The sequence below is a fragment of the Arachis ipaensis genome, chromosome B9 (assembly GCF_059453495.1).
Source record: "Arachis ipaensis isolate K30076 ecotype BB chromosome B9, ASM5945349v1, whole genome shotgun sequence".
In the NCBI taxonomy this organism is placed as follows: Eukaryota; Viridiplantae; Streptophyta; class Magnoliopsida; order Fabales; family Fabaceae; genus Arachis; species Arachis ipaensis.
The window spans coordinates 14,315,636-14,387,724 of record NC_142444.1 but is presented as its reverse complement, the minus strand read 5'-3'; the positions used below and the strand labels follow the sequence as shown (position 1 = coordinate 14,387,724).

General features: G+C 34.9%; 3 protein-coding genes, 1 non-coding gene and 2 pseudogenes across 5 annotated transcripts; 4 read left to right on the top strand and 2 right to left on the bottom strand.

Moving 5' to 3' along the window:
* Positions 1-13,116: 13,116 nt before the first annotated feature.
* LOC148543821 (small nucleolar RNA R71) lies at positions 13,117-13,223 on the bottom strand. The gene has a single exon (XR_015901221.1). It is a non-coding gene; the product is annotated as a small nucleolar RNA R71 (small nucleolar RNA).
* Positions 13,224-19,238: 6,015 nt separating this feature from the next.
* On the top strand, positions 19,239-20,537 carry LOC107615050 (uncharacterized; annotated as a pseudogene).
* A 15,319-nt stretch (positions 20,538-35,856) lies between these two features.
* On the top strand, positions 35,857-40,531 carry LOC107618261 (peptidyl-prolyl cis-trans isomerase FKBP62). The gene is made up of 13 exons (XM_016320272.3): positions 35,857-36,217; positions 36,410-36,496; positions 36,781-37,041; positions 37,125-37,199; positions 37,282-37,362; positions 37,490-37,684; positions 37,783-37,875; positions 37,951-38,126; positions 38,879-39,001; positions 39,096-39,242; positions 39,320-39,447; positions 40,067-40,172; positions 40,284-40,531. The coding sequence occupies exons 1-13, from the start codon at positions 36,013-36,015 to the stop codon at positions 40,332-40,334; spliced, it is 1,728 nt and encodes a 575-aa protein (XP_016175758.1). The 5' UTR covers positions 35,857-36,012; the 3' UTR covers positions 40,335-40,531.
* Positions 40,532-43,442: 2,911 nt separating this feature from the next.
* Positions 43,443-67,489, top strand: LOC107617072 (histone acetyltransferase HAC4-like). 2 transcript variants are annotated; one of them, XM_016318892.3, is made up of 4 exons: positions 43,443-43,524; positions 43,674-43,745; positions 46,438-46,664; positions 67,131-67,489. In XM_016318892.3, the coding sequence occupies exons 2-4, from the start codon at positions 43,698-43,700 to the stop codon at positions 67,300-67,302; spliced, it is 447 nt and encodes a 148-aa protein (XP_016174378.1). In that variant the 5' UTR covers positions 43,443-43,524; positions 43,674-43,697; the 3' UTR covers positions 67,303-67,489. The 2 variants fall into 2 exon arrangements, with proteins under 2 accessions (XP_016174378.1, XP_020967792.1); XM_021112133.2 differs by lacking the exon at positions 43,443-43,524 and having other exon boundaries at positions 43,536-43,745.
* On the top strand, positions 50,264-51,113 carry LOC148543820 (uncharacterized; annotated as a pseudogene).
* Positions 67,490-69,534: 2,045 nt separating the features above from the next.
* On the bottom strand, positions 69,535-71,306 carry LOC107619437 (glutathione S-transferase F9). The gene is made up of 3 exons (XM_016321730.3): positions 71,006-71,306; positions 70,858-70,906; positions 69,535-70,138 (listed from the first exon to the last, which is right to left on the bottom strand). Exons 1-3 carry the CDS (start codon positions 71,147-71,149, stop codon positions 69,684-69,686), a joined length of 648 nt encoding a protein of 215 aa, XP_016177216.1. The 5' UTR covers positions 71,150-71,306; the 3' UTR covers positions 69,535-69,683.
* Positions 71,307-72,089: the final 783 nt, after the last annotated feature.

Here is a 72,089-nt window from a genome sequence, read left to right as displayed (position 1 = left end):
TTTTGATGGAATAAAATTTCATAAGGACTCTTATTGTCTAAAACTTGTGTAGGCAATCTATTTATGATATAGACAGAGGTTACAAATGCATCTTCCCAAAATTGGAAGGGAAGAGATGCAGAAGCAAGAAGGGACAGTCCTATTTCTGTGATATGTCTGTGTTTCCTTTCCACACTTCCTTGTTGGTGATGTGTGTAGGGACACGACTGTCTATGATGAATGCCCTGAGTGTTAAGAAAATCAACAAATGCTGTGGATAAAAATTCACCTCCTTTATCAGTTTGTAAAGCCTTAATCTGATGTCCTGTCTGTTTTTCCATAAGTCTTTTATAGTTTTGAAAAGCTAGTAAAGATTGAGATTTATTTTCAAGTAAGAAGATAACTGTAAATTTAGAAAAACCATCAACAAAGCATGCATAGTATCTAAATCCATTTCTGGAATTAACCGGGGCAGGTCCCCAAAGATCAGCAAAAACACATTCTAATGGTTGATGATATGTAGTTTGAGTTTCATTAAAGTGAAGTCTATGCATTTTAGCCAATGGACAAATTTCACACATATATTGTAAAGATGATCCAGAATTAGAGATAGGAATAGAACATTGATTCATTACTATATGAACTGTTTTCATTGCACAGTGGCCAAGTCTTTTATGCCACAAGATTGTATTATTACTATTCTGATTACAAGAACTGTTAAAAGCACAAAAATTAGGAGGATTGGTTTCTTGATTGCTAATCCTATCTGAATTACATTGTATTGAAATATAAGGATGATTATTACTAAAAGGTTTATGAGAATAGGTAGAGTTGTAAGACAAAGCAGATTTCTCAGAAGCATGCCTAGGAACTCTGAGATTGTGAAAGGAATAGATCCCATTCCTAGCTATGCCCTGTAGGAGAAATTCCCTGGTAGCCTGATCACGAATAAAGCAGAAATCAGGCCAGAATTCAAAAAAGACACCATTATCAGCTGCAAACCTAGAAACGCTAAGCAGATTTTGGGAAATTTGGGGTACATGGAGTAAATTTTATAATCGAAAAGTTACATTAGCATATGGATCATGCAAAATTGAAGAACCATAGTTTTGAATGGCAATACCTGACCCATTACCTACATACACTTGATCGGAGTCATTGTTGCTCGTAGTGGAAGTTAGCATATTGGATGGATCAGGGGTCAAGTGATGGCTCGCACCAGAATCTGCAAGCCAGGCAGCATCACTTATGGAGGAGGAAGAGCCTGTGAGATATGCAGTTGGTTGATGGAAACTGGAAGGGGGTGGTGGAGGTTGAGCATTAAGGTAGGGAGGCTGAGAAGATGAGTTAGGGTTTCCAGAATTAGGGTTGAAAGACTGATCAAATCTATGATAGCAGTTCCATACCACATGACCCATCCTTCCACATAGTTGACACTGCATTCTTGTGTTATTGTTGTTGTATCCAAATCTGCCTCCTCCTCTATTATTTCTGCCTCCACGTCCTCTTCTAAAAGTATTACCTCTGTTGGGATCGAAATTTGGAGAAGGGTTCTGCACATAATGGGCTATAGGCATACCAGAGGTTGGTTTCTTGAAGCGTTCAAGCATTTCTTCATGGGAAAGCAAAAATGCTTCAGCCTCTACAATCCTAAAAGATCCTCTCTTTGCTGTTACAGAAGAAATATACACTGTATATTCTTCAGAAAGACCCTCAATAATAGCCTGAAGATGATCATCTTCTGGCACTTCATATCCCACAGCAAATAGAGCATCAACAATTCTTCTAATTTTGGACAAGTAATCAGCAGCGGAACCTGTTTTCTTGCACAATCTCAATTGACTCTTGAGACTTTGAACACGAGCAGAAGAGGCTGCCTGAAAGTAATCATCAATCTTTGCCCATATTTCAGAAAATCTTGAGAGGTGAATCACTTTGTTCTTGAAGCAATTAGTCATGGAAGCAACGAGCCACGTTGTGAGGGTTCTATCTCTCTGGCGCCAGGTTTTGTATTCTTCAGATTCTGTTCTTGTTTTCTTGGTAGCATCAGTTGTAAACTGCTCAGGGATCTTGGAGGGATCGAGATGACTTTCAAGACCAAGACTCTCAATAGTGAGAATTGCAAGGTACCTCCATGTAGAATAGTTATCTTCATTTAGTTTTTCAGCAATTGGGGAGAAGGTCTTCTTTGTTGAATCAGAAAGGATGATTTCCATTGTAGAGCTGAAACTAAGCAATAGGCTCTTGATACCATAAAAGATTCAGAGAAAGATAAGAAAAAAAAGAACATAGTAAGCTCAGCTCTCTGAGAAAGAGCAGTGATAGGTTTGGAAAGAAAAGACTTGTAATGAGAGTGTAATCAAGTTTCATTTCATTTTTGGAATTACACACTTGCTAAGCCAAGTTTGCTATATATATATATACATGGCTAGTGACTATTAAAGCTCAATACTTATCAAGAAGGACACTAGTCACTAATTGAGAAAGACAACAATACAAAGAAAGACAACAATGCAGTTTTACACACAGCTCTTGTACACTATTACTCTCTATCCTTAATACTAGTCTTAAAGTTACTTATGTTGCGCCTAACACTAAAATATATGATTTGATAGGCTATTTTTTCTCTCAGCAAATTCACAACCGAAATACAAGAATTATCTTAATTGAAGTATGTATTTTTTCTCTTTAAAATCGACAAACAAAAATCAAAGAACAATTAAAAAAATAAATAAACACATTTTAAATATTTAATATTAATTTAGAAAGTTAAGAAAACTTTAAAATTGATTAACTTAAGAAATATTTAATATTAATTCGAAATCAAAAAACAATTTAAAAATGGTAAATAAACACATTCATATCAACCTTTAAATATAAAGACTTAAAAAAACGTTAATATTAATTTCAATAATTAACTTTACTTTACAAAGTTAAACAAAATGTGGTATATATAGTAAACGGTTAAATGCTAGCAATTACGTAAATGATTATGAAATATATATTGTTAATTACGGCTATATACATGTACATTTCTTTCAATTTTTTCTTATAAATTGAAGCAATATGTTATAAAGAGAAATAATTTGGCACACGAATGAAATGTAAAAGTTATACAAATAATGTTTAATTTTTGTTAGATCAGACGATTAAAATATTTTAGAGAAGAATTAGTTTTACAAATTTAATATTAATTTAAAAAACGACAGAAAATTTATATTTTTATCAAGTTAAATTATCTCAATTGAGTATAGTAGCAAAGAATTTTTGTAATTTTATAGTGTCTATAACTTTATTACTCGCATAAACACACAAGTTCTTAATTATAATTGATCTGAGTAACTTTGTGAATACCAACTGTTATTGGAAAAAGAAATAAAAATTTTAAATAAATAATTGATTGGACTAAAGAAAGTGTTGTGATGTGCATCTTTAATTCATCTTCAGTAACTTTGTGAATACTAACTGCTATTAAAAAAAAAGAAATAAAAATTTTAAATAAGTAATTGATTGGACTAAGTAAAGGAGGTATTATGATATGCATCTTTAATTCGTATTTTATAGATAACTCATAGGTAAGATTTTCTAAAACCTTATTGACTTTGATTTAAATTTTTTATTTAAATTTAGAATTCGATTTAAATTTAGGGATGAAGCAAATAAATTTAAAACATAAAGTACAAGGATTTATTATTATTCATTCACACACGTAAACTTTTAAATTGTTATTTATAACTTACTTTTAAATTTAATTTTTTATTATTTTGTTTTAAAAAGATGTTCTGTTTCTATTTCCAAATTTAAGCTCTTATTACTTTGTTTTCGAGCTTGTTTTTTATTGTTTTGTTATTGTTTTTAAATTATTGATTTCATTATTAAACAATCGTTCTAATTTTAAAATAATTTATAAATAATTTTGTTTAAATTAGTTTAATAATAGTAAGATTTAAATATCTAACTACCTTGTTAATAAATTTGAAAACTAAATCTTTATTGATATTTAATAATCTAACTAAATAATTTATTAATTTTTTTAAATTAGTTCAATAATATTAAAATTTAAATATCTAACTACTTTACTAATAAATTTAAAAACTAAATTCTTATTGTTATCTAACAATTTAACCAAATAATTTATTAATTTATAAATAAATTTTCAAAATTTTTTAACCACGACATCTAAGCAAATAATCTCAAAACTCAATATGTAAAAGTCACGTAGCAAAATTTTTTTTTATTTGTATTTATATTACTATTACTATTATTATAAAAATAAGAGCAATGCTAGGGGGCAGCAACATTTGTGATTGGTAGCCATCAACTAGCCATCAATGATGATTTGATGGTGTGAGATTGGTGTGAGATTTCATCCAATGACTCACCTTTCTCTGGTTACATGCTGGCCAAAATGCAATAAAATTGCTGGTCCCCTAGACTTTTCCTAAAAATAAATATAAAGATAAATCAGTTGAGTTTATCCGAAGCAGACTAACCATTAGACCATCTCCAACGGTGAGTGCCTTGCTAACTTTTTCTGACACAAATGAGTTCCTATCCGTTGGAGTAAAATGGAATTGGTCCTTGCACAAGGACTGATGGAACAAAGTCCCTCTTAATAGGAACTGGGAGTAACGAATAATAACTTGTCATTTGGCAAGTTATTATTTAAATAAATAATTATATTAAATAATTAAATAATAATTAATTTAGTAATAATTATAATAATTAAATTATAATTAATTTATTAATAATTATAATAATTAATTAGATTAAATAATTAATTTTATTTAATTAATAATTTATATTAATTATTTATGTCATAATTAATATTGAATATTATTTATATTATTATATTAAATTAGCCGTTGTAAAACTAGCCGTTGCAAAATTAGCCGTTGGAAACTAGCCGTTATTATGTTACTGTTATTATTAATAAATTAATATTTTGTTACTCTATATATACCAGTTAGATACACTTCTATTCTCACACTTTCTACTACTCTTCTTCATCTTCTTCCAAGTTTACGAAATCAAAGCTCTGGTAATATTATTTTTTGTTCGAAAAAATGGATCCAAACCAACTCAACTCTTTCTTCAATTACTTACAAAAATTTTCTCAAATTCCAAATACCCAACCATCTCAAACCTCAAACTCTCAAGTTCCAAATCAAAACTTCACACTATCGAATACATTTCAAAATCCAAATACACAAAATCTTTCTAATTTCAATTTTTAAGCTCCTTATAATAATCAATTTCCTATATTCCAACCGCAAAATCAAAATTCACAAACACCACATTTTCCATTTTCTTCAATATTTAACCCCTCTATTAGAAATGTTAGTCCAACTTCCTTGCCGTTTCCAACTCAATTTAGTGCATCAAGAAATAACTCATCTGGTGTTGGTGGCTCTTCTAACCCATCCTCTCAGACTCCTATACAATCTAGTCCAAATTCGCAATATTCATATTTTGCCAACCCTCGTGGATTAGATGTTATCGACCTCAATGATGATGATATTGAAGATCGGAGGCAAGATCGTATTCAACACTGGCAGTGAAAAGAGGATGAGATGCTGATCAGTGCATGGTTAAATATTTCAACTGACCCTATAGTTGGTACCGATCAAAAGGGAGAAATATTTTGGAGTCGAATTCATAGCTACTGTGTAGAATTTTGCTCCGACATGACAAGGGGGGTAGTTGCATGTAAGAAACGATGGTATAAGATCAACAAGACTGTTGCACAATTTGCTAGTTGCTACGATCAAGCTAGTCGAAACATAAGGAGTGGTACGAACGCTGATGATATAAAGGAGTTTGCCTATAAACTTTATTCCACAAATTATGGTAAAAAATTCACTTTTGAGAGGCATTGGAACATGCTTCGGTTGGAGCAAAAATAGAGAAGCCAACTACCTACACAGAGTGGCGGTTCAAAGAGAACCAAGGTTAGTGCAACTGGAGCATACCCATCCTCATCAAACCCAGAAACACAGTTGGCTGACGAACCTGGTGTGGACTCTCCCGTTCGCCCACAAGGATCAAAGAAGAGCAAGCGAAAAGGTAAGGGAAAAGTACAAATGTCTGAAGATTTTAGCGAAAAGAAATCATCGATAGTTAAAAAGTTATTTCTCATGGAAGATATTAAGAATGTTAGAGAAAATGAACTAATGGATAGGGAAAAAGAAAGAGAAGAGGAGAGGGAACATAGAGCAAAGATTATGACAATCAAAGAGAATGAGTTACAAATTCAAGCGGCAATGAAAGAACAAGAATTAAAAACTTAGAGTTAAATGCAAAAGAAAGAAAAATGGAAAGGATGACCAAGGAAAGGAAAAAGGAAATGGATATGCAAATACTTAATGCTGACACGAGGGGTGGCAATGGGTAGGGTAGGGTAGGGTTTGGAGCCAACCCTAACCCTACCCGCGGGTTGAGATTTTTATATAAACCCAACCCTACCCTACCTGCGGGTTGAGAATATCTCAACCCTAACCCTACCCGCTCTTAATCCGTGGGTACCCGACCCTACCCACGGGTTACAAAAAAAGAAACAACATTATTATATAACTTGATGATAATTTAAAATAGAAATGACTTTTATGTAAAAAAAGTTTATTAAATTATCAATTAATGATCTTCTTCTTTTAATGACTATGGATTTTTTGCATTTAATGAGAGGTCTTTGGTTCAACATCCACTTAAAACATATTTTTATATAAGTATATAACATATGCATATATAGAGTGCGGGTTGGTCGGGTAAGGTTGAGACTCAACCCGCACCCTACCCGACCCGCACGAGAACCCTACCCGCACCCTACCCTACCCACTGCGGATCGGGTTGGCAACCCTACCCGACCGGGTGGGGTCGGGTTGGGTACTCGCGGGTAGGGTACATGTTGCCACCCCTCACTACAATGAGTGAAAAACGACGAGCTCTTCATGAGATTGCATGTGAGAAAATAATTGCCAAGTGGTTTACTTAATGGTTCCTTGTATTCGTAGAGTTATGTAGTATGTTCTTATTTGGGATAAGTAATTTTTTCGTCCCCAAGGTCTGGGGTCAAAATCAATTTCGTCCTTAATCTTTTTTTTGTTATTAAAATCATCTTCAACGTTACAAAACATTATAAAATCGTCCTTTTCTATTTTTTTGACCAAATTACCCTTAACTATTAATAAAAATAATATTAAAAAAAATAAAATCCCACCCTACCCACACCCAGCATCTCTTCGTCTCTCCCCCCCACCCCAAACCCACCCCCAATTTCCCTTCCTCCTACTCTCTGACTCTCCACCCTAAATCCCATCCCATCATCATCATCATCATCATCATCATCATCATCATCATCATCATCATCAGTTCCCACTCCCTCACCCCCTCACCGTAACTCCCACCCCTCACCCCACTCCATCACCCCCTCACCGTAACCCCCCACCCCCTCATGCTGTCGTTTGGGCTACCTCAGAGGTGCACCCGCCGCCGCCCCTGCGTCCAACCCGCAGCCACCAGCCGTCGCAAGCTTGCATGGAGGCACTGTCGCTGCCGTCCAGCTCCCGACCCTCCGCCGCTGCCTCTACTTTTCTGCTTTTGCTTTCTGCCTTCTGCTTCTACTTCTACTTCTGTTTCTATTTTTATTTTTGTTGTTGCTTCACCATTGTTGATTCACCCTTCACAATTGTTGTTGTTAATTTATTATTGGTGATACTGATTCTGATTATAGTAAATTAGTAATTGCTTCTAATTATAGTAATTACATGATGATGATTTGGCTATGGTGGCAGTGGTGATGGTGGTGAGGAAAGGGAGAGTGAGGAGGTGCGAAAGGGAAGAGGTAATGGTGAAGAGTAGAAGAAGATTGGCCAAGGCTTCCTCCTCTTTCTCTGTTCTTTGTTCTTCCTATTTTTCTTTTTTATTTTTTTAATTTTTAAAGAACATATACATGATTGATGATGGATTATTGCTAATTTTGTGATTATTTTGTGATTGATGTTGTTGTTGAATTTTTTATTTATTTTGTGGTTAGGGGTAAATGATGAGGGAGAGTTAGAGTCTTGGGGAGAGAGGGAGAGAGAAAGAGGCTTGGTGATGAAGAAAGGGGGTAAGAGGTTTGGTGATGAAGAAGGGAATTGGGGGTTACTGGGTTAGTGGTGATGAAGAAGGGGGTGAGAGGGGTGGGGGGTTACAGTGAGGGGGTGAGGGGGGGTGAGGGGTGGGAGTTACGGTGAGGGAGTTGGGGGGTGGGTTAGTGATGAGCGGATAATTTATACGCTTTTTGGCATTGTTTTTAGTATGTTTTTAGTAGGATCTAGTTACTTTTAGGGATGTTTTCATTAGTTTTTATGTTAAATTCACATTTCTGGACTTTACTATGAGATTGTGTGTTTTTCTGTGATTTCAGGTATTTTCTGGCTGAAATTGAGGGACTTGAGCAAAAATCAGATTCAGAGGTTGAAGAAGGACTGCTGATGCTGTTGGATTCTGACCAAAAGGCAAGGGCAAATAAAAAGGATCCCAAGGCTTTGAGCATCAGTGGATAGGAGGGCCTAAAGGAATAAAATCCTGGTCTAAGCGGCTAAACCAAGCTGTCCCTAACCATGTGCTTGTGGCGTGTAGGTGTCAAGTGAAAACTTGAGACTGAGCGGTTAAAGTCAAGGTCCAAAGCAAAAGAAGAGTGTGCTTAAGAACCCTGGACACCTCTAATTGGGGACTTTAGCAAGGCTAAGTCACAATCTGAAAAGGTTCACCCAATTATGTGTCTGTGGCATTTATGTATCCGGTGGTAATACTGGAAAACAAAGTGCTTAGGGCCACAGCCAAGACTCATAAAGAAGCTGTGTTCAAGAATCATCATACTGAACTAGGAGAGTCAATAACACTATTCGAAATCTGAAGTCCCTAAAGATGCCAATCATTCTAAACTTCAATGGATAAAGTGAGATGCCAAAACTATTCAAGAGGCAAAAAGCTATAAGTCCCGCTCATATGATTGAAGCTCTGTTTCATTGATAGTTTTGAATTTGTAGTATATTCTCTTCTTTTTATCCTATTTGATTTTAAGTTGCTTGGGGACAAGCAACAATTTAAGTTTGGTGTTGTGATGAGCGGATAATTTATACGCTTTTTGGCATTGTTTTTAGTATGTTTTTATTAAGATCTAGTTACTTTTAGGGATGTTTTCATTAGTTTTTATGTTAAATTCACATTTCTGGACTTTACTATGAGATTGTGTGTTTTTCTATGATTTCAGGTATTTTCTGGCTGAAATTGAGGGACTTGAGCAAAAATCAGATTCAGAGGTTGAAGAAGGACTGCTGATGCTGTTGGATTCTGACCTCCCTGCACTCAAAGTGGATTTTCTGGAGCTACAGAACTCGAAATGGCGCGCTTCCAATTGCGTTGGAAAGTAGACATCCAGGGCTTTCCAGCAATATATAATAATCCATACTTTGGCCAAGAATTGACGATGTAAACTGGCGTTCAACGCCAGCCTTCTGCCCAAATCTGGCGTCCAGCGCCAGAAAAGGATCCAAAACCAGAGTTGAACGCCCAAACTGGCACAGAAACTGGCGTTCAACTCCACAAATGGCCTCTGCACGTGCAACACTTAAGCTCAGCCCAAACACACACCAAGTGGGCCCCGGAAGTGGATTTATACATCAAATACTTACTCATGTAAACCCTAGTAGCTAGTTTATTATAAATAGGACCTCTTACTATTGTATTAGGCATCTTTGGATTACCTTATGATCCTTTGATCACGTTTTGGGGGCTGGCCATCTCGGCCATGCCTGGACCTTCACTTATGTATTTTCATACGGTAGAGTTTCTACACTCCATAGATTAAGGTGTGGAGCTCTGCTGTTCCTCAAAGATTAATGCAAAGTACTATTGTTTTCTATTCAATTCTTCTTATTTCGCTTCTAAGATATCCATTCGCACCCAAGAACGTGATGAAGGTGATGATTATGTGTGACGCTCATCACCATTCTCCCTTATGAACGCGTGCCTGACAAACACTTCTGTTCTACATGAAATAAGCTAGAATGAGTATCTCTTAGATCTCCTAACCAGAATCTTCATGGCGTAAGCTAGAATGATGGCGGCATTCAAGAGAATCCGGAAGGTCTAAACCTTGTCTGTGGTATTCTGAGTAGGATTCAATGATTGAATGACTGTGACGAGCTTCAAACTCGCGAGTGCTGGGCGTTAGTGACAGACGCAAAAGGAGGGTGAATCCTATTCCAGCATGATCGGGAACCGACAGATGAATAGCCGTGCCGTGACAGGGTGCGTGAGCATATTATTCACTGAGAGGAGGGGATGTAGCCACTGACAACGGTGATGCCCTTGCATAAAGCCAGCCATGGAAAGGAGTAAGACTGATTGGATGAAGATAGCAGGAAAGCAGAGGTTCAGAGGAACGAAAACATCTCCATTCGCTTGTCTAAAATTCCTACCAATGACTTACATAAGTATTTCTATCCCTATTTTATTATTTATTATTCGAAAACTCCATAATTATTTTATATCCGCCTGACTGAGATTTACAAGGTGACCATAGCTTGCTTCATACCAACAATCTCCGTGGGATTCGACCCTTACTCACGTAAGGTATTACTTGGACGACCCAGTGCACTTGCTGGTTAGTTGTATCGAAGTTGTGACAGACAATAAAACTAGATCAGAGTATCTGGCCTAAGAATCCATTACCAGAGATCACAATTTCGTGCACCAAGTTTTTGGCGCCGTTGTCGGGGATTGTTCGAGTTTGGACAACTGACGGTTCATCTTGTTGCTCAGATTAGGTAATTTTCTTTTTGTTTTGTTTTCAAAAATTTTTCAAAAATCTTTCAAAAATTCTTCTTTGTTTTCGAAAAAAAAAAAGTTTTAAAAAAAAAAATGTTTTCAAAAATAAATTATTCTATGGCTTCAAAATTTTTAAGAATGAATTCTAGTGTTTCATGAAATATGTTGAATCATATCTGGCTGTAAAGCCATACCCAAACTACTTTGGGATTGGTATTCAACTAATCACTCCAGCCCATGTAATTATATGTTAAAGCTTGGCTGGCTGTTAAGCCATGCCAGACCCTTTGATTGGAGCTTTAAGACTAACATGGCAAGATTCCTGGAATTCATATTAAAAATTTTGGAATCCTTATTTTTCCTTTTTCTAAATAATTTTTCGAAAAATATAAAATAAAAATCCAGAAAAATTAGAAAATCATAAAAATCAAAAATATTTTTGTGTTTCTTGTTTGAGTCTTGAGTCATGTTATAAGTTTGGTGTCAATTGCATATGCATCTTGCATTTTTTCGAAAATATCATGCATTAATAGTGTTCTTCATGATCTTCAAGTTGTTCTTGGTAAGTCTTCTTGTTTGATCTTGATGATTTTTTGTTTTGTGTCTTTTATTGTTTTTCATATGCATTCTTAAATTCTTAGTGTCTAAGCATTAAAGAATTCTAAGTTTGGTGTCTTACATGTTTTCTTTGCATTAAAATTTTTCAAAAATATGTTCTTGGTGTTCATCTTGACATTCATAGTGTTCTTGGTGTTCATCTTGACATTCTTAGCATTCTTGCATGCATTCATTGTTTTGATCTAAAATTTTCATGCATTGCATAATTTTCATGTTTTTCATAAAAATTCAAAAAATCAAAAAAAATCTTCCTCTTTTCTCTCATCAAATTCGAAAATTTGAGTTGACTTTTTCAAAAATTTTTAAAATCAAGTTGTTTCTTATGAGTCAAATCAAATTTTCAATTTGAAAATCTTATCTTTTTCAAAAATCAAATCTTTTTCAAAATTTCTTAGTTATTTTCGAAAATTCTAAAAATATTTTTCAAAAATCTTTTTCTTATTTTTATATCAAATTTTCGAAAATAACATAATCAATTAATGTTTTGATTCAAAAATTTGAAGTTGGTTACTTGCTTGTTAAGAAAGATTCAAACTTTAAGTTCTAGAATCATATCTTGTGATTTCTTATGAATCAAGTCATTAATTGAGATTTTAAAAATCAAATCTTTTTCAAAAACTAATTTCTATCATATCTTTTCAAAAATATCTTCTTATCTTATCTTTTTCAAAAATTTGATTTCAAAATATCTTCTCTAACTTCCTAACTTCCTATCTTTTCAAAATTTGTTTCAACTAACTAACTAACTTTTTGTTTGTTTCTTAACTTTTTCAAAACTACCTAACTAACTCTCTCTCTCTCATTTTCAAAAATATCTTCCCTCTTTTTTCAAATATTTCTTTTTAATTAACTAATTATTTTTATCTTTTATTTTTTATTTCAAAAATTTTCAAAAATTACTAACATTTTTTCAAAAACCATTTTTCAAAAATCACTAACTCTTTTTCAAAATAATTTTCGAAAATTATCCCTCCCCCATCTCATTCTATTTATTCATTCATATCCTAACATCTCATCTCACATCTCTTCCATTCGTACAGTTGTGTTTCTTCCTTTACATCACATTCTTTGTCTCCCCCTCTTTTCTTCCACTCACAAAGGGATCCCTATACTATGGTATAAAGGATCTCTATTATTATTATTATTTTTCTGTGCCTTCTTCTTTGTCATATGAGCAGGAGCAAGGACCAAAACATTCTTGTGGAAGTAGATCCAGAACCTGAAAGGACTCTGAAGAGAAAATTAAGAGAAGCTAAAATACAACAATTCAGGGATAACCTTTCAGAAATTTTCGAACAGGCAGAGGAGATGGCAGCCGAAAATAATAATAATGTAAGGAAGATGCTTGGTGACTTTACTGCACCTAATTCCAATTTACATGGAAGAAGCATCTCCATTCCTGCCATTGGAGCAAACAACTTTGAGCTGAAACCTCAATTAGTTTCTCTAATGCAGCAGAACTGCAAGTTTCATGGACTTCCATCTGAAGATCCTTTTCAGTTCTTAACTGAATTCTTGCAGATATGTGATACTGTTAAGACTAATGGAGTAGCTCCTGAAGTCTACAGGCTCATGCTTTTCCCTTTTGCTGTAAGAGACAGAGCTAGATTATGGTTGGATTCTCAACCTAAAGACAGCCTGAACTCTTGGGATAAGCTGGTCACGGCTTTCTTAGCCAAGTACTTTCCTCCTCAAAAGCTGAGCAAGATTAGAGCTGATGTTCAAACCTTCAGACAGAAAGAAGGTGAATCCCTCTATGAAGCTTGGGAAAGATACAAACAGTTGACCAAAAAGTGTCCTTCTGACATGCTTTCAGAATGGACCATCCTGGATATATTCTATGATGGTTTATCTGAGCTATAAAAGATGTCACTGGACACTTCTGCAGGTGGATCCATACACCTAAAGAAAACGCCTGCAGAAGCTCAAGAACTCATTGACATGGTTGCTAATAACCAGTTCATGTACACTTCTGAAAGGAATCCTGTGAGTAATGGGACGCCTATGAAGAAGGGAGTTCTTGAAGTTGATACTCTGAATGCCATATTGGCTCAGAATAAAATATTGACTCAGCAAGTCAATATGATCTCACAGAGTCTGCATGGAATGCAAGCTGCATCCAACAGTACTAAAGAGGCTTCTTCTTCTGAAGAAGTTTATGATCCTGAGAACCCTGCAATAGCAGAGGTAAATTACTTAGGTGAACCTTATGGAAACACCTATAACTCAACATGGAGAAATCATCCAAATTTCTCATGGAAGGATCAAAAGCCTCAACAAGGCTTTAATAATGGTGGAAGAAACAGGTTTAGCAATAGCAAGCCTTTTCCATCATCAACTCAGCAACAGATAGAGAACTCTGAACAAAATGCTTCTAATTTAGCAAATCTAGTCTCTGATCTATCTAAGGCCACTGTAAGTTTCATGAATGAAACAAGATCTTCCATTAGAAATCTGGAAGCACAAGTGGGCCAGCTGAGTAAAAGGATCACTGAAATCCCTCCTAGTACTCTCCCAAGCAATACAGAAGAGAATCCAAAAGGAGAGTGCAAGGCCATTGACATAAGCGCCATGGCCGAACCTGTGAGGAGAGGAGAGGACGTGAATCCCAAGGAGGAATACCTCCAGGGATGTCCAGTGATCAATAAGGAGCTTCCCTCTGGGGAACCAAAGGACTCTGAGGCTCATTTCGAGACCATAGAGATTCCATTGAACCTCCTTATGCCCTTCATGAGCTCTGATGAGTATTCCTCTTCTGAAGAGAATGAGGATGTTACTAAAGAGCAAACTGCCAAGTTTCTTGGTGCAATCATGAAGCTGAATGCCAAACTATTTGGCATTGATACTTGGGAAGTTGAACCTCCCTTGTTCATCAATGAACTAAGTGATCTGGATCAACTGACATTGCCTCAGAAGAGACAGGATCCTGGAAAGTTCATATTACCTTGTACCATAGGCACCATGATCTTTAAAGCTCTGTGTGACCTTGGTTCAGGTATAAACCTCATGCCCCTCTCTGTAATAGAGAAACTGGGAATCTATGGGGTGCAAGCTGCTAAAATCTCACTAGAGATGGCAGACAGCTCAAGAAGACAGGCTTATGGACAAGTAGAAGATGTATTAGTAAAGGTTGAGGGCCTTTACATACCTACTGATTTCATAGTCCTGGATACTGGAAAGGAAGAGGATGAATCCATCATCCTAGGAAGACCTTTCCTGGCCACAGCAAGAGCTGTGATTGATGTTGACAGAGGTGAAATAGTCCTTCAATGGAATGAGAACTCCCTTGTATTCAATACTCAAGGATCTCCCTCTGCAACCATGGAGAGGAAGCAGAAAAAGCTTCTCTCCAAGCAGAGTCAACCAGAGCCCCCACAGTCAAACTCTAAGTTTGGTGTTGGGAGGCCACGACCAAACTCTAAGTTTGGTGTTGAACTCCCATATCCAAACTCTAAGTTTGGTGTTGGAGAGTTTCAACAAAGCTCTGCACATCTGTGAGGCTCCATGAGAGCCCACTGTCAAGCTATTGACATTAAAGAAGCGCTTGTTGGGAGGCAACCCAATGTTTATCTAACTCTTATTTTTATTGTTTTTCATGTTTTCTTAGGGTCATGATCATGTGGAGTCACAAAATAAATATAAAAATTGAAAACGGAATCAAAAACAGCAGAAGAAAAATCACACCCTGGAGGAGCATCTGTCTGGCGTTCAAACGCCAGAACAGAGCATAGTTCTGGCGCTGAACGCCCAGAATGGGAGCATCCTGGCGCTGAACGCCCAGAACAAGCATGGTTCTGGCGTTCAACGCCAGAAATGGCAGCAAAGGGGCATTGAACGCCCAAAAAGGGCACCAACCTGGCGCTGAACGCCCAGAGTTGTGTGCAAGGGCATTTTACATGCCTAAATTGGTGCAGGGATGTAAATGCCTTGACACCTCAGGATCTGTGGACCCCACAGTATCCCCACCTACCTCATCATCTCTCTTCCCATTCATGATCATCCCTTCTACTTTCCATTTACCACTCACATCCATACACCCACTACCTTCAAAATTCAACATCTCTCTCCCACCCAATCCCACCCATATGGCCGAATACACACTCCCATCCATCTCCTCCATATCTTCTTATTCTTCTATTCTTTCTTCTTTTGCTTGAGGGCGAGCAACATTCTAAGTTTGGTGTGGTAAAAGCATAGCTTTTTTGTTTTTTCCATAACCATTGATGGCACCTAAGGCCAGAGAAACCTCTAGAAAGAGGAAAGGGAAGACAAAAGCTTCCATCAAGGGTCTCTAGCTCAGTGGTAGAACATTTGACTGCAAATCAAGAGATCCCTGAGATACCTCAGGGGATACATTTTCTTCCACACAATTATTGGAAGCAACTAAGGGTGGAACATCAAGAGCACTCCATCATCCTTCATGAAATCAGAGAAGATCTAAAAGCAATGAAGGAGGAGCAACAAAGACAAGGAAGAGACATAGAAGAGCTCAAGGACATCATTGGTTCCTCAAGAAGGAAACGCCACCATCACTAAGGTGGATTCATTCCTTGTTCTTGCTTTCTCTGTTTTTCGTCTTCTATATTATGTGCTTATCTAAGTTTGTGTCTTCATTACATGATCATTAGTAGTTAGTAACTTTGTCTTAAAGATATGAATGTCCTATGAATCCATCACCTCTCTTAAATGAAAAATATTTTAATTCAAAAGAACAAGAAGTACATGAGTTTCGAATTTATCCTTGAACTTAGCTTAATTATATTGATGTGGTGACAATGCTTCTTGTTTTCTGAATGTATGCTTGAACAGTGCATATGTCTTTTGAAGTTGTTGTTTAAGAATGTTAAATATGTTGGCTCTTGAAAGAATGATGATTAGGAGACATGTTATTTGATAATCTGAAAAATCATAAAAATGATTCTTGAAGCAAGAAAAAGCAGCAAAGAACAAAGCTTGCAAAAAAAAAAAAAGAGGCAAAAAAAATAGAAAAAAAAATAGAAAGAAAAAGAAAAAGCAAGCAGAAAAAGCCAATAACCCTTAAAACCAAAAGGCAAGGGCAAATAAAAAGGATCCCAAGGCTTTGAGCATCAGTGGATAGGAGGGCCTAAAGGAATAAAATCCTGGTCTAAGCGGCTAAACCAAGCTGTCCCTAACCATGTGCTTGTGGCGTGTAGGTGTCAAGTGAAAACTTGAGACTGAGCGGTTAAAGTCAAGGTCCAAAGCAAAAGAAGAGTGTGCTTAAGAACCCTGGACACCTCTAATTGGGGACTTTAGCAAGGCTAAGTCACAATCTGAAAAGGTTCACCCAATTATGTGTCTGTGGCATTTATGTATCCGGTGGTAATACTGGAAAACAAAGTGCTTAGGGCCACGGCCAAGACTCATAAAGAAGCTGTGTTCAAGAATCATCATACTGAACTAGGAAAGTCAATAACACTATTCGAAATCTGAAGTCCCTAAAGATGCCAATCATTCTAAACTTCAATGGATAAAGTGAGATGCCAAAACTATTCAAGAGGCAAAAAGCTATAAGTCCCGCTCATATGATTGAAGCTCTGTTTCATTGATAGTTTTGAATTTGTAGTATATTCTCTTCTTTTTATCCTATTTGATTTTAAGTTGCTTGGGGACAAGCAACAATTTAAGTTTGGTGTTGTGATGAGCGGATAATTTATACGCTTTTTTGGCATTGTTTTTAGTATGTTTTTAGTAGGATCTAGTTACTTTTAGGGATGTTTTCATTAGTTTTTATGTTAAATTCACATTTCTGGACTTTACTATGAGATTGTGTGTTTTTCTGTGATTTCAGGTATTTTCTGGCTGAAATTGAGGGACTTGAGCAAAAATCAGATTCAGAGGTTGAAGAAGGACTGCTGATGCTGTTGGATTCTGACCTCCCTGCACTCAAAGTGGATTTTCTGGAGCTACAGAACTCGAAATGGCGCGCTTCCAATTGCGTTGGAAAGTAGACATCCAGGGATTTCCAACAATATATAATAGTCCATACTTTGGCCAAGAATTGACGATGTAAACTGGCGTTCAACGCCAGCCTTCTGCCCAAATCTGGCGTCCAGCGCCAGAAAAGGATCCAAAACCAGAGTTGAACGCCCAAATTGGCACAGAAACTGGCGTTCAACTCCACAAATGGCCTCTGCACGTGCAACACTTAAGCTCAGCCCAAACACACACCAAGTGGGCCCCGGAAGTGGATTTATACATCAAATACTTACTCATGTAAACCCTAGTAGCTAGTTTATTATAAATAGGACCTCTTACTATTGTATTAGGCATCTTTGGATTACCTTATGATCCTTTGATCACGTTTTGGGGGCTGGCCATCTCGGCCATGCCTGGACCTTCACTTATGTATTTTCATACGGTAGAGTTTCTACACTCCATAGATTAAGGTGTGGAGCTCTGCTGTTCCTCAAAGATTAATGCAAAGTACTACTGTTTTCTATTCAATTCTTCTTATTTCGCTTCTAAGATATCCATTCGCACCCAAGAACGTGATGAAGGTGATGATTATGTGTGACGCTCATTACCATTCTCCCTTATGAACGCGTGCCTGACAAACACTTCTGTTCTACATGAAATAAGCTAGAATGAGTATCTCTTAGATCTCCTAACCAGAATCTTCGTGGTGTAAGCTAGAATGATGGCGGCATTCAAGAGAATCCGGAAGGTATAAACCTTGTCTGTGGTATTCTGAGTAGGATTCAATGATTGAATGACTGTGACGAGCTTCAAACTCGCGAGTGCTGGGCGTTAGTGACAGACGCAAAAGGAGGGTGAATCCTATTCCAGCATGATCGGGAACCGATAGATGAATAGCCGTGCCGTGACAGGGTGCGTGAGCATATTATTCACTGAGAGGAGGGGATGTAGCCACTGACAACGGTGATGCCCTTGCATAAAGCCAGCCATGGAAAGGAGTAAGACTGATTGGATGAAGATAGCAGGAAAGCAGAGGTTCAGAGGAACGAAAACATCTCCATTCGCTTGTCTGAAATTCCTACCAATGACTTACATAAGTATTTCTATCCCTATTTTATTATTTATTATTCGAAAACTCCATAATTATTTTATATCCGCCTGACTGAGATTTACAAGATGACCATAGCTTGCTTCATACCAACAATCTCCGTGGGATTCGACCCTTACTCACGTAAGGTATTACTTGGACGACCCAGTGCACTTGCTGGTTAGTTGTATCAAAGTTGTGACAGACAATAAAACTAGATCAGAGTATCTGGCCTAAGAATCCATTACCAGAGATCACAATTTCGTGCACCAGTTAGGTTTTGTTTTAATTTATTAATTATTTTTATTATTTAATAAGGGTAATTTGAAAAAAAAATAAAATTGAAGTAGAAAAGGACGATTTTATGACGTTTTGTAACGTTGAGGATGATTTTAATAAGAAAAAAAGGTCGGAGACGATTTTGATTTTGACACCAGACATTGGGGACGAAAAAAGTACTTATCCCTTCTTATTTTTATTGCGTATTACTGGTATGTGATGTAGTTTGTTTGATTTATTTCTGATGTAATTTTTTAAATTAGTCAATATTATTGTGCTGTTATTGTTCATGAAAGTAACCGTTGCAAAAGTAGCCGTTGCAGAACTAGCCGTTAAGTAGTTGTTGCAAAACTAGTTGTTAAGTAGCCATTGTAAAACTAGCCGTTGAGGAGTAGTACTTATTGCAGACACACTTATAAATATCAACTATCAATGACTCTGCAACTCCACTTCAACTCTTGTTTCTCACCTCGAAAGAGAACTAAAAATTACATTTCTAGATTTGGCTAGAAATTTTGAAGATATGTTTAATGAGGCTTTGTATGGCAAAAGAAGACGGCAAGATAACACAATCATAGATAATTGGATCGATAAGTGTTTACTCGAAGATTCAGAAGAAGAAGATATCGATAGAAGCTCTATCCCAACTCCTCGTAGATGGATCAACAGAGATTGAGAAGCAGGACACGATCGCCTTTTCCAAGATTACTTTGCAGATGAACCGGTGTATAATGCTGACATTTTTCGACAGAGATTTCGAATGAGAAGACATGTGTTCCTTCGGATAGTAGACGCTCTCTCAAACGTCTATCCGTATTTCCAATAGAGGGTTGATGCAATTGGAAGAAAAGGCTTGTCACCACTCCAAAAATGTACCGCTGCGATACGGATGTTAGCATATGGCGTAGCAGCTGATGCTGTTGATGATTATGTGCGCATAGGCGAGAGCACTACAATCGAATGCTTGAAAAAATTTGTTGAAGGTGTCATTTCGGTGTTCGAGGATGAATACTTGCGAAAACCAAATCCAAATGACGTACGACGCCTGCTACAAATGGCAGAGGGTCGTGGCTTTCCTGGCATGTTGGGTAGCATTGACTGCATGCATTGGCAATGGAAAAATTGTCCAAAGGCGTGGAAAGGTATGTACATGAGTGGTTATTGTGGGGTTGCAACCATAGTACTTGAGGTTGTAGCATCTTCAGACCTTTGGATATGGCATGCATTCTTTAGAGTTTCTGGTTCAAATAACAATATCAACGTGTTAGATCGTTCTCCAGTGTTCGATGATATTCTAAATGACCGTGCTCTGGAGGTAAATTATACTATTAATGATAATAATTATACCATGGGATACTATTTAGCAGATAGTATTTATCCTGAATGGGCCACATTTGTCAAATCAATCTCAAAGCCACAAGGAGAGAAACGCAAGTTATTTGCACAATACCAAGAAGGGCAAAGAAAAGATGTGGAGCGAGCATTCGGAGTGTTGCAAGCACGCTTTGCAATTATACGTGGTCTAGCTCGCTTTTGGGAAAAGAAGAAGCTTGCCAACATAATGAGAGCTTGTATTATATTACATAATATGATTGTTGAGGATGAAAGAGACACTTATGTAGGAAATTTTGCTCAAAGTTTAGAGTATGATGATGTCAAAATTGGCTTATCACAACCTCAGCTGGGAGAAGAAGATTTTGCACCATACCATCAATTTCTCCAAAGAAATGCCCAACTTCGAAATAGGTAGCAACATAGACAATTGAAAGAGGACTTGATTGAACATATATGGCAATTTCACAATGTTTGTCGTCAACTATAGAGCTTAATTATGTTTTTCTTTGTATTAAGTAATTTTACAAATTAGTGTAATCCCGAATTATATATTGTGTATTATTGTTATATATGAATTTATTTAATATTAATATCTTTTAATAGTGAATTATTTTTAAATTTATAAATCTAAATAATATTATTGAAAAAAATCAATTACATTAATTTTAAGTATTTTAATTAATTAATTAAGTGGGACCACAACAGGGACTAAAGTTAGTTCCTTCTAATGGAGAAGAGAGAGATGCTTTGAGTTCCTATTTACTGTTTATGACACAAAAGCTGGTGTGGAGTTACTTTTTATGACAGGTGGACCACAAATAGAAAATGGGATAAGTTCCTTACTGAAGATGGTCTTAACCTATTTTTTTTTTTGAGTGCGTGACAATTGGAAATTACAATGTGGACGCAAGTATCCATTTCGGAGAATGTGTAGTATTTTATGACAGGCTAATAGTTGTATAGGTTAATTTTCAAAATGATAATTTGATCCAATTCGAGGTCAATTTTATAAATAGGGATTGTGTTGTGAAAGTTTAGAAACAGATTTTGGTTTATTTTTTATTGTTTACCTTTTTATTTCTTTGGGTCTCATGTTATTAATTTTTTTGGTATTAATATATATTTATATAACTAACTTTTGGGTTGTTTAAATAGTTATCTTACTCTTCTGCTTAACAAAATATTATTTAGTGAGCGTTATTCTTCTTCATACCCTATAATTTATTAATTTCTGTGATTTCTGTAAGACTGTGATTCATGTAATTTTTTGTAATTTTTTATAATTTCTATAATTTATCTTGAAACATTTGTTAATTTGATTTTTGTTATATTTGTGATTTTTTGCCATTTTTGTAATTATATCTCATATATGTGCCTCATTGTCTCTGTCTCTGTGATTTATCTTCAATTTCTGCATTTTTTATTTTTTTTTTCTTTTTTTTTAAAATCCATGGATACTCGAGTCTCTGGCAGATACGGGATCTCAGTTATCCGTTGTGAAAACGGGACAGAGACATGGACCGATAATAGAGGTGGGGACAGAGGCATGTCCTCACCCTCATGAGAACTTGTTACCATCCCTAATAAACACACATGTTCCTTTCAGCCACAAAAATATCTTTTCAGCCACTTAAAATTAATTACCTAATCACCAAAAATATATTCTCAACTATCAAAAATAACCATTTAGATACAAAAAATATCTTTTTTTGGGTGGTAATGGGGTTGTCCCACCCTGCCAAAAATCTGAAGACGTGGACAAATCACTTACAATAATAATATATTAGTAATACATGGATAAATTATATTATAACATGTGATACTAAATTGACATATGTCATTAAAAAGGGTCATTATATGGTACAGATTCAAATTGAAACAGATTTACATATTTTCTGCCCAAATGACTATGAGATCGACATGTTGCTCTACTTTGCAGAGCTTGTCTACCGGTTAATGGTAGGATTGGCTGAGTCACCAGCCAAAGCTTTTTGGTTGCACTGTCTGTTAGTGGACTTGTTAAGGTGGGCTATGCCAATAAAAATATTTGGGTATCCAATGGAAGATGGGTTTTGTTTTTTTCTATTGAAAATGGAAGGGAGGAAAAAAAAAACACAGACGCGTACCCTGATGCATCAAAGGAAAGTGAAGCACTGACGAGGATGTTATGCCCAAAAATGATGCCCTAAGTTTGAGGCACAAGGAGACAGTGCTGCTGCGAGGCAGAGGTCGAACGCTCGAAACCAACTCCGGTGTAGGTTGTTGGTTCCTCTCCTATCCGGCGCTGATTGCGGCTGTGCGTGAGACGTTACCGTTGCGAGTGGGGGCGAAAGCTGGTGCTGCGCTACTTTCCGGGTCGGGGCAGGTATGAAGTAGGCTGGTTTTTTATCTATTGAGTTATACTCTGTTGAAAACGGTGTCTTGCTTTAGAGGTTTGAAGCATTGGGTGTATTGAAGTGAACTCAATCCATTAATCTGTTGAAAACATCCGTTGCATTGTGCCTGGCTTTGGTTTCGGCTAGAAGCATGAGGTACGTGGTTTATCCAGTTTTGTTGTATATGCTATTGCCTTTGTGCTTTCCTCCTTTTGAATTTCTACGACTAGAATGTCAACTTGTCTCGTTCAACCTGAATACTGAGTTGTTGGTGTTATAGAGTTTTGGGATTGATTTACAATTGCTACTTGTCGCATGAAATTTCTCGTCCCTCTTTGTGTTTTTATGTTTGACATTCAGGTGTTCCTTCCTTACCGTAGCTAGTCATTACATAGAACACATGAAGTGAGTCATCTACACATTGCCATGCTTCAATGTTGTCTTTAAGGTACCCTTTTATGGATTTGCCAATATTGTAAGAACAAAAATGAGATTACAGAGAAAAAGAAGTTAATTGTGATAGAGAATAGGGTTCATACAAAATTGTTTGACATGTTTGTGGATGTGTACTGGGCGGTCGTAGATCGTGCAAGTAACAATTGAATAGTCTTTAGTAGTCATACTTAAAAAGATGGAAAGTTTCAATGTATTAGTATGCAGTGTCTTTCTCACACCGAAGGTATGAATAAAAAATCATGTGATTTATAGCGTGAGAGTTGGCTTAAAAGACTAGATATAACGTTTACATGTTCCATTGGTTGAGTAACGTGAGTTATGTCTTACGTTGTGCTAGTTTTATTTGTATGGCGTTAGGCTATTTTTTTTTATTTTTGATAAGTCAATAATAAGTAAAATATATTATGAAAGAGGAGGTGTTGAATTAGTTGTATTCAATGTAGGTTCCACACCAGTGGTCCCTGTCGTAAGAAAGAATATTTTCTTTTCTTTTTTGGCAAAGAAAACATTTCCTATACTAATGTTGTGATAGAGCATGGCTCCCATTCCTTTTTTTTGTTCTTGTTATGATCTCAAAGATGGATTCAAACTTGCAGTGCACCGTTGAAGAGGACGATTCGGGCGGGCTTAGTGAGGAGGAGTATTTTCGTATCACTTCTTCGAGTGGGGATGACGAGAATGACTCCTATGAGAATGACTCCGAGACAGCTGAAACGGGTGACGAAACCCACGGGAACAGGGTCAGTCCAGGCCAGGAGACGTGTGTGGGTGATGCTCCCGGTTTTAGGTCCACGGAGAATTTCTTGGACATAGTGTTTAGTACCGAGGAAGAGGCTTATGCGGCATACAAACAGTTTGCCAGGCTCAGGGGGTTTGGTGTAAGAAAGGGTGACGTGGCTCGAATGAACGGTGTTTTGGTAAGACGAGACTTTTTTTTGTGACCGTCAAGGTACAAGGCATGAGAAACACTTCGTCCAGAAAGAGTAAGGGAGGAGAAGCCAGATAGTCGCACGGGTTGTTCACTCGAATGGATCACCGGGAACTTAAATTTAGATCCTCCGTTACACTTAAAAATCACAAAATACCCACGCCCTAAACCCAATAACTTTACAATTCCGTACCAACATTCATTAAACCAAATACTAACATCTTCTTTCTTACTCCATTTTACTTTTATTCCTTCCCCGGCTGATACCATCACCGATATCGGACCAGACAGCCCTCTCCAATAATCCTTTAAAACTATCCGACTTTACGGCATCACGTACTCAACTAATTACTAACAACAGGCACAGAAAACTATACAATACACCAGTATTCTCTGTTCTAACGACTTTTCATTCATGTACTAAGTTGAACTGGAATGAATGCAATTTAACCAAGTTCTCAGTGATTATTTTGCCTTTTTTTTGTCAAGAAACTATAAATTGGAGTTTCGAAACGAAAAAATTTATTATAATCCAAGATAGCTTTATACCCAACAAAAGTTACTATATTACTAACCGATTCGTGAATAGGTATAGAACGAGGGAACCACTAGCCGCCTAAACAATTTTGGAGCTGCTCTTCCGTGTTAAATTGCTCCTTCTGTGATTCTGTCGGGGCAGAGGCGAAGCATTACAATACGGGGGGACTGGAGAAGCAATCAAAAACAGAAAATGCATTTAGATAGGACTATCAACAATTAATCAGCCGATGAACATGGACAGAAAATCCAACAACAATAAAAATCATGATTCGTAAAAACTACTTCTATAATGCAATTACCCCGACACAGAACCTTCTTTTGATGTTCCATTCCATCACCCAAGACTACCCTTACATTAAATAATTGTGGATCTTCAACTTTACTTTTTTTCCAAACTAATTCGTTGCCTTCTCAATTACACAACATGCAAGCATCAACGTGACTCATTGCAATTCATACATGCGAAAAGATATTATAAGTATCTTAAAAGCAAGGTATTTACATAAATTTAGGTTTAGAATTGATTCTCTAACTTATAAATAACATAGTCCCCAGAACAGTATGGAATTTGTCAGTTTACCTGGATTCATCAACAATAAGCTTTCCACTCGTATCTTATTGAAGTAACAAAGCACCAACAACACAATATCGGTTAGGGTTTGCATCACTCATCGCGTACAGAACAACAACACCCTATAATAAAATTAAGTATCTAAAATAAAAAAAATACATGAATTGGACCAACCTTTCACCTCCTTCATTAACAAAAATAACATATCTGAAGAAATATTGGTGGTTCAACGTACCTTTTTTCCAGTTCTACTGTACGCCACCTACACAATTCCCTCCTCAGTGCGCATCCCAAGGGTAATCGCCCTCATCAAAGCACCGGATCTCTTCCTCCTTATCCTGCGGTGTCTTTGTTCCGAGGTAATCCAGATCTCTCCCCCACTCATAACCCCTACCTCACAATTAATCAAACAATGAATCACAACAACACACAGCGGCGTTAGAATATAAATAACCTACAAATTCACACGTCTGAAATACCAAACGACAAGGGCGAGGAGTTACCTTAAAGCCTGAACCGTTACATACGTTAGAAGGGGTCGACATTTCTGCTTCTAGGTGTGATGAACTGGGGTTAGGGTTCTCCTTGTTATAGAACGGCGGCTGCTACATTCTCTTTAAACCTATTACATTTAACCAGTCTTGGGCTAAGCCCAAACAAATTAAATAACCCGAACCAAGTAATACCTCTATGGTCATCGTAGGATTGCAACCCTCGATTACCCAAATCGGCCACCTCTTGCTCCTCCGAATCACCTCTATTCCAAAAAGGTCCTGTTCTACCATGTATTCTCCTGGGTCTACAACCAGGAACCACTGTAAGCCAAAAAAAAAATTAAAAAAACCCTAAAACATGAGATTATACGAAAAGGGAAAATAAAAGTGCAGCCACAAGTGAATTTAACAACACCTGACTTCTAACGGACCTTGTTGAATACTAGGTAAGTATTTCCTCAGGGTATATAACTTTGACCCTATAACTTTTCCCCAAAGGTGGACACCATCAAAATAAGTCGCGATTTTATCGGCCTTATCTGCAGGTATTTTAAGTCCGTCACAGGCCACATTTCTCAAACACTGTGAACCTGATATCCGATTCAGTCGATCAATACATCGGAAACAAACCACAAGGACTTTGATATCAATAATGAAGAAATTCACACATGTGAATCAGAGAAGATAAAGACCACGAACTACGAGGAAGGTTGACGATTCTGAATCCGATCTTACTGAATTGGGGTTACGATTTTGTTTATTTCTTACCAGAGCCTGCATTCTTCTGGACTCCACCATGTCATTTTGTTTCTTATATCATTTTGTTTCTAGTCCACTCATGCCCAAAAACTAAATTCTAAAGCAAAGGCCCAGCCTACTCACTAAATCCAATTTTAGATTTGTTACATCGGCTCCAGCTTTCATTAGCCAGCTCCACCTACAGCAGCCAAGGCAGACAATGTTATAAAGCCCTGCCAAGCCTGTTCCCTAACACCATCATCTTTGCCACTTGTCAACACCTCCTTAAATCTGTATGAGTAAATCTGTACCTTATAATTGGCCCATTAAAAATACTTCATTATTTCATTTTATATGATTTTATATGGTAAAATTTTATTTTAACACTTGCCACTAATTATCTACTTAGCATGGCACCTGTCAACAAGTTGTTAACAAAAATCATTTATGGAATTAACGTGAGCCAAGAAATGAAAATTTGGAAATTTTGTATTTAAATAAATTAAATAAATGTATTTATTATTGAAATAAATAAATTTAAAAATTATTATGAAAATCCGTCTCCAGCCTTATTTCGTTTACATTGTAAACGAGATAATGTTGAACATAAACGAGATAAGGCACGTGCACGTAATACGTGTATATCTCGTTTACACTATAAACGAGATAAGGCTGATGAACGGCTATATGTCATTTAGGCCACTGATAGAAATTTGGAATTCTAGTTTATTTTTCGTGTATTAGGTTGTTACTTGTTAATACATAATTATTAATTTAGTTAGTAACTAGTCAAGTTTGATAATTAGATTATTAAGTTAAGTCAGACTTTGTTGGTTAGATTGTTAATAACTCTATTGAATATTTTAAATTCACGTAACAGAATGAAGAAATGTGTATTAGTTAAGAAAGTACATAGTCACAGAAAATGTCATATCGGCATAAATCTAGTTAGTATGTACGTGTAAGATTTTGTTAGGTAGATGTATAGAATAGTGAAGACAGTTTGTTATGTTGATGGACCTATTCGATTATTTATTTTTTAATAATTGTGAATATATATTTTTTTGTTAGAGGCCTCGCCTTCTCCTCCCCCGACGAGTGAGCCATACCCTTCCTCCACCCAACGCCATCGCCCGTATCTAACGGAGGCTGGATTCGGCAACACGGTGCCTCTCAGGAATTTCACATTCAACAACTCCCTGATTATGACATTCGTGGAGCGATGACGTCTAGAGACCCACACATTCCATCTCCCGTAGGGTGAGGCCACTATCACCTTGCAGGACGTGGCGTACCACCTCGAGCTACGCACACATGGAGACCTAGTTGGGGGGTGCTTTGGTGACTTCTACAGGTGGTACTGCACGGAGACGTGGGAGTTGGTGGAGCAGTTGCTCGGTGCTAGGCCTCTGGTGGTTCCACAGTAGGCAGCGCAGAGGAAGGAGTCATTCTCGCTGAAGCTTGTATGGCTGCGGGACCGTGTCTGCCAGATGCCACCGACAGACGACCCAGAGACCCTCCAACAGTATGTTAGGTGTTACACCATGTTACTGATCGAAGGCAATCTGATGACGAACAAGTCGAATAACTTGGTCCATCTGCGTTGGCTGCTGCTGCTTCAGGACTTTGGGTGGTGCCGGGCTTTGTCTTGAGACTCGGCTATGCTGCCCTAGACATACGAGTCACTGTGCTCGGCAGCACACCGAGGTGTCACGGACATCGCTGGCTGCACTCCGCTGTTGATGTCCTGGATATACCAAAGATTTCCTAAGTGGTGTCCACCAGAGCGAGGAATTTTCATGTTTCATATGGCTGCGAGGTAACAACTGTTTATGTCTTTATTGTGTTATCAATTTGTAACCTTTTATGATATTCTGCATAATGAACCGTTGTTGTTTTTTTGATTGGTGTCAGGTTGATAGAATTGTAGCAACAGAGCAAAGACCAGCATGAGGCGAAGGTCCTGCAATGGAGAGTGGCGATAGACCGATTACGATTTGACGAGGTTAGCACCACGGTTGACACCACAACTTTTTTAATTTAGTCCTTTACGTAGATTTCGTTTTTTATGCAAATTAGCTATAAGTACGCACTTATAGCTATTCTATGGTTTGGAACATTATTTACCTTTTAGGATATCAAATATTTATTCATTCTATACTATAACTGTTGGTTCAGTTTGTCTGGACGCCGTATGACAATCCTGCTCTGCAGGCCCTGTGCCCCCTTGGTTCGTCGAGGAGGAAGAGTGGGGGACATGGATGTCAGTCGTCCCCCTCGTCTACTTCAACATCGTTCAGTTTTACCAGGTTGACCGGGTGAAGCATTAGTTTAATAGAGAGTAGTTGGTGCCTAGTTCCCCAGTCAACCTTGATAGGTTCCGACCTTTGTCTTATTTATCTTTATTTTTTTCTGAGTGTAGACTTAATTTTTTTACAATTATAACACGTGCAATTTTAACATCTTACATTAGGTCCGTTGTTGATTTTACTTAGCATCAACATCCTTTAAGTATTACAAAATAAATATACTTTCTCCAAATCGTTGGTAGTGAGTGATCCCGTCAGATTAGTTACTTTTCTTTATTTTTTCTGACAGGTTCCTAACAGACATTGTGATTGGTACAACGGCTGGAGTAGACTTTTTGAAGCTGGCCACAGAATCTCCATTCAACACACATTTGACTATAGGCCGACTCATGAGTATTATGATTGGTGCCGGGGTGCCTACCGGGTGAGGCACCTGTCAGGCCAGGATGTACTGGAGGATCCGAGGCTGACAGAGTTACCAGCCGACGTCCAGCTCACTACCAGCCAGCCGAGGGATGATCTCCACCTTCTTCGGGGCGTTCTTGATTGGCGTAGACGTGCGAGGGAGGTCAGGATGGACACCCGACGGCCTGCTAGGAGGGAAAGGGGTGCTAGAGAGCGCAAACCAGGCGAGGGGGCTTGGAGGGAGAGGGTCAGGTCTCGCCAGGCACGGTGAGATGTAGAGTCCGACGAGGAGGCGGAGTTCGACATACATGAAGACCACAAAGACATCCCCTCAAATTAGTAAGGAAGAACGACCATGACTCTGTATTCTCGGACTCCACAATGGCAAAAACAATAGGTAGGATATTGCTGTTGCCGTCTTGTGCTGCTGCAATAAGCAACACCCCACCGTATCTGCCATACAAATGCGTATCGTCGATGGAGACAAACGACTTGCAATGCTTGAAAGCTTCCACACAGAATGGAAAAATCCAAAGAAGTTTGTCGAACATGCTGCAGTCGCGGACCAAAAGGTGCCCGTCATAGTATGGTTTGACCCTTAGTGTAAGACTTCGAATTTTTGAAAATTAAATAATTAGCTATTTATGAGTCATTATATTTGTTGAGATTTTGTTTTTAAAAAAATTATTTTACTAAAAATAATTAACTAAAATTTTATAATTATTAAAATTTAATTTAATTATGACTTATTCTATTAATTTAAATTATTTATTAAAAAATATTTTTATAAGCAAAAATTTAAATTGATTTTTTCTAATTATTATTATTATTATTATTATTATCATTATTATTACTATATTATTATTATTATTATATCATTATTATTACTATATTATCATTATTATATTATCATTGTTATTATTATTATTACTATTTCTTTTCTCCTTTGGCCGAGGCCTTATAGGAAACTAAAAGAAAAAAAACACAAAGTGGCTTATATATATATTGAAACATGGTTATATGCATATGTATAAATAAATATATATGTATATATAATCAAAGAAAAAGGAATTGAAACGTGACATGTGTATATATATAACTTCTTTAGGTTTCATCCATTCATTTAACCGAATGGAATTTGAGAAAGAGAGAGACCGTGTATGAGGAAGAGAGAAACTATGAAACTTTCGAACTTCTGGTTTTGATTTATTGAGATCCGTAATTGCAATAAAAAATTAATTTGATAAAAATGTTTGTATTTTTTTTTACACATTAGCATTATTTTTGTCCGGTAAAAGTTGACAGTGACTTAATTTCTCTTTTTCTTGAGTTCGGCCAATTGAAATTCTAGGAGACACAGACGATTTTTGATATTTTTTTCTTTAGCAGTTCAGTCAGAAAGCTTTTCCGGAGTTTTTGTTGTTTTGATTTCGTATGGAGGTAGGATTTGATAATTTTATAATAATTAAATATGAATTTGATAAGTGAATGTTGGTTCGATTGATTATTGTTTGAGTTTGATTAAGTCTATGTTGAATTTATGTTGAATTATTGTTGTTTGCTTGAGACTTCGGTTCAGATATGTATGAACAGCCAGTTGGGGTGTTTTGATTATTTTGGGAGTCAAAAATAGATTTTCAAAAGTTTTAAGAATTATATTAGCTAATTTTGTATTATTAAAGAAATAATTATGTTTTGAGTTTTATCAAGAAAAAGAGTTTAATAAAAGAGAAATTGATTTGAATTGTTTTTAAAGAGAGATTTTGATATTTGGAAAACACCTGGACGGTACGCAAGGATTGTGGTTTAGTCCCACTTGCTCTGAGTATGAGATGAGAAAGAAGAATTATAAACATTGAGTTTTTAATTATGGAGTTTTGAATGAATATGAAAGAATTGAAATGATAATGAAAGTAACAATGAATTTTAAATGTGATATCTGGGTAGTAGTAAGGATTGTGGTTCGTCTCACTTGCTCCAGGTCAGTGATTATGACGTCTGGGTAATAGTAATAGTAGTGGATTATTCCACTTGCTCCAAGCTGAGCTTTTAAGTACTTGCCTGTATAGTAGCGATAGTAGTGGTTCTTCTACTTGCTTTAGGTTAAGCGGGTAGTAGTAAGGGGGTTGTAGCTCAAACTCACTTGTTTCGCAATGGGTGTTTCTGTCCATGGTTAACTATCAGGACATGTCAAGTTGGCTATATAATCGACAGATGATATCATCAGCCATAGGACAGACATGCATTATACTTGTTTGTGCATATTTGTTTGTGATTGTGTGTACTTGTAATTGGATTCTATGTTCTATAATTGTTGAGTTGGATTATACTTTGTTGACTATTGTTATTGATTGAGAACTTAATGAAACGAACTTAACTTCTAACCCCGACCCTACTAAGAACTCCTCAGTTCTTACCCCCCTATTTCCACCCCTTTCAGCTACAGGTGCGAAGGTTTAGTGCGGAGTTACAGGAGCATAGAAGAACATGTTTACGAGTTGAGTTGTTAGAATTTATTTTCTTCTCGTCGTTTATTATTTTGGTCTTTTAGAGAGGTAGGACTTATAATTGAGGATTTTTGAATAAGTCTATGTATATAAATGATAAACCCCAATTTTAGGGTTTATCTTGTGTAGAAATTGGGGGTTTTAGCAATATTTTTTCACACTTATTCATATAAATGGCATGTTTTTGTGTTTCCTTCCTAATTATGCTTTATGGTTTAAAACATGCCTCTTTAACCCTAAAAATGCCAAATTTTAATCCTCTTCTATTACCATTCGATGCCGTGATGTGTTTATTAAGTGAATTTAGGATTTGTAGCGCAAGAATGGCCTAGAAGATGGAAAGGAAGTATGCACAAGTGGAAGGGACATGAAGAATAAAGCTTTGAAAAATTAGTGGCGACGCGCACGCGTGGCCGTGTATAGCTGAGGCTGGCGCGCGCATAAGCTGGCGCACTCGCGTGGTGATCGCGAAACCCTACCAATGCGTACGCATGACTGACGCGTACGCGTGGCCCGAGGAGTTCATATGACGCGCACGCGTGACCAACGCGCACATGTGACGCCCAGCACGTGACTCATTAATGAAATCGTGGTTGGCGATTTCTGCAAGGCTCCAGACCCAATCTGAGCTCAATTCTGCATGGAAAAGACCCAAGGAACCAAGAGGAAAATGAGGACTCATTCACACCATACACATAATTTTAGCTAGTTTTTGTTCTTATTTTTCCTAGAGAGAGAAACTCTTACTTCTCTCTAGGTTTAGTTTATTTTGATCATCATTTGTTGAATTTCTGAATTGGGTATTGTTAATTCTAGTTTTATTCACTTAATCTTAGTTCTCTAGTTATAATTTGTGTAGATCTTGTGTTGAAATTGTGTTTTCTTGTCATTTCTCCTTTTCTTCTCATTTTATGAACTCTGTGGATTTTGAATTTTTCTTAGTGCATTGATGTTTTTTATGATTGATAGTGTTATTTGAGTTGTTTTCTATTGATAATTGTTAGTGGGTACTTGTAATTTCCAATTAATTTTGCAATCTAAATATGTTTTTAGTTAGTGCATACTATGTGTTTGATGAAATGCTTTCTTTGATTATGGAGTAGTTTTCTATACTCTTGGCCTAGGCTAGGGAAATTGGGTGACCTTAAGTTATTGAGTCTAATTGAATTGGTGATTTGAGAACCCTTAGTGGTCAAATTGATACCCATTGACACTAATCTACTACTAAGCCAATTAGTAGTTGGATTGGGACTTACGAGTTAAAATTGACCAAGCTATTTGACATACTTCACTTGTAAAAGTAGACTTAATGAGCTTGGTTCCTCATAATTGTCAACATATGGTTATTAGACAAGGATGGTGATCCCAATTCCTATGCCTTAGCTAAGAGTCCCTTTTATAATTCATATTTGAACCCAAAAATCCCAATTGCTTGATTCTTGTTATAGTTAGTTTAGTTGTTTACTTAGTTTTAGAATAGAAATAGATCTGTATGTTGATTTGTTAGATTGCATTTACTTTTACTTTGCTTTAATTACTTGATTTAGTTTCTTGCACTTTAAGATTCTTGCATGCTAAGTTTATGACTCCCAACCCCGGAATTTTAACCAATATTGATGCACATGTTTGCCCATTCTCTTGAGGACGACCCGAGACCAATACTCTCGGTTATTTTTTTATTGGGGTTGAACTTGTGACAACCATATCAAAATTTGATCAAAAGGATTATTTGTTGGTTTAGGACTATACTATGACATGATTTTCTATTGATGAAATTCTAGACCAACGATAATTTTACTATCAATAAAACTATGTGGATATATATATATATATATATATATATATATATATATATATATATATATATATATATATATATATACACACACACACACACTATTGTTAAAACTTTCGTTTTCTTAATTAAAGTTTCGGTTCGTATTCGCAAAGGCTCCATATTAAATAAACATAGTATATAATTCAAAGAATAAAGGTAAGTAGCACTCGAACTTTTAGTATGATCATGAGGTGCTAAAAGTTAGGGTGTTACACTTAGCTCACAAATGGTAACCGGGAAACAACTCTACAACGCCTGAAGCAGTTTCAGCACCTTGTTGTATGACTCCTCTCAATCACCGTATATTTGAGCAATTGCCTTTTGCTTCGCCATCCATACCTTTCTGTATGAGGGTTTGAAGTGATAGCTCTATCGGACTACACCTTGCAGGACAGAAATGCTGACGGATGGGTTAGATTGTATCAACGGCAAGATGACCTTACAGATGAGACTGCTGTCCAACTGTCAATGGTCCTAGGACATGGTGGGTGCTAAACAAGTATGCGCTTCACCAACCCTTCGGACCTCCCTAACGAAATAAAGCATACATGGTTGGAACTACTTAATATATAGCAATCATAAATGAGTAAGTAAGTCTCAATTAAACTTAAACTCACCAGTATCCGAGGTTTTGTCGGAGGGCAACACGGAGACTCCATGGACAGCCATTTGCAGCTTGATGGCAATGCACATGGTACTTTAATCGGTCCGATTTAATCACTCGGTATTCAACACTTTTGTGAATACTGTAGTTCTTCACACCCTGCATCACTGCATCTCGGCATTTGAATCTGAGTCTGACCCGAAACTCTACCCTACCGCCTAGGTTGTAATCATCTTTTCCGGTGTTAGAAAACGAAGTTATCTCATGTATGGCCTCCAGATCCAACATATGATAGTGACTTGGTACATCTGATAGCGTTGGAATCGGGTGGGGGAGGCAAAACATAACGCATCGCTGTCTCGGTCGGCATCTCCGATACAAACTCCTCCTCATCTTCCCCTGCAGAAGAATAAATATCGGCGCTATTGGCAACGTACTCTTTGTTGGATTCTTCCTCACACACCTCCATGTCTTCCACTAGAATGGTGACATGAATCGGTGATGGTGCGAGAGGTCGATCGTCCTGCACATAGGTCGAGTGTACAGAACCACCACCACCAACATCTCCAACCTCGACGGATAGCTCCATCACTTGTTCCGCATGATTTTCCTATGGATGTCGAGCATGAGTCGCACATGCTCGTCGCCGAGGAGCCGAAATAGTCAAAAACGGAAAACTCCATTACCCAACGGTACTAGCAACCTATACCCCACACTTCCGATCTCTCTTCTGCCTGTGGAACCAAGGTTGCTCAATATCAAACTCTTCAATTCGGACAACAAACTTGCATGCCGAGTGCGCAACAGTAACGGATTCTTACACTCAAATATCATCACATTGTTGCCGTTTCTCATACGACAATCGGGGTAAACACACACAACTACATGTCCACTATTGCTGAACATTTTTGCCTTCATTTTGTGAGAAAAACGGGAGATATGAAATGTTTGTGGAGAATGCCAAAGGTTGCATATTCTTTTGTAGCTGTTGAAAAATTGTCCTACTGTATCTCGTTTATACTGTAAACACATTAATTTAAAACGTATCCCGTTTACACTGTAAATGAGATATATACATGTTACGTGCACGTGCCTTATCTCATTTACAGTGTAAACGAAATACGTTCAAAATTATCTTGTTTATACTATAAATGAGATAAGATTGAGGGAAGAATTTTTATAATAATTTTTAAATTTATTTATTTCAATAATAAATATATTTATTTAAATAAAAAATTCTGAAAATTTGGGGTTTAGTTAAAACACATGAAGCATAGTTTTATGTGATTTAAGTTTTTTCTTTTTTGTCTTGTATTTAAGTTTGGTTTGATTTGGTTTTTCTTTTATTTTTATTTTGAGCACCCCTATCAATAGCAAAAAGAAGAAAAAAAAGTCCTTTTGTATTATATGTTTATACTTTTATGTCTAATCCAACTTTCTTTAGCAAATACACATTGTTTAGAGCAATTTTAAAGTAGTTCCATATAAGGATTTATAGGAATTGAGTATTTTTTTTTTTTTTTTTTGATGTCTGAGTATCAATAAAAAATACTAACAAGAAAATCCAACATTAATATATTATTTAAAAATTTATTTGAATAGATAAATTTAATTTAATGACTATATAAAACAATATCAAAATTAGCTCTAATAATTTTTAAATAATAAATAGAAAATCTTGAGAAGTATTCAACTAACAGATTTTAATAATTTTAATCAATAATTAATTAATATAAATATTAAATTATTTTTTATAAATAAATTTTATTAATTTTTGTGTGTAAATTTAATAGATATGAGTATAAATTATATTAATTTATGTATATAAATTTTAGTAAATATAAATATAAATTTGTCAATAAATTATAGTTCAAATAACATAATCTTTCTATATTTTTTTAAGAGATGTGGGTTCGAATCTTCCTATTTTTAGTTAAAAAAAATATAAATATAAATTTTGTATAAATTTTTATAAATATAAATATAAATTATTATTAGTCAAATATTTGTCTAAAATGTAAAAAATTACTGATTAAGTAGCATGGGTGAATAATAAATGTCATAGCTTTTTCTAAATAGACTTTCCCATAGAAGTCTCTGGAACAATCCCAACGGATCCTTCGCTCACTTCGTTTTAAAACCCTCTCTTCGCTTTCACTTCTCCACTTACGTGATCTTTCTGAGCACATTGCACTGACATGGACGAAGATCTCGACTTGCCGACGGCGGAGCCTATGAACGACGACTTCGACTTCGCCGGCGGCGGCGGCGTTGGAATGGACGACGATTTCCCCGTTCTCAAGGTCGGAGAGGAGAAGGAAATTGGCAAGCTTGGATTGAAGAAGAAGCTCCTTAAAGAAGGTGAAGGATGGGAGAATCCTGAAGCCGGTGATGAAGTCCAAGGTATAAATATCTCTCTCTTTCACTTTCTTCCATTTTCGTTTGCTTCGATTGGATTTGTTCTCGGTTACGTTCTTTTCTTGAGTGAACATCAAATTCATTTTTGAAATAATAATGATAATAATAATAGTATTGCGTTTATAAAATTTACTTATTATTGTTGTTTGGTTTATTTATTTATTTATTTATTGGCAGTTCACTATACCGGGACTCTGCTTGATGGCACCAAGTTTGATTCCAGCAGAGATAGGGGAGCCCCTTTCACGTTCACACTTGGACAAGGTGAGTGATGTGCTTGCTTTAATCTTTGTCGATTTTGTTAGGATTTTTGGTGTTGTCATTGAAAGCTTTGGAATTTGGAAGAGTGACTGCTTGATTGGTTTATGAACTGATTTAGCTGTTAGCAATGCAGGATTGTTTGATGGATTTTGTGTTGTTTTGATTGTTATTTGAAATCAACTTTGTGCAGCTGATACTACTAAAGTGCACCAAATAGATGCACATTTATGAGATGCACCTCTAGTCATCATTTAATATATTTCTAAGTGACACTTTCAAATATGTAGGGCAAGTAATTAAAGGATGGGATGAAGGTATTAGAAGCATGAAGAAAGGTGAAAATGCCCTTTTCACCATCCCACCTGAGCTAGCTTATGGTGAATCCGGTTCTCCTCCCACAATTCCGCCCAAAGCAACTCTTCAATTTGATGTTGAGCTGTTGTCTTGGACTAGTGTGAAGGACATATGTAAGGATGGTGGTTTGTTTAAGAAGATACTTGTTGAGGGAGAGAAATGGGAGAACCCTAAGGATCCTGATGAAGTTCTGGGTATGCATATTTCTCGTATTTGATTTCTCCGTTTGTTCGTCGACATCTGTACCTTACTATGTGTTGCCCTCTTGGTGCCACAGTTAATTATGAGGCACGCCTTGAAGATGGAACACTTGTAAAGAAATCTGATGGGGTAGAGTTCACAGTAGAAGACGGTAAGTGTGGCACACATCTTTGTTATCTCAATTTATACTTATGCTTGTGTTGTATCTTATGTTAGTCGTTACTTTATGATAGGTCACTTTTGCCCTGCATTGTCAAAGGCCATCAAAACAATGAAGAAGGGGCAAAAAGTAATTTTGACTGTAAAGCCACAATGTGAGTTGTCAATGATTTGGTGATTTTTTATTTTGTGTTTTGGCGAAAGAGAATGCTATTTTGTTCATAACTTCATTTCATTTTTATTTTAGATCAATTATTTATTCATTTCTTATTGGGTTATTAGATGGATTTGGCGAGAAGGGTAAGCCAGCCCATGGTGATGAAGGTGCAGTTCCACCAAATGCAACATTGCTGATTACTCTTGAGTTAGTCTCTTGGAAGACAGTGACCAATGTAACTGATGACAAGAAGGTCATGAAAAAGATCCTTACTGAAGGAGAAGGATATGAGCGTCCCAATGAGGGATCCATTGTGAAATGTGAATTCTTGTTGACATCATGAATAGTGATTTTTAATTTATCAATTGATTTATTGCGTTGATTCTGATAGATTCTTTCTCATTTTGTATCTTCTCAGTGAAACTTACTGGTAAGCTGCACGATGGCACTATTTTTGTGAAGAAGGGCCATGATGGTGAAGGGGAACTACTTGAATTCAAAACAGATGAGGGTAATAGAAATTCCTCAATGTAACTCCAAATATACTTTTATGCCTAGAGAAGTGAATATTTGATGTGTTCAACAGAGCAAGTAATTGAGGGGCTTGATAAGGCCATGTTGACGATGAAGAAGGGCGAGGTAGCACTGTTGACTATTGCTCCTGAGTATGCGTTTGGTTCATCAGAATCCAAGCAAGAATTGGCAGTTGTTCCACCTGACTCCACTGTGTATTATGAGGTTGAATTAGTATCTTTTGTGAAGGTATGCCGAAAACTGAGACTCGTGAGATCTATTAAGATTTGGTCATATTTGTGTTTCAATTTCAGTGGAAGAAATTTTACTTTTGTAAAGTAAGACTTGCCAATAATTTAAAAATTGGGTTGAATTGATTGGTTGAACTGTTCAGAACGTGGGCCATGTTTTTAGTTTGAAAAATTTCCAGTTCAATGACAATTCAATCACAGGTTCTCAGAGATATGATCAGTACAAATCCAAATAGAGATCCTGTGATTTAATATCCATTTTTGGTACTTTGGTTTTTAAAACTTTCATATTAAGCATGCAACTGCTGTTGGACATAATTCCAAAGAAAGTACTGATGAGTGATTATCTGAAAAAAATAGCATAATAAAACTGCACTTTCTTATATTACCTGCAAATTCCAAATTTGATATGCTTCTCCATTTATGCTTGTTTTTATTCCTATATACAAGTTACTTGTTAATTAGAACCATCTCTTATATACTAATCAATTTTTGTCAAGCCTTGCCAATTGAGTGTAAAAGATTAATTTGATTTCTCTACTCATTCTTAAATCTGTTTTGCATATCCTCCCTAAAACATAGGAGCAGTCAAATATACAGTAACTTTGAGGAAATCTGTCTAGAGAATTGCTGCTCTTGGCACAAAAGGCAAAATAAGAATAATGGCATACCATTTTACTATCCCGTTTTACCCATTCGTTGTATCTATTCATATACCCACCTTGGAACAATCTTCATGATTTCTTATAGGATAAGGAATCTTGGGACATGGAAACTCCAGAGAAAATTGAAGCTGCTGGTAAGAAGAAAGAAGAAGGGAATGCACTGTTTAGAGCTGGTAAATATGCAAAAGCTTCTAAAAGATATGAGAAGGTAATCATGCACGCACATATACAGGAATATACACCTATATTCAATTTCAGTTTCATTGTAATTTGAGGCTTTTACTATTAAAACCTTTTTGCAGGCTATTAAGTTCGTAGAATATGATACCAACTTCAGCATTGAAGAGAAGAAGAGTGCCAAGGACTTGAAGATTGCTTGCAACTTGAATGATGCAGCTTGCAAGTTGAAGTTGAAAGATTATAAACAAGCAGAGAAATTGTGTACAAAGGTATGGCTCTCGTATCACATCTTGTATAGTATCGACCCTTGCATAATAAACAACTTTTTTTTTGTGCGGACATTCAGGTTTTGGACCTTGAGAGCACAAATGTGAAAGCACTCTATAGAAGAGCACAAGCATATATCCAGTTAGCTGACTTGGATTTGGCAGAATTTGATATCAAGAAAGCACTTGAGATTGACCCTAATAACAGGTATATTTTCTGTTTGCAATTTACTTAGATTTAATCTCACCTCTATGTGACTAGACAGTTGGCATCCATTTGGTGTAATGCTCATCATTTTTTGTAGAGGAATTTTCCTTTTCCGCAGATATGTTAAGACATAGAAAGCTATGATTTTGCTCTTATCCTATATCTTGTGTTATTCATGTCTCCATATTAATGAATCTTTTCTTTTAAGGTGCATGTTATAGTGAAGGGGAAAAATGGTGAAGAGATGAAGATTTACTCTCATAGATAGTTAGATACTAGTTTAGGAAATGTGTCATTTTATTGTTATTAATTTTTAAAAATAAATTTATACACTTCTCTTTACACAAATTTCTTTACCATAGAATTATCCCCCCCCCCCCCCCAAAAAAAGGTCATAGAGATGGTCCTGCAAAAATGGGCTAGACACCACTTTTCTTACTTTTTCTCCTCTCCTTTTTCTTCTCTCTCTCTCTCTCTCTATATATATATATATATATATATATATGAAAGTGGTGTCTAACACACTATTGTGATTCATGCATCATTGTTGTTATTTTATAGATATCATCTATGGATGTATAAATAATCAATTTAACTCGTTCTGATGAATATAAACCAGGGATGTTAAGCTAGAGTACAGGATTTTGAAGGAAAAGATGAAGGAGTACAACAAAAAAGAGGCAAAATTTTATGGAAATATGTTCAGCAAAATGACCAAGTTAGACGTGAGTATTCTATCAATCTATCACCTCTTTCTCTATCTGTTGTTAAGGACAAGGGTTTGTTTTGGTGTTCCTGATTTGTGTGTATTAATGTTCCATTTGTTTAACCTGCAGAAACCTGCCTCCACGGATTCACAACCCATGAGCATTGACAACAAGGCATAAAATGAACAAGAAAATACACGATGGAAATTCATCTATTCCTGGGTCCGGCTTGATTTGGTTTCGTTCCTATTAGTATTGGTTTGGTCAACGTTTTAATTTTGTTGGCTTTGTTAACAGGGACAAATTGTTTATTCTAATAGAACAGCGGAAAGAAATTTGTCTTCGTGAAGTTATAAAATTAATGTTTACTTTGGTCATATAGATGATAGTTATTTGGATTTTTTTCATTTAAATAAAAATTCGTTATTTACGTTTTTACACGAGCTAGGGAAATATTTTCAAATAAGTGACAAGGCTGCGAAACATTAACAAATTTTACAAGTTAATTCATTAATTTTAAAATATAAATAATAAAAAAGTATTTTTAGATTAGATTTAAATAAAATATAAAGTAAAATGAATGAGAATAGAAATAGAAATTTAAATTGTATGTTTTAGTTTACATTCAGGAAACATTATATTTTTATTAATTTATGAAATTGAAATTCTGTTAAGAAGTACGTATATATAGTCTTCAAAGATAGCTTATGATCTCACATTGAGAATTTTTTAGAGTTTGGTGTAAAATAATCCAATGCAATCAAGATATTTGGTATACTATATTTAACTTCCAGTTATTACTCAAATTATATTGTCTATTGTTTAGATTTGATTAGCCTTTTTAGATTGTTTTATTACCATTATATATTACTTCAATCATTAAAAATTTCTAAGTTCCGGATCACGTAGAGTTAAGTTTTATAGTGGAACTTTAATCATTAAAAATTTTTAAGTTCCGGATCATGTAGAGTTAAGTTTTATAGTAGTTTTTTAAGTTATATTCGAATTTTAAAGTCATTTTTAAAATTAATAGTTACTTAAATTTATTTTCGAAGTTGCATTTTGAAACTTATAGTAATCTTTAAGATTGTGTAAGAACAGGATAAGACAAGACACTGAGAACAAGACATAAAAGATAGAGACACAAATTTTTGTGTTTTTGTATTCTGTTTGGTGATAAATTAGAACAAATTATGAAAATATAATTTTTTTTTATTAAAAAATTTGAGACAAAAAATATAATAATAAAATATATAATTATGAAAAATTAATAAGAATAATGAAAAAAAAATAAAAAATAAGTTGTGTTTTTTGTTAGTGTTTCTATATCCTTCTTATTAAGATAGACACAAAATACACTAATTCAATGTCTTTTGACACAAAATATACTAATTCAATGTCTTCTATTAAATACGATTTTATGTTTCAGTGTCTTTGTTTCAATGTCTTATTTTTAGTAAATAAACGCAGCCTAAAATATTTTTTCGTCCATTGTTTGCCATTAAAAAATTAAGTTGGATTGATTCCTACTACACTAACGTTATAACGGGTAGTTAATACGGCAAAAAAAATATTATTTTTGCAATTTTATCTTCTTTCTACCTTTAAAACCTTAATTCCTAAATTATCTTTAAATTGTATTCAAACCTAAATCATTGTCAACATCAAAAAAATATTTTTTCTTTCTCCTCATGGTGTTTCCAACCATCTTCTTTGCCACCATCTTCACTCTCATACTCTCCTCCCATTCCTACCATTGTTGATATTATTATTATTATTATTATTATTATTATTATTATTATTATTATTATTATTCCAAGTCAAGAAACAACTAATAATATTAAAAACATAATAATCTAAAATTACTTTGTTTAACTTAATATTTATAATTTTATGTATATAATACTTTATACTTATATATTTATTATTTTTAATATTATATATTTATTTTAGTGATAATTAATGAATTAAAAAAATAAAAATATTTGATAATAAAAAAATTAATAAAAAATAGTCAAAATTTATTTAATTAATGAATATTAAATAAGATAAGTTTTGACAAAATTCTCTCTAACGTTATCATAAAAAAAAGTTATCATTATCTTTTTTTTAGTTGTCCATCTAACTTAACAGGCCAATAATTATTTATTACAAATTTAAACTCTATTAAGAGTTTGTCATTGACTAATAAATTACTGCATATACAAAGCAGGATTTCAACTCCTAATATTTACTTAAGTAGATGAATAAGCCCATCAAAAAATAGTTAGTTATGATTATCTTTGATCTCCTAATTTTTGGCCTCCAAATATTTTTGTTATCAATAAAAAAAATTAATTTACATTTGCTTTAGCTCGAAAATTTTCATCATGATAAAAAGTCTTCTGAAGTGATTGGATTAGTTACTTCCATTATGAATTGGATTAGTCCCATTAAATTGAATCACTTTCTCAACGTTACAAAATTCGTCACTTAGAAGATCCAAATCCTCTTTCGTAATCATACCCTTAGTCCTTAGATCAACGTGATGCAGCGCAATTGACAACTCAAATTGGATATGTGGGAAGAACTTTAGGTTCAATTCCCACTAAACTTTCTCACTAGGAAGGACCAAATAAATCAGTGTCATACTCATACCATAAAAGCAAATAGAATTCCATTCAGGGAAAAGTAGAAAAAAAAAAAAGCAACAATGCTAGAAATTAAGAGGGTACCAGTAAAAAATTAGTCAAATGTTAGAATCTAAAACTTCTACGTAGATGGTACTTATGCTAGGCATTAGGATGTTTCTTCTACTAAATATAAGAATGTTTTTTTTTTCATACTAAATGGATGTTCTTTTATATATTTTATAAATTTTTTTATATACTAAGAATCGGAATTGTTGAAAATTCCGTGATCTCCCCCCTATTTCTCCAACGTATCATTCAGAATTTTAATTTGGAGTGAGAAACAATTAATATCAAATATTATAAATTAAAAAAAAATAAAATTAATTAAATATAATTATAAATAAATTAGTTAAGTTGTTTACTTTTTGTCTGATCACCTCTTAGTTCTATATACTTTTCCAAAAGCAACATTATACTTTTCCAAAAGGAAATATTTATGATATAATAAATAAATCAATATTTTGAAGTAATGAATAAATATTACTGGAAAAAATAAAATGGAAATGGATTTTGTTAATATTAAAAGTAATTTTTTAAGTATACGACACCGTTTAGAGTTAGGTTTCATTGATTGTCTCACATAAATACTTGTCTTGTGAAAGTTGTGCTGCTAAGCCGTCACAATTTTTTTACAACATATTGACCATATTTTATCAAGATTTTCCTTGACAAACGTCGTATCCTTTTACTTGTATTGAGTAAGAGCTTTAGGTTCTTGTTCATTCTTTCTCATTCTCTATCTTCAATCATCAAAGATTCAAAGTCTACGGTTTATCTGTTTAATTAGTATATGGCCTTTGACTGTTTTGTTTTCTTTTGATTTTTTTTTTGTTTTAAACATTCCTAGTTTGTGGCTGACAAAATTTGTTCGATGGCCAATCTTCATCTTCAGGATAATGGAGATACCTTAACAATTGAGGTATTAAGTGATTTCATCTTTTGATTCAAAATTTCTAATTAATTTCAATAAACATGTGAATACCTCCTTGGGGATTTATTTTAAATAAATAAATTAATTATTGATATATATTTTTTAAATTATTTATCTCGTTTATAACAAAGGCAAAATATATATAAATATATTATACTGCAAACGAGATAAACAATATTAAAATAAATAATACGTGATTAACAAATATTTTTATATGATATGTAATTTAAAAAATAATTAAATATTATATTAATTAAATTATCATTTAATTTATAAAATAAATAGCCGATAGCAAGTGTTTTGATCACATTGTCTTCAAATTCGAATTATAAAAAAATCCAAATTTGAGCTTTTATGTCAAATTGGAGGATTGTACATTAAATTAATTTTTTAATAACAAAAGGTACAGTGATAATTCTTTAGGAGTAAATGAATCAAATGATAATTCTTAAGAAATTGTTAATTATTTTATTTAAAAAAAATTCATAAGTTTTTCATAATTTAAAAACAAAATTTGGATTTTTTTTAACGTATAAATATATACAAATATGTGATGATTGAATTTTTACATTAACAATGCGCTCTTAGATTTAGAAATTTTATAAAACTTGTAATCAAATTTCAACTATTGATTATATTGTACCCATATAGAAAGATATAACAACAAATTTGTTATTGTTTTATTTTTTTTATAGTACTCTTAATTTAATAGGCTACAAATTATTCTGTTGTAAATTTAACATTTATTTAAGTAGATAAATTAATTGATCATTCAGTCTACCCAAAATTAATCCATTAATGTTTTATTATGTCAATGTGATTTTCAACCAAATCCTTGCCCAATTCCCCAAAAGACAAGGCCGTGGATTTGTTTTAGAGATCAAATATATATTAAATAGTTGAAAGTTGATTACAAGTTTTTATAATTTGTGTTATTTTTAGGGGTGTTTATGGATCGGATTCGATTCGCATATCCGCAGTATTTATCCGAATCTGATCCAAAATTGCATATATCGATCCGATTTGCAAGGTTATCGGATCAGATTGTGGATTTTATGTAGGTATTTGCATATTCGCAGATCCATAAAAATAAATAAATAAATAAGTGAATATTCTTTTTATATTTTATTTCAACTAATAATGATTATATATGTTGTATTATTTTATTTTTATTATTTAAAAAAGTATGTTTAATAATATTTTAATAGTAAATATGTTTAAAAGAGTAAAAAAATAGTATTTTGTTGATATTTTTTAAATAAAAATAAGCTTTTTAAATATTTATATATTTTGCGGATATATCCGAGATCTGATCTGATCTGCAAATGTGCAGATCGGATCAGATCTAAGATTAAAAATTGCGGATATTGGATCAGATCTCACCCGATAATTTTAGTGCGGATCGAATTGAGATTTTGGCTATATTCGATCTGCGTTTACTATTTTTAAAAGCTTTTGCATCATTTTTACAAAACTTATATGTTGTTCTAATAAAATTTAGGCTTAAGTATTGTTTTCGTCCCTAACGTCTTGGGTCAAAATCAAAATCGTCCCAACCTTTTTTCGTTATTAAAATCATCCTCAACGTTCAAAAACACTTTAAAATCATCATTTTTACCAATTTTATTTTTTATTACCAAACTACTCCTCATTAAAAAAATTATAAAATAAAATAAATATAATTATAAAATAAAATAAATATAAAATAAATAAAAAAGAAAAGAAAGAAAGGGATATAGAGAGAAACGGGGGGAAAGAAAAAAGGGGGGTTAGGCGCGAGAAGGGGGTGGGGGGGGGGGAGGAGGGGGAGGGAAGGGAAGTCGCACCGCCGCCCTGCCGCTTGTGATCCGCCACTGTTTCTCCTCCTCGCTCTCACCGCCCGCTTCTATTTTTTGTGAAATTTGTTATGGAATATCTATAATTTAATTTTTTGTGATTTGTCTTGAATTTGGAATATTGTTGTTGCTGAATTTGTTGATTATTGTTCAAAGTGAATTTGTTGATTATTCTGAGTTATGATTTTCTGAGGTGGGGGTGGTGGTGGGTTTTGGTGTTGATGATGATAGTGGGGTGATGGTGGGTTCTGTTTTGAGTTTTGTTATTGTTCTTCTTCTTCTTCTGATGATGATGATGATGATGACTATGATGATAATGGTGGTGGTGGTGGTGGGTTCTTGTTCATCTTGGACTTCTGGTTGATTTCGGTTGATTTTGAAAAAAATTCTGATGATGGTGATGATGACCATGATGATACTACTGGTGGTGGTGGTGGATTCACGTTGGGCATAGGCTTCTGTTCTGGCAGTGGAGGTGGTGGAGTGAGAAAGGTGAAGAGGAGAATGATGATGATGAGGGTATTTTGGTCCAAGAATTTGGGAAAGGATGATTTTAAAGTGTTTTTGAACGTTGATGATGATTTTAATAACGAAAAAAGGTCGAGGATGAATTTGATTTTCGCCCCTTACTTTAGGGACGATTTTAGTACTTAACCCTAAAATTTATTTGCTGTTTTTTAAAAATAAAATTTGTGTTGCTTTTTATAAAATTTCAGTGTTTTTTTTTTCTAAAAATTCGAATTTGCAAATATTACATCACCCTTGAATCATCATATTATGAGGTTCCTCTTATCTGATTATTTAACTAATTTTTATTAAATATGCTTGGATATAATTGTATACAGACAAGAAGAGAAATTGCACTGATTCAACATGCATCATATTGTCAAACTTTAAGTTGCACATTTCCAAAGTGTTTGAGGGTGAGGAAACTTATCAGGCATAAGGAAGATTGTATGATTGGTATTGATGAAGGAGATTGTTCGGAATGCATGGAAATTTGGGATTTGCTTAAGCTTCATGCTAAATATTGCAACACACCAGATCCTGAGTGTGAAGTACATTGTTGCAGGTTTGTCTATCATCCATGCTTGCCAACCTTAACCTATTACTATAGTGAAACTTAGTTATGATCTAAGATCTTTTAATATATTAATTTACACCCCCATTTCTTTTATTTTTTTACAGGATATAAAATATATTTTCTATGTTTAAAGTTTTTAAAAAATTTTAAAAATATCCCCAAGTTTTAATTTAATTCAAGTTTATCTTATTATTTAAATTAAATTTTAATTTTATTCTTTCAGTTATTTTTTTAACAATAAAAGTTAAATCAATTTTTTTTACCAACTCTATCCTTGTTAATTCTACATCGTCATCATCATCATTATTATCATCATCGCTTATACTATCGACAACCTATTATTATTCCTTACCTACAGATAATACCATCACCACCATCATACCATCGCCATCATCATTATCATCGTCAAAACAATTTCACTAGACCACCTTTTTTCATCTCACTGCCATTTCTTTTCATCCACCACCACAAAAAGTCGAATCACCCTCACTTCTTTTGGTCATTGGCCACCACCACCACCACTATCATTATGAACATCATCTCAACAACTTTATCGGATAACCACCCCACTCAACGATCAACCACCCCTTTCTTCTAGTTATCGCCCTCTCTGTCCCCTCCCTCCCTTCTCTCTTTCACTCTTTTTCTCTCTCTCTCTCTCATGTTCATCACTATATTTTTACCTCCACTGTCACCATTGTCTCTACCTTTTTTCTCATGTCACTCCAATTTCAATCAACACACAAATCCTAACTCGATCACCACCACCATCACTATCGACACACACAAAATCAACAATAACAAAGAGATATATATATATATCGAAATCAAAGAAGGAAAAGGAAGTGCCATAAAGTTTCGCAAAGAAAAATAGAGTGTGCGTTGGAGGAAGATAAAAGTGAGAAGATGGTGGAAGTGAGATGCAATGATGGTAAAGGGAGGTAGATCAGTAAAACATAGTAAATATAGAGAGAAAAAGAGAGAAAAAAAATTTTGAAGAAAGAGGCCAAGGTGACGGTGAGGTGAGAAAGTGTGGTTTGATAACATTGTTTGGTGGTGGTGGTCGTGGCTAAAGGGTAGGATGCAGGCAGTAAGGGTGGTGGGGTGGTGAGCACTGGTATTGTGATGATGTGGTGGTGTGTACTGGTACCATGGTGGTATAGTGTGATGGGTAGGGATGGCAACAGGGTAAGACGGGGCGGGAGATGCCTCCCTACTTCTGGCCCCGCCCCCAGATTTGCTTTCCGTCCTCACCTCGATCTCCACTGTGGGGAATATTGCCCCATCTCCATTTTCTGCAGGGTCTAATTTCCTGTGGGGACCTACTCTCCATCTCTTTATATTAATAATTTATATGAAAATTGTACTAAAAAATTAAAAAAATCACAAAATATTATTACAATATACAAATAGAGTATTGTCCAAGATTACAAGTCCTAAAATATAAAATAACACACCATAGTCATGGAGAGAAGAGATTAAAAATGTGGAACAGCACAATGTTAGTGTTATGGAGAGAAGGGAAGATATTTTTTAAGTTAGGATTAGATTTTTCAATATATATATATATATTGAAATGACTAAAAGATCTATATTAAAAATAAATTATTAAGAATATTTAAATAAATTTAATAATTAGGGACTTAGTAGGGATGGGGATGCCCGCGTCTGTTTTGGAGAAATTTTACCCCATCTTCATTTCTGCAGAAAAAATTTTTTGTCTTCGAGTTCTTATTTGGAGCGATTTTCGTGGAAATTCTCATATTTTGGGGAGTTTTGCCATTCCTAAACTGATAGGATTTAGGGATGAAGATGATATCTGATGATGATAAATATAAGGGGGCAAAACTAATAAAATTATTTTGACTTTATTTTGATCATTAAAAAATTAAAGGCAAGTACAAAATTAAAATTTATTATAACATTAAGGATAAAATTGAATCAAATTAAAATTTAAAGGTATTTTAAAAAATTTTCAAAAATCTTGAGTACAAAAGTATAATTTATCTTTTTTTTATATATTTTACAACATACATTTCACCTCGTAAAAATAAGATAATTAGACTTAAAAAAAGTTAATTTTTTTATATCTACCAAAATAGCATATATATATATATATATATATATATATAGAAAATATATTACTTTTGAAATTGATTGTCATGAGAGTGCTAGTTAAAACTAGAAGTTACATATTCTTTAGTTATTAATTTTAAATAGAGTAAGGTATGTTTTTGTCCTTAATATTTACGATTTTTTTAAGATACTCCTAACATTTGCGATTTTTCTTTTAAAATTTACTTATTCTCTACCTTATCCAATGTTTTGAAATTGAGGTTGTGGTGGTGCCATAACGTTATGGCATGGCGGGTTTTGACTCTGCCGCCATATTGTGGTCGTCGCAATGTGGTTTTCACGACGGGCGCAATTGCGGTGGCGCCATGACGGAACGCAATGTAAATGGCAGAAATGGCAAAGTTTTTTGGATTTTCCAAAAAAATCTGAGGATGTTTCTGGTAAATTAGAAAATCTAAGTGATCCCACTAATCCTAATAATCAGCCTCTTATTCAAAAACTTCCTCATCTGCCTCATTTTAACAAAAACTTCGCTCTGTCTCTATATTCTCTGCGATGCTTCTCTCTGCACCACCCATCGCCGTCGCTCATCGCGCCACTTGTCGCCGCTGCCGCCGCTCGTCGCACCGATCATTGCTGCTGCTCATCACCACAGCCACTCCTTGCTGCCACTGTTAACCATGGTTCCCTCTTTGGTTCATACATCTTGTTTCAACTTCTCTACTGCCCCTTCTTTTCTCTCTTTCCTATTGCCCTTTCTTTATAGATGTTATCAATAATCAGTGTTAAACCTCTCTTCTTATAATTTTTTTCCATTTAGTTTACTATGCCCACTTCTAGACAAGCCCTTGATTCTGATGCTCCTACCCCTGCCTCCGCTGGTCCTGCAGCTGGCATTGCCTTTGTTGGTCCCTCAGCTCCTGTCCGTTCTAATAGAATTGACCCAGGCAGAAAATATATTAGTACTGAAGAAGAAGAAAATACCAATGACACTGTACGTAATTTTTGTGAAAAAATTATAAAAGGAGGCATTACACGGACAAAAGAGTACTTAATGATCAAGCCTAGAAACGTTGCTGGATGTAAAATAGTCCCAAAGGATGTTATTGCTAAATTATGGGAGTATTATAATCAGAAAAAGAATCAAGAAAGACAAAGTGCCACACCAAGAAGTACCGAAGAACAGAGTTTTAATGCTAGGGAACTTGACATAGAGAGTTAGGGATTCAGATTGTCAGAGGAAGATGCTCAAGGGATTGATGAGCTTCATAATCCAACTCTAATGGCAGTAGCTAGAAGGGGTGCAAGTAGTATGAGAGGTCCAATGGTCTTGTTTGTTAGAAGACCTGAAATCGCCATTACAAGAAACAAAAGAGAGAAATTGAGGTAGCAGAACATCAAAGAAGCATGTAATAAGGAAGCAGTTCGTAGAGTTCATCGATACATAGTACGGTGGTTCTACCAAGCTAGGATTTCCATTGATCCCAGTGAAGTTGAGGAGTTTTCAAGATATGTTGTGGGTTGGAAGCTTTGGTCCCAATTTACTTACTCCCAATTATCATACTCTAAGGGTTCCATGAAGAGTTGGAATACACTAAAGGATTGTTGAATGGTCATAAAGAATAATGAAAAAAGTATGACTTCTCTAATATGTCAGATGCTTGGATGGATAAGAGGTAAAGGAGCATTATTAATTTTTTTGTAAATTCTCCAGCTGGAATAATGTTTTTGAAGTTTATTAATGCTTCTGATTATGTGAAGATTGGTGAGAAATTATTTGATCTTCTTGATGATGTTGTAGAGAAAATTGGTGAGCAAAACGTTGTTTAAGTTGTAACTGACAATGGGAGCAATTATGTTCTTGCTGGTAAGTTGCTGATGGAGAAAAGACCAAATTTCTTTTAGACCCCTTGTGCTTCCTACTGTTTGGATTTGATGCTTGTGGATATTGGGAAGCTACCATTAATTCAAAAGCCTATAAAAAGGGTTATTTCTTTGGTTAGCTTCACTTATAGTCACTCTAGCACGTTATCTATGTTGAGACACTTCACAAATGACAAGAAGTTAGTAAGACATACAGTCACCCGATTTGCCACTTCATTTCTCTCTCTGAAAAGGCTTTATGAGGAGAAAGAAAATATGAGAAGAATGTTCACCTCAAATAAATGGGCAAAGAATAAGTTGTCAAAGGAGGTAAATGGGAGGGAGACAACAAAGATTGTTATCATGCCCTTCTTTTGGAATCATGTCAAGTACACCTTTAAGATCATGGGCCCTCTTATTCGGGTGCTTAGACTTATTGATGGGGAGAAGAAGCCACCAATGGGATATATTTATGAAGCAATAGAAAAGAGAAAATAATGCATCATAAAAATATTTCTTAATGATGAGAGCAAGTACAATGATATTTTTAAAAATCATTGACAACAGATGGAATTGTCAACTTTATAGTCCGTTGCATGCAGTTGGTCATTTTTTAAATTCCAAGTTATTTTATGATAACCCTCACATTGACTGGATTTAGAAGTCACAAAGGGGTGGTTTGAGTGCATCATTAGATTGGTGCCAAGTCAAGTTGTGCAACAGAAGATATTGAAGGAGCAAGCACTATACAAAGCTGGCTATGGACTTTTTGAATCAGATTTTACAAAATCTCAGAGGAAAAAGATTTCACCCGGTAAGATTGTTATAAATTTTACAAAGCTTTATAAATTTAGTTCGATTAAAATCTTAGACAAATTTATTTTAATTTTATAGCATTTTGGTGGCGGACATATGGACATGAAGCTCCAAACATGCGAGACTTTGCTGTCAAGATCTTGAGCTTGACTTGTAGTACTTCAGGATGTGAGCGCAATTGGAGTATATTTGAGCATATTCATAAAGTATAACCAACAACTCGTCGAGAGGTACAACCTTAAAGATGAAGTTGACCCTATTGTACTCAATAACATTGATGAGTATAATGAGTGACTAGTTGGAGAAATTGGGACTGCCACCTTTCGAGATAATGATAATGTGGATGATGATGCTGATTTGGTTCATCAAGATGACAACACTTTGAGTTGGAACCTTGTGTTTGAAGCAATGGGGGGACATGAGCCTACGACAAATACTAGGAGAAGACAACAAATTAGAAAAAGAAAAGAACCTGCAACTGCAAGCGGTGGTGCAAAAGGTGGATCAAGTGGGTCTATGGCTTCAAAAAAAGAAAAAGAAAAGGCAGTAATTGTGGAAGAGGAAGAAGAACTAGAATTTGAAGATGAAGAGAATTCTGAAAATGAAGAAGAAAAAGAAAAGGAGATTCAATTTAATGATACTGAATCAGAGGATGATGAGGGGGCAGAGGGACACGATAACAATCATGTTAATTTGGATGAAGTTGATGAGAGCTAGAATTTAGATGGTTTATAGTTTTTATGTTTTTTATCTTCTATTTTATGGCTTCCTTATGACTTTTGAGTTATCATTTGAACTTGATGTTATGTTTATTTGCTAAATTTGCTATTATATTTGCTACATTAATTGGATGTTTTATTACTAAAAAGTTCCTTATATAGATATGAAGGTTGTGGTAGGCTTAGAGAAGGGGGTTGAATCTATGCATTCCTTTTAAGTTGCTGTTATTACCCTTTTAAAACAAACTTTCAATTTAGGTTCTGTTTGAACTCAGCAGTGGAAATTTATGAGACAATTTATTTTTGTCTCATGAATATCAGAAAATAGAACTCAGCAGAGAAGAGAAAAGCTAACACCAGCATGTATCCTGGTTCGGTTGCCTTGTGCTGTGCAACCTACATCCAGTCTCCTCCACAACTATGGAAGAATTTCACTATAGTTAACAGTATTACATACACTAATTTTCCAGGATTGACCCAATCCTTTCACACTCAAGTTCTAACCTAACTTGACATTGGCTATGCTAATACCTAACTAATCACTCTTAGTGCTAACCCAACTAAGAAAGAGATACCTCACAGGTACAAGATGCAAGACATGGACATATCTAAAGAAATTAGAAAATAACTCTAGGCTTTTCTCTCAAGTGTTTCACTCAGCCTTTTTCCACTCATGGCTTTTACTTGAGTTTTCTCACAATGCCTTTTTTCACAAGAAATTACAGAAAGATAAACATTGAAAAGTACATTACAATCTGTAAAACATGAAGGAGATTGATTTCATCAACAGCCTCTGTGCTATGCGAAAAACCAGATTAGCAAGTCTCTGATTCAGTTCTTCATACTGGCGGAATGCACCTTTGATTAGGTTACACTGTCCAGTTAGTTGAACTTCTTCAAAGAGCTCTCTCAGAACAAAATCTCTATTCACTGGTTTTCTCTCCTTACCTTCTGAATGAGCAGCAAGCTTCTTTTATCTCCTTGCATGTTGCTGGGTTCTTCTTCCAAGGTCAACACCTTGAGCCTTGAGCTTCACCAACCCACAGATTCACTTTTTCTTCTTAATCCCCAGAGTAGAAACTTTGTTTCTGACTTCCTCATCTTGACCGAAAGCCATAAAGCAGCAACCATAGAAATCTTTCCATAGTCAACTTGATCTGAGCCCTTGAAAACCAACTTGGTCCCCAAGTCATGTTTAAGACCGTGGATACACAGCAGAGAAGAACAGAAACCATCTTTTCTTTGTATCCCATTTTGGATAGAGCAGAGAGTTGGGAAGAAGAGAAGAAGATCTGATGCATGCAAAGAGGAAATGGGTTACCTTTAACCTAAGCTTGATTTGGTTTGAACTTGTTGAAATGACATCTGCTTTTCAAGCTTAACCCTTCTCTCTCTTGCTTCTTTGGTGATTAGCTTAGGGAAGAAGCTCTCTCTCTTTCTCTTTCTTACTTTTCTGAAACTCTGATTTGACTATGACAAAAGAGAGGGGAATGTTGCTTTGGTTGGAGCAAGATGGAGGGAATTGAAATTAAGCTGGGTTTGGTTCGGGTATTCATTTGAGCAACCCATCTGACTTCTTTCTTTTCTTTTCCTTGGGCTTCTATTTTGTTTTCAGCCCACCATTCTTTTCTGTTTGCTTTTCATTCCATTTGGGCTATGGAATTGGATTTGGCCTGCAACAATAAATAATTAGTAATATGCAAATATAATTAATCAACACTAATTATTTATTTTGCCCAAAAATAATGTTTGTCATCACTAATTAATTTAGTTAATTTCTTAACTCAACAATCTCCCCCTTGATGACAAACATGATTTAAGCAATAATAAAAAAGAAATGAGTTTGAGTAAGGTTTAGAAACTCCCTTTGATTTTTGTCATTTGCTTTTATGTTGCTCCCCTTTTCCTTTTCAAGATTAGCTCCCCCTGGATTTATGCTTTCCTCTTTGTTCCTGTTTTATATTACACTTAAAGAGAGCACAATAAAGAGCTATACACATTTATCTTGGCTAAAGGGTATCAAATAAACAACATCATACAATCAGCCCAACATCAAGCTAATATCAGCAGCAAAAGGATTCAGCATGTGAAATCAAGTTTCAATTAGACAAAAATCCCAAAAGACATAATAGTAGCTGCAGCAAATGCCAAAAAATTCCTAGGACACATTTACTAGTGCTTGCTATTACTCTCCCTTTTGTCATCAAGGGTGGATAATAAGCATGATCAACAAAAACATCAGTACAAATCCTACAAGAAAAGGTTAGATCACAGTCCAAAGTTCGAACTAAACTAATAGAAGTGCAGTAGTAATTAGAGTTATTACAGTCATCCAAGATAAAAATAGTTCAATAGTAGCAAAATAAACAGAATTCATGAGACAAAAAGAGAGCAGCAGCAGTTTTCATGAGACAATTTCTAGGCATCAGAACCATTCTCTTCCGAATTAGCTTCCTCTTCAACATCAGTGGTAGGGTCTTCATCCTCTTGAAGGTTATTGATGAAGGACATGAACACAACCACTCTATCCCTTGATTTCTTTAAGAAGTTCTCATGCTTGCTAGCCAGCTTTCTTTGCTCTTTGCTCATAGCAATCAAGTGAGTTGATTGAGAAACAAACTCCTGAACAACATCTTTGACCACATTCAGCAAGGCAGATTTCTTTCTAGTAGAGATGGATGTACCCTCAGTGGAAGGAGCAGGAGAATCCTCAGGGACAAAGTCATCATCTTCATCATCTAGGACAACTCTTTCAGATCTAGTGGGTCATTTTTGCTGTTTCACTGAACCACCCCCTTTTAGGTATGAATGTCTATTTTGATATTCCTCATTGGTCAAGTCAACACCAAAATACTCAAATATGCAAGTTAGAAACATGCCATAAGGAAGTACTTTGTCCTTTTCACTCCTAACAGTATCAAACATATATCTAACCATCAAATATACAAATGACATTTCCGTTTTGGTGAGAAGGGCATATAAAACAAGAGTATCAGTATAGGAAACCCTTTGATATGAGCCACTTTGAGGAAGAATAATATGGTTGACCATTCGGTGCAACTGAGCACGCTCATACCGCAGGGCTTTGTGAGTGGGTGTAATGCCATCAATTAAAGAAACATGTTCACAGATGTGTGCCAATGCATCATGATAAGAAATTCCAACACCTTCATCCCACTTAACCGAAGTGTAAGCACAAGGCCCAACATCAGTAAACTTCAAAGCATCACTGATGGTTTCATTATTATGTCTCGGCCCTTTACATATGAGTGGGCAGTGCCTTCATGATAAGTCATGTTTGCATAAAATTCTTTGACCAACAAGGGATAAACAGGCTTTTTGATGTCAAAAAGATGATTCCAGTCCAGAAAAATCAAGTTATCAACAAATGGAAAACCTTTTCTTTTCAAAGATGGCAAATAAGCAAGAAAAGAGGGACACATGGTACGATACTTTATAACCCCATCATAAAAGTCATTATTCATGGCAGATTTAAATCTATAGGGATTATAGTTCGAGTGAGAGGTAAAAGAATGGGCTTTGTGATCAAAAGGTCCAATGTCTGGTTTGTAACAGCCCAGACCACCCACTAGCACGATATTGTCTGCTTTGGCACACAAGGCCTCACGGTTTTGCTTTTGACGATAGGGATGCTAGCCGAAGCCCCCCACACCACTCGTCAAAATGTGTCATGCTAGGGAGAGGTATCCACACCCTTATAAGGCATGCTTCGTTCCCCTCTCCAACCGATGTGGGCTTTACAATCCACCCCCCTAAGGGAGCCCAGCGCCCTCGCTGGCACATCGATTCGGGTTCCGGCTCTGATACCATCTGTAACAGCCCATACCACCCACTAGCACGATATTATCTACTTTGGCACACAAGGCCTCACGGTTTTGCTTTTGACGATAGGGATGCTAGCCGAAGCCCCCCACACTCACTCGTCAAAACGCGTCATGCTAGGGAGAGGTATCCACACCCTTATAAGGCATGCTTCGTTTTCTTCCCCAACCGATGTGGGCCTTACATGGTTCTTTAACATTTTTGAGAGGGACTCGAGTGTTACCTCGTTGAGAGCGCACAAGAACAGAGTTTGGCTTAGGTTTTGTTGTCTCAGGAACAGGTTCTTCGACAGCAGGACGCTTACCATTAGATGAGCCAGGTTTCGAGGAGCTTGGTTTGGATGGCGTTGCCTTAGGTGGTGGCGTCGGTTTGGCAGGGGCAGGGTACCTTGGTGTGGTCTTGGTTTGTGCGAGGAGGAGAGGTAGGAGAAGATGGTGAATGTGTGAAGGTTCTGTCTTGGGAGCGAGTGGAAGGCTTGGATGGAAGTTTATACACCTTTTCACGAGGAGGTTTGTGTGCTATGGTTTTCTTCCTCATTTGGTGGTTTTTGATTTAAGAAGAAAAAGAGTAATGAGGGTAGTGGTGAAAACCGAAAGGGATAGAGAGGGAGTTATGGAGGGAAGAGAGGGAGTGTTGGTAACCGTACCCAAAAAAAGATTTTCAAAACCATGCAACTGCATCACCATTTGAAAAGACTTGAAAAGATATGACCTCATAAAAGAAAGATTTGATTTGATTTTCAAAACAAGGAAATTTAATTTTAAATATTCAAAATCCTTAAAAAAATTAAACTGAAAATCTTTTTGGACAAAAATTAAAATAAAACTTTTTCAAAAAAAATTAAACACACAGGCCAACAAAAAATTTTTAACCAAAAAATTGTAACATTCATATTTGGGCCCAGAGATAGTTGGACTTAAGGAAACACATTTGGACCACTCATGATCTGAATTTTGAAGTTAGCCCAGATTGAGTTTCACTTGAAACAAGCCCAGAACACGCTGATTTGAAGGAAACGTTCATCACCTGTCCAGAATTGTCTCATACCTGTTTATGAGACAAAAACGCTCCAGCAAATACATCAGCAATTTTTAAATAAGGAATCATAACTCAAAATTCCTAGACAAGTCCTAAGCATGCAGAATCTATCATCAGCTAATGGTTTTGTAAAAATATATGCTAATTGTTCCTCTGATTTAACAAATTGAATGCAAATATCTCCCTTTTGGACATGCTCTCTTATTGAGTGAAATTTCACTTCAATATGTTTAGTCCTAGAGTGCAAAACTGGATTTTTAGAAATATTAATGGCACTCATATTATCACACATCAAGGGAATATTTTCAGCATTTAATTTGTAATCGGCAAGCTGTGTTTTTAACCATAAAAGCTGAGAACAACAGGAAGAGGCAGCTATATACTTAGCCTCTGCAGTGGATAGGGCCACTGTTGGTTGCATCTTACTTGACCAAACATTTAAGGACTTTCCAAGGAAGCAACATAAACCTGAAGTGCTCCTTCTATCAACTCTATCACCAGCAAAATCTGCATCACAATAACCAACTGCAGAAAAATCATCAATCTTAGGATACCAAAGACCAAAATTGGATGTGCCATGAACATATCTAATGATCCTCTTAACTGCAGAAAGATGTGATTCTTTTGGTTTGGATTGGAACCTAGAACACAATCCAACACTTTGCACAATATCGGGACTAGAGGAAGTTAAGTACATAAGAGAACCAATCATTCCTCTATACCTAGTCTCATCAACATCTTTCTCAGTTTCTCCCTTATCTAATTTTGAATTAGGATGCATAGGAGTTCCCATGGGTTTGGCATTTTCCATACCAAATTTCTTAACTAATTCCTTGGCATACTTCTCTTGATGAATGAAAATACCTTTTTCAGTTTGTTTAATTTGCAGCCCAAGGAAAAAATTAAGTTCACCCATCATACTCATGTCAAATTCACTTGTCATGAGCTTTCCAAATTCAGAACAAAGGGATTCATTGGCTGATCCAAAAATAATGTCATCAACATATATTTGGACTAGAATAAAAGAATCATTAGAATTCTTGATAAATAGAGTTGTGTCAGTGGTGTCTCTTTGAAAACTATTTTTCAAAAGAAAAGAGCTAAGTCTCTCATACTAAACTCTAGGAGCTTGTCTTAAACTATAAAGAGCTTTAGATAATTTGAAAATATGATTAGAATGCTCTTTATTTTCAAAACCAGGAGGCTGCTCCACATACACTTCTCTATCTATCACACCATTCAAAAATGCACATTTCACATCCATTTGATATAATTTAAAATCACAAAATGCAGCATAGGCTAAGAGAAGTCTTATGGCTTCCATTCAGGCAACAGGGGCAAAGGATTCATCAAAGTCTATTCCTTCTTCTTGGTCATATCCTTGTGCCACTAGCCTTGCCTTGTTTCTTGCAATGCTACCATCTTCTCCCAACTTGTTTCGAAATATCCACTTGGTGCTGGTCACTTTCTTTCCACTTGGCCTTGGAACCAAAGTCCACACTTGGTTCTTTTCAAACTCAAGAAGCTCATCCTCCATAGCTTTAACCCAAGAAGGGTCACTAAGGGCTTCCTTGACATTTTGAGGCTCTATTTGTGAAAGAAGGGCAATGTTTGATCCTTCATTTGCCTTTCTAGTGGAAGACCGTGTTTGCACTCCATGAGAAACATCCCCAATGACAAATTTCTCAGGATAATTCTTCAAGAATCTCCATTCACGAGGTCTGGTAGATTTGGAGGCAGATTCAGATACCAAGGGAATCTGGGTGCTGCTGGCTTTAGGATTTCCTTCAGATTCATGAGACAAAATGGAATTGTCTCTTGAATTTTCAGCAGTTGCCGTTTCTGGTTCAGTTTGACCAGAATTTTCTTTTTCATTATTTTGAGTGGCTTCATTTTCCTTTTGAGCTTGATTTCCTACATCACAATCTTCCAAAACTCTTTGCACCAAATTAGTATCACAAAATGTAACATGTATGGACTCTTCAATAATCATAGCATCTTGATGATAAACCCTATATGCTTTACCAGTTGTGGAATATCCTACAAACAAACACTCATAAGCCTTTGGATCAAATTTTTCCAAATTTTCTTTGTTATTTAAAACAAAACATTTGCATCCAAAGATGTGCAAGTAATCTAAGTTTGGTGGGTAGCCTTTCCAAAGTTCATAAGGGGTTTTCTTCAAAAATTTTCTTATGATTGTTCTATTAAAAATGTGGCAAGCCGTGTTAACCGCTTCAACCCAAAGGAATTTTGGAACATTACTCTCACAAAGCATAGCTCTTGTCATCTCTTGTATGCTTCTATTTCTTCTTTCCACAACACCATTTTGTTGTGGTGTTCTTGGACAAGAGAAGTTGTGAGATATTCCAAATTCCTCGCAAAAAGATTCAAATAAATTATTTTCAAATTCAGTTCCATGATCGCTTCTTATAGAAGAGATTTTCAAATCCTTTTCATTTTGAATTTTCTTGCAAAAAGGTTCAAAGGCCGAAAAGGCTTCATTTTTGTGTGCAAGAAATAAAACCCAACCAAATCTAGTATAGTCATCCACAATTACTAAACCATAATGTTTACCACCTAGGCTTTGAATTCTTGTTGGACTAAATAAATCAATGTGTAGCAACTCAAGTGGTCTTTTAGTAGAAATGTCTTCCTTTGGTTTAAAAGAATTTTTTGTTTGTTTTCCCATTTGACAAGCATCACAAGTGATGTCTTTGTCAAACTTTATCAAAGGAAGACCTTTTACTAATTCTTTCTTCACAAGTTTGTTTATTTGAAACATACTTGCATGACCCAATCTCTTGTGCCATAACCACTTTTCAGATTCTTTAGAGTGAAGACAAGCTACATTTTGATCTTTTAGTTCATCAAGAGTAAGTCCATACATATTATTAAAATGCTTGGTAACAAACATCACTTCATTTGTCTTTTCATTAACAACACAGCATTCAAATCTTTTGAAAGTAACTAAATATCCTAAATCACACAGCTGACTTATACTCAAAAGATTGTGCTTCAAACCACATACCAAAAGTACATCATCAATGAAAGTAGATTGCTCATTACCTACTTTTCCAACAGCAATGATTTTACCTTTACCATCATCTCCAAAGTCACAAAACCTCCATCATACTTGTTTAGTTTGATGAAGTAGGTTGACCTTCCAGTCATGTGCCTTGAACATCCACTATCCATGTACCACATGTCCTTTTTGTTCTTGGATGCTAGGCAAATCTGCATGAAGAGTTTCAAGTAGCCTTAGGTATCCAAATTAATTTGGATCCTTTGAAGTTAATCCATCTTGGTTGCCCAAGAGCATTGAAATTACAAACAACATTATAAACTTTGTTTCCTATAACTCTCTTTTCAATAAAACATTGTGCATATGAGTGACCAAATTTCTTGCAATTGACACAATGATTTTCTGATGTGTGTCGCTGAAATTGAGGTGAGTTATATTGCTTGAACTGATTAAAGTGTTGAAATTTTCTGATTTTTGGAGGAGATGCATTTCTTTTGACAAACTGATTTTTATCAAAGTTATTACTCTTTGCAAAAGCATTTTCACCAGAATTTCTTTGAACATTTTTACCTTTCGAAAATGAGGTTTTGTTATAAAATGGTGGTTTCTTGAAAGCAACGTCATTTTTCGAAATGTAACCCAAACCTGGCCGGTTTGAACTCGGATCAGTTCTTGGTGAAGGCTCAGTTTCACTTGTGTACACTTTATTAAATTTTTCTTCAAAAGTTAAAACATATCCAATACCCGATTTGTTTGGTATGGGTTTGGTATTTGATGAAGAAGCCACAAATTTTATAGAGGAAGTGTTGAAAACTGCATCTTCCTTGGCTATGTAGCCTAAACCAGATTTTTCAAATAATGGTCTTTGACTTGCAAGTAATTTGTCCAAGTTACTAGAACCTTGAGCAAATTTTACTAAGTCACCATTCAGCCTTTTAATCATATCATTTAATCTTTCATTTTCAGCAATTAACTCATGAGAAGGATCCACAATGTGCTTTCCTTTTAATTTTTCAAGTTCAGATTTTAGAAATCTGTTTTCTTCAATGATGTCCAAAGCACATTCAGTTTTCTTCACTTTTTCTTTTAAAAAATTATTTTCAGCTCTTAACACATCTCTTTCAGATCTGCATTCATTGTACTTGTCAAGCAGTTTTGAGGTGTTTAAAGTGAGATCATCAATAATAGCATGTAAGTCCTCAATGGTCAAATCATAGTAATTTACCTCATCAAGATTGTTGTTTCCAGCCATGAAGCAGTCTTTGTCATCTCCTTCAGATTCTTCTTCTTCATTTGAGTCATTCTCAAGATCCTCCCAAGCTGCCATGAGTACTCTCTTCCTTTCCTTTTTTCCTTTGTCCTCCTTTTTGAGCTTTGGACAGTTTAGCTTGAAATGTCTAGCCTCCTTGTAGTGATGGCACGTCACCTTGCTCAAGTCAAACTTGTGCTCCTTTGAACTTGAACCCTTGTATTTTCCCTTGTTCTTCATCATCCTTCTAAATCTCCTAGCAAAAAACAAAAGCTCGTCATCTGAAATACCATCACTAGACTCACTCTCTTTTGGTTCTATTTGTGACTTGAGGGCTATTCCCTTTTTCTTTGAGTCTGTGTTTGTGTGTGTGGCTTCGTAGGCAAGGATTTTTCCTCTTAGCTCATCATAGGTTATGAGGCTTATGTTGTTACTCTCGGTTAGGACAGTGGCAGTGTTTTCCCATTCTTTTGTGAGGCTTCTAAGGAGTTTTCTCACCAAGGTTTGTTTTGCATAGTTTGTACCCATAGCATCAAGGTTGTTAATTATGATTGAGAATCTCTCAAACGCTTCATCAATGCTTTCTCCATCCTTCATGCTAAACATCACATACTCTTTTCGCAGCATATCAATCCTCGTTTCTTTGACTTGCTTGGTGCCTTCGTGTGTAACCTGGAGTTTTTCCCAGATTTCTTTGGCTGTCTTGCATCTAGACACCTTCTGGTACTCTTCAAAGCTGATAGCACAGTGAAGAAGGTTGATTGCTTTAGCATTCAGCTCTATCTTCTTCTTATCATCTTCATTCCATTCAGCTTCTTCTTTTGGAGTCACCACTCCATCAGCACTTATTTTTGTTGGGATTTTGGAACCGCTCACAACAATCTTCCATATATTGTAGTCAATGGATTGGATGAAAATCCTTATCCTTTCTTTCCAGTAGGAGTAGTTCTTCCCGTTGAAGAAAGGTGACCGGTTGTTTGACTGGCCTTCAGTGAAGGTGTATGCAACTGTAGTTGTGCCCAAGTTGTTCACCATTGGATCTTTGCTCCAAGCGGTTAAGCTTGATTCTTGAGACCTTAGCTCCTGATACCAATTGAAGGTTGTGGCAGGCTTAGAGAAGGGGGGTTGAATCTATGCCTTCCTTTTAAGTTGCTGTTATTACCCTTTTAAAATAAACTTTCAATTTAGGTTCTGTTTGAACTCAGCAGCGGAAATTTATGAGACAATTTATTTTTGTCTCATGAATATCAGAAAATAAAACTCAGCAGAGAAGAGAAAAGCTAACACCAGCATGTATCCTGGTTCGATTGCCTTGTGCTATGCAACCTACATCCAGTCTCCTCCATCACTATGGAAGAATTTCACTATAGTTAACAGTATTACATACACCAATTTTACAGGATTGACCCAATCCTTTCACACTCAAGTTCTAACCTAACTTGACATTGGCTATGCTAATACCTAACTAATCACTCTTAGTGCTAACCCAACTAAGAAAGGGATACCTCACAGGTACAAGATGCAAGACATGGACATACCTAAAGAAATCAGAAAATAACTCTAGACTTTTCTCTCAAGTGTTTCACTCAGCCTTTTTTCACTCATGGCTTTTACTTGAGTTTCCTCACAATGCCTTTTCTCACAAGAAATTACAGAAAGATAGACATTGAAAAGTACATTACAATCTGTAAAATATGAAGGAGATTGATTTCATCAACAGCCTCTGTGCTATGCGAAAAACCAGATTGGCAAGCCTCTGATTCAGTTCTTCATACTGGCGGAATGCACCTTTGATTAGGTTACACTGTCCAGTTAGTTGAACTTCTTCAAAGAGCTCTCTCAGAACAAAACTTCTATTCACTAGTTTTCTCTCCTTACCTTCTGAATGAGCAGCAAACTTCTTTTATCTCCTTGCATGTTGCTGGGTTCTTCTTCCAAGGTCAACACCTTGAGCCTTGAGCTTCACCAACCCACAGATTCACTTTTTCTTCTTAATCCCCAGAGTAGAAACTTTGTTTCTGACTTTCTCATCTTGACCGAAAGCTATAAAGCAGCAACCATAGAAATCTTCCCATGGTCAACTTGATCTGAGCCCTTGAAAACTAACTTGGTTCCCAAGTCATGTTTAAGACCGTGGATACACAGCAGAGAAGAACAGAAACCATCTTTCCTTTGTATCCCATTTCGGATAAAGTAGAGAGTTGGAAAGAAGAGAAGAAGATCTGATGCATGCAAAGAGAAAATGGGTTACCTTTAACCTAAGCTTGATTTGGTTTGAACTTGTTGAAATGACATCTGCCTTTCAAGCTTAATCCTTCTCTCTCTTGCTTCTTTGGTGATTAGCTTAGGGAAGAAGCTCTCTCTCTTTCTCTTTCTTACTTTTTTGAAACTCTGATTTGACTATGACAAAAGAGAGGGGAACGTTGCTTTGGTTGGAGCAAGATGGAGGAAATTGAAATTAAGCTGGGTTTGTCATTTGAGCAACCCATCTGACTTCTTTCTTTTCTTTTCCTTGGGCTTCTATTTTGTTTTCAGCCCACCATTCTTTTCTGTTTGCTTTTCATTCCATTTGGGCTATGGAATTGGATTTGGCCTGCAACAATAAATAATTAGTAATATGCAAATATAATTAATCAACACTAATTATTTATTTTGCCCAAAAATAATATTTGTCATCACTAATTAATTTAGTTAATTTCTTAACTCAACAAGATAGATTTTATAATTTATTATATTTACAATTTTTTTGCATGTTTTTTTTGTACATATATATGTATTTTTTAGGTAATACGTCATTTTTGCCATTTTTCGCAACGCCATCTGCTATAATTTTATGGTGGATTTTTGGCTCACCCCATGAGCCGCCATCCGCAATAAAAAAACCATGACCTTGTCCTCCTCTATTTCTGCCTTGCCCTTCGAGTATGCCTTTACCTTTCGTTCTTCGACCTTTACCCTCACCCTGGCTCCACGTTCGTTTTTTCTCTCAACGTCCCTACCGTTGTCCTCTCTCCTTCTTCCTCTATCTATCTCTCTTTGTAAGACTAACTCTCCATTTTGGTCTTTGAGATTCATGTGATTATCCATTTTGGTTTCCAAAATTCAAAATCCCCTATAGCGGTTCCCCATATTCGGATTCGGACACCAATTTGGTCCCTCGACCCTTTCAGAAAATAGCCAGCAAACAAAGTGTTGAGATGGCACCCCTTACCATACTGGACGCTGCAACGACTAGTTGACGTGACTTAATTTGTATTTGTACCCAATATGGTCTTTGAAACTCTAATTCCAATCTTCCTCAACTTCCTTCTTCTTGTCTTCTTCTTTTTCTTATCACTGCCACTGCTGCCTTTCTCCTTTTCCTCGTTTTCTTCCTCTAACGTCGCAAGTGCACCATCCTTTCCACCGCCGGAGACGACTCCAAGTCCCACACCGCCTCTTCTACTTTCTCTTTTGCCGTACCACCAACTCTTTTTCTTCCCCACTCGGCCATGGCGGCTTCGGTGCCATCTTCTCCACCACCCTCCCTCCTTCGGTGAGAACCCCTATCGTAGTGAAGCTCATGGATCCCACAACAACCTCACAGCAAGGTGAACGCGAGTTCCACAATGAGCTTTTCTTTGCCTCTAGGCTCCACCAATCCCCCTTTGTCATCGTCGTTTGGGAATTCTAATCAACCCAAAACGACATCATTTTCTCCTCGTCTACAACCTCATGGCAAACGGAAACCTCCAAGACGCTCTATTGCATAGAAAGTGCCTTGAACTCTGCTTCTCTATTGCATTGGACATAGCAAAACGTGTTCTTTTCCTTCATAGTTGTGGCCCCCTTTGATTTATAGTGATATTAAGTCTAGTAATATTCTCTTTGATGTTGAATTCAATGCCAGGATTGAAAATTTTGGACTAGTCTGTTAGAAATTGATCCCAATTTGAATATTTTGGACGATGGGGGTGATTTTGAGAAGATAATGAGGAATTTTTGGAGTGTAATTATGGTGGGATTGTTGTTGTCATTGATAATTATAAAATGGAAAAGAAGAAGACAAAAAAGAGGAAGGAGGATGAGGAAGACTGTAATTAGAGTTCCAGGAGCTACATTGGATACAACTATAAATTAAGCCACGTCAGCTAGTCATTGCAACATCCAGCATGGCAAGGAGGGTACCATCTCAGCACTCCATTTATTGACTTATTGTCTAAAAGGATTGAAGGATCAAATTGGTGTCAAGACTTGAATCTAGGTACTACTATAGAAAATTTTAAATTATAGGGACCATAATGGATAATCGTGTGAATCTTAAGATCAAAAATAAGAATTTAGTCGTCTTTTTCAATTTTGTTTATTTTTTAATTAAAAAAATCAGTTGCTATTGTTGTGGGTGAGGAATATGTGGTAGAAATTTGGGTGGAGTGGAATGAGTTGTTATTATTGATTAATGAATGGGGTGAACGACATCAGACAATACACTATCATGGTGTGGGTGGGGAATGGAGTGTGATAGTTGCTGTTATGATGGGGTACTGCGGTAGTGAGGGGGTTTAATGTTGTGACAATGCTGATAGTGGTATAGGTGGTAGTGCAGTGGTGGTGGTGGTGGTTAGATGAAGGTGGATGGATGGGTTTGGAGGAATTTCTAACTAGGTGAGTTTGAGGTTAAAGTTGGATTAAGAATTTAATATTTGAGTTAGGATTATGGCTAGATTAGAGAGCATTAAACTTAAATATTAAGAATAAAATTAAATCAAATTAAACGTTAAAAACAAAAATATATTTTACTATTTTAAATATGATTGATAGTAAAATTATTAAATACGTCTAGAGTTAATGATGTGACAACACATAGGGTTTGAAGTCTTTGTCCAAGTAAGGCTAGCATCCTAAGGATAGGATAAAATTTAGACTTTAGACTCCATCTTAACCCTATTCACGGGTTAAATTATCTCTAAAATCCAACCCTACTCTACTTGCGAGTTAAGAATCTCTCAACTCTAACCCTACCCATACTCTAAAGTTCTACACTCGACCCACAACAAATCAAATTTTTCAATAGAACATAATATATAATCATTTCATAGTTCATAAACATACTAATAAAATAGAAAATACAAAATTAAATCCATATTAAAATTAAAAAATGTGAATTCGATTTTTATCAACTTTATTATATATGTAGAATAATTTTTAATAACATATTTAATATATCACGAGTGCGATATGATCGAATTGTGTTAAGCTTATATCCACATCCGATCCTACCCGCATCTCAACCCAACTCAATGCAGATTGAACTGCCAATTCTACTCGAACGGATTGATTTGGATTGAATACCCATAGATAGGATTAAAATTGGCAGCTCTATATCCAAGCGATAACAACTGAGATATTATGAATGTGAATGTATGATACACCTTCTTCGATTTCATTCGACTTTAATCATGATTAATACAATGTTAAAAAGAAAAAATGGAAAATTTACTTGATATTCCTAAAAATTGATTTGTTAAACAAATCTACCAAAACTATCCAATAATCTCTATTTTTGTTTTAGATGGATATATTTTTACTCCATATCGTATTTTTTTATGATTAGTTTTAGTATTTAATTCATTGTGGAATTCAAATACCCTGTATAAAAAATAAATTTTTAAATAAGTTATTATATATTTATGTATAATATATATTATTTTATTTATTTTTAATGTATATTTTATATTTTAACATGTATTTTTACTGATTAATAATTGGTTTTTAACATGCATATAAGATTATTGTTTTAGTAAAGTAATCCATTGATTTTTGTTAATTTTTTGGAGTGACTTCAGAGCCATGAAAGCAGAGATTGCGAAGGCGAAGCGACAGAGTAATTTGAACCGAAGAGCGGAAGTAATGGGATTTGTCTTGGAGGCTGTTGTAGCAGCTTCGAATTCAAATGTGCATGACGTGCATCTCAATCTCTCTGCTTTGGAGACCTGCATTAATGAGTATATCATATGAATCAACTTCAAGGCTTAATCATAAGCAAAACTTAGTAATAGGGCTTGGTTTATTTTGATTTTATATGGCAGGACTTATATAAGACCAAAGCAATTACTTCTTATCATCTAAATTTCTATTTTAAACCTTTATCTGAACAATGTTATACAATGTGATGATAACATTAATTTTGCATGGATTTGTTAAACTATGAGGTCTTGATGGTTGATCTAGATTGGTTTTCTTAACCCATTGTTAGCTACTTTTGCTCCTTAAAGTTTTTTGAACTTAGTTTGGATTTTAAAATCTACATTTGTGTATTTTTTTTTAAGTATATTTGGAGTTAACTTAAGTTAGTCCAAAGTCATATAATTCTCTAAAAACCATAAAGTATTTTTTTGGATTAGTCTTACAAAATTATAATATCTTTTTAAAATTATGATTGTTTAAAATTTAAATGTATTAAAAAAATATGAAAGGATATTATTGCATTTAGAATGATTAGAAGGCCATCTCATGTAGAGTTAGTCCTTCTAACATCATTACATCACCGTCTTTCGATTTAAGTTTCACTTTAGTCTTTAAAATTGGCAAATTACACCAATTTAGTACTTTAGTCTTTAAAATTGGCAAATTACACCAATTTAGTATTGGAGATCTCAGTTACTCTAAATTAGTCTCCATATATTCAACAAAATGTACCACATTAATCTTTCCCTCATTTTTCGAGAAGAAGTGAAGTTTGACTTGTGTCTTGGAGGAACAGGGCTACAGTTGACTTGTGTTAGGAGAATAAAGAATTTAGACCATCTCCACTAGGGAACTTATCCCAATTCTTATTTATGGTCCACCTGTCATAAAAAGTAACTTCACATTAGTTTTTGCGTCATAAACAATAAATAGGAACTCAAAGCATCTCTCTCTTCTCCATTAGGAAGAACTAACTTTAGTCCTGATTGTGGTATCACTTAATTAATTAATTAAAATACTTAAAATTAATGTAATTAATTTTTTTGAATAATGTAATTTAAATTTATAAATTTAAAAATAATTCACTATTAAAAGATATTAGTATTAAATAAATTTATATATAGCAATAAAGAGTATTCGATAATGTGAAGTTTTGATATAATAATATAATTTAATTATTTAATATAATTTTTTAAATAACTAAATTAAATACTTAAATCATATTTAATTTATAAATAATTATAATATTAATTATATACGTAAAGTTAAATAAGTTGGTATATAATAAGATGAAGTCTAATCCTTTATTGATAACATATTATGTAACGTTATTAGTTATTATATTAATACTATATTATTTCATTTTTTTTTAAATTTAAGTGCCACATGTTAAAATTTTATTGATTATAATGAAAACAAAGCAAGTTTCTCTGAGCAGGGTCTTTCTTACTTTAAAATATGTGTTGAGACTCGTATTTATGTTGCTCTAATGGTTGATCTTTAACTTTTGTCAGAATGGGTCCTACATTCCCTTACCGTTGGAGATGCTCTTAGGTGGTTTTTTAAGTTTAAAACTTTTAAGAGTATTTTTTATTTTCTATTTTTAGTGAAGGAGGCTCTAGTGCGCTACACACTTTTGAAGAGGGGAGGGAGCTTTTTTTTTTTTTTTTCCCATGAAGAGGAAAGAGTGTTTGTGTAGTTGTGTTAGGACTTATATTGTTCTTGTTGGGCTTCAAATAGCCCAAAAACAAAAAAACCACTACTAAAGTCCTACACCAGAAAAAAAAAGTCCTAGATAATAAAAAAATAAAATATTTATCATAACATTTTTTAAAATGATACTTAAATATATTAAAGTTAATGATAAAATATTTATTTATGAATAATCATAGATAATTATTTAATATTAATTATTACTGATGACAAATTTTAATATTAGTATTTTATATTTATTTTTTTATTTAATTTTTAAATTTGTATTTAAATAAAATTATAATACTTTTATGTATTTTTAATTTAAATGATATTTTAAAATTTATATTATTTATGTTTAATTGTTTAATATATTTATTAAAATTATGTTAAAATTTATATTTTAAATGATATTTTAATTATGTTTAATATATTTATTAAAATTTTATTATAAAATAACTTTTTCAATTAAACTATAATTAAAACAATTAAACTAATAAATTAATAATAAACAGTTTGATGATCGGTCCAATTTCAAAAACCTTAGTATTTACCATTAATAAATGATAAGACAGATATTGAACCAAAGTTCCAAGAACACAAGATATTTATTCTCATTTAACAACTTATTGCACACCCATCATGATAAAGACAGAAAAGCAATCTACAAAAACAAACGACTGGTCCTTATTAGCAGCATGGTAGCAAGCTTTATCTAATTATCTTCTTAACCAAGCAAATTAGACAATATACTTGTATTCATGAACAACCTTCTTCCATGATGGCCTATTGCTAATATTATCCCACCAAGCACTCACATGCTTCCTTTCTCTAACCAAATTCCCTCTCCCTGTTTGGTTCACCAGATAATGACCAAATGGAAGATGGCTAAGATCCGCAAGGCTGAAGAAATCTCCGGCTAAGTACTTCGCCTTCGACAACCTCTCCTCGTAAATATCGAGCACCTTTGCAATCTTTTCATCACTCTCTTGAACCGCTTTTGTGTCCGAGGGAACACCCTGAATTGGAGCAAACAGAACATTCATTACTAAGTTGTAGATTGGAGGTTGGAAATTGTGGGCTTCAACTTCAAGCCATTGTTCTACAACACCCCTTTCTTCTATTGTCTTTCCTAGCAATTCAGTCCCTTGCTCTCTGTACTTTTCAGCATAGTACCTTATTATTGCACGAGATTCTGCATAATTGATTTCACAAAGTGCATTAACTAGAATGAATTTAAGTGAAAGTTTCTCTTTAGTAAAACCTTTATCTATTTTTTTTATGTTTTCGCTATATTTTTTTCAGAAAAACTTAAAACAGCCCCTACAATTAATTTAAACCGAGCCCTGACAATTATTTTAAAAGGATAACGAGATTTCTGTGCAAAAAAAAAAATTCAATATTTTTTTATCTCGAAAGGATAATGAGACCCTTATGCCAAAAAAAGTCAATATTTTTTTTTATATAGGGACTAATCAGTCCAAAAAAAAGATGAGGAGCCAAATTGAATATTTTTTTTCTTAAGGATCTCGTTATCCTTTTGAAATAATTATCCTTTTGAAGTAATTATTCGAGTCGGGTGGGATATTCATTTTATTTTTTTATTCCTTTTAATTTTCTCTGTATTCTTTTATTAATTCTATTTTTGCTATCAATTTTTCTATCTTTTTATTTTGTTATGTCTTTTCATTTTTCGTTTTTTATTGTCCATATAATTTATGTACACTTCATGCAAATTAACTATAACATTTTTTTTCTTCAATCTAAATCAATAATTTAATTTTGATGATTAGGGCATCAAAATTAAACTCTTAGATCAAAATATTTTATAAAATAAAATTACTAAGCATGGAACTTTAAAAAGAAAAAGAAAAAAAAAATTGCTGAAATTTGTAGGGATTTGAGTGGACTAACCATAGAGAGTATAATCACCATCTTGAATAACAGGAACAACTCCAAACGGCTGCAAAATTAGTATAATTATACATAAAAAAAAAAAAAAAAGAAAAAATCTTGAAACCCATGAAGCAAAGTAAGAAGAACATGAAATGAGAAGACAGACCTGCAACTTGAGGAAGTCAGGTTCCTTATGTTCCCCCTTGATGAGATCAACATCGACTGTTTCAAACTCAATTTGTTTCTCAATGAGACAAACTAGCACCCGCTTTGGGCAACCATATGCTGGACCATACACCTTTACTACCATGGTTGGTTGCTGCCTTAGGTTCAGGAATTCTATATATGATTTGTGGTGTGAGTGTGCAGATATGTTGCAACTTTTTATACTTTATAGTGCCCTCCAAGAGGCCAAGACCATTAAAAGTCAATTCTCTAGAAATTTTTCAAAGAGAATTAGGCTGTGTTTGGTTAGAGTTTTTATTTTTTTTATTTTTATTTTTAATGTTTTTTATTTTACTAAAAATAAAAATAAGTAAATAACAAACCAAATAAAGTAGTATATTCGAATAAATTATTATTTGTACCTATCAAATATACATATACTGACAAATGTACTCATATAAGAATAAAATGATAATTATAACTACGGAAGATGGCTTCCGTGTGTGCCAAGAGTACTCGAACATTGGTTACACAATTGATCCGTTAGAGTATTTTTGAAACACAGAAATTATTTTCTATGAGTATAATTGTTATTTTATTTTTATATGGATACATTTGTCAACGTTTGTATCTTTCATGGATACAAATGATAATTTATTATATATATGTGATAATTCTTTGCACAAAAAATAACTAACGAATGAAAATAATAAGATAATGTTTATAGATAAGAATAAATACTCATTATGTCAATTAAACATATTTATCATGTTACCAGCTCAATCAAGTCTAACGGGTATATTATTAAATGAGAATAAAATAATTAATGCATATTAAAGATAGTATATTATATGTCTAAAATATAATTCAAATAAACTATTTTAGAATACTTAAATTTCAGAGATTGCTCTCATCTTCAAAATTTATAAACTCTTAACCTCCTAGGAAAGATATTTATAGAATTTAATTTTAATGCACTTATAATATAAAAAAAATTATATATATATATATATATATATATATATATGAACGTTAATAATTTATATGGTTAATTATTAAAATTAAATTCATATTCACAATAAATA

What these genes read in the sequence shown, in the direction of transcription:
- LOC107618261 (XM_016320272.3), top strand. Translation starts at nt 36,013, where the DNA reads ATGGACGAAGATCTCGACTTGCCGACGGCGGAGCCTATGAACGACGAC. An exon ending in TGAGGGATCCATTGTGAAAT is followed by an intron (nt 37,685 to 37,782) that starts GTGAATTCTTGT and finishes GTATCTTCTCAG; the next exon opens with TGAAACTTACTGGTAAGCTG. An exon ending in CTTCTAAAAGATATGAGAAG is followed by an intron (nt 39,002 to 39,095) that starts GTAATCATGCAC and finishes ACCTTTTTGCAG; the next exon opens with GCTATTAAGTTCGTAGAATA.
- LOC107617072 (XM_016318892.3), top strand. Translation starts at nt 43,698, where the DNA reads ATGGCCAATCTTCATCTTCAGGATAATGGAGATACCTTAACAATTGAG. An exon ending in GAGATACCTTAACAATTGAG is followed by an intron (nt 43,746 to 46,437) that starts GTATTAAGTGAT and finishes AATTGTATACAG; the next exon opens with ACAAGAAGAGAAATTGCACT. An exon ending in TGTGAAGTACATTGTTGCAG is followed by an intron (nt 46,665 to 67,130) that starts GTTTGTCTATCA and finishes GAGTGACTTCAG; the next exon opens with AGCCATGAAAGCAGAGATTG.
- LOC107619437 (XM_016321730.3), bottom strand. Translation starts at nt 71,149, where the DNA reads ATGGTAGTAAAGGTGTATGGTCCAGCATATGGTTGCCCAAAGCGGGTG. An exon ending in CTGACTTCCTCAAGTTGCAG is followed by an intron (nt 70,907 to 71,005) that starts GTCTGTCTTCTC and finishes CTAATTTTGCAG; the next exon opens with CCGTTTGGAGTTGTTCCTGT. An exon ending in TGGTGATTATACTCTCTATG is followed by an intron (nt 70,139 to 70,857) that starts GTTAGTCCACTC and finishes TCAATTATGCAG; the next exon opens with AATCTCGTGCAATAATAAGG.